General features: G+C 40.0%; 2 long non-coding RNA genes across 2 annotated transcripts; both read right to left on the bottom strand.

Annotated features, from left to right (window-relative positions):
• Positions 1-11,493: 11,493 nt before the first annotated feature.
• Positions 11,494-19,991, bottom strand: LOC115346912. The gene is made up of 2 exons (XR_003925307.1): positions 15,972-19,991; positions 11,494-12,108 (listed from the first exon to the last, which is right to left on the bottom strand). It is a non-coding gene; the product is annotated as an uncharacterized LOC115346912 (long non-coding RNA).
• Positions 19,992-34,635: 14,644 nt separating this feature from the next.
• LOC121233516 lies at positions 34,636-69,893 on the bottom strand. Its single transcript, XR_005933144.1, has 8 exons — positions 69,540-69,893; positions 65,477-65,600; positions 62,702-62,876; positions 59,470-60,491; positions 56,023-56,125; positions 55,647-55,744; positions 45,359-45,507; positions 34,636-35,434 (listed from the first exon to the last, which is right to left on the bottom strand). It is a non-coding gene; the product is annotated as an uncharacterized LOC121233516 (long non-coding RNA).
• Positions 69,894-72,089: the final 2,196 nt, after the last annotated feature.

Genomic DNA, 72,089 nt, shown 5'->3' with positions numbered 1-72,089 from the left:
TGTCTTCCTTGGAAAGTAAGGCAAGTGAAGCTGGGTGGGGGCCATTTCCTTTTTTTAATGACAACACAGTACCCAAACACACGTTAAAAAACCCCCACGTGACGGGACTGGTGCCCCGCCTATAGGTAACCCACCAGCAATCAGCAGAGCCAAAGCCGTACATGAGCTCCTCTTATGGAAACTGCTGACCACCGAGCTGCCTTCAAGCCAGGTCGGCTGGGCGCCGAGGATTTGCCCTGCCGAGGGCGGCCGAGCGAGGGGGGTGAGCGTGGGCAGGATGGGGGCTGTCCCCTCCTCCCCTGTAAATGTCCCCTGGGCTGGGACTGACCCCGCTGTAATGCAGTTTATCCATCCCGAGAGGGCCCGCGGCTCATAAACTAGAATTTCTGGAATCAAGAATCTCCAGTGTTTCTAGCAACATATTCCATCAGTTCTTGTCACTTTTTATTCAGTGCAAGTAAGACAATTTCTGAGATGGACAATGAAAAGCAATACATAAAATCTAAGACAAATGATCATAAATGGCCCTGCTGAGAAACTAGATCATATGTAATTTAATGGAGGCAGAAGGTCATTCTAAACACATTAAATATAACAGCACAAAGCAAACAGCCAAAGCAGATCCTTATGTCACTGTGATATTGAGATTGAAAGACCACACACTTAAAATAACTTAAAAGGAAAAAAAAAAGTGGGAGGAGGGGTTGGTAGGTATGTTGTTAACTCTATTTAGCATTATGCTTTAAAAAAAAGGGAGTAGTAATTTGACATATATTTGAGGAGACTAAGCCACAGATATCTGCAAAATATTTACAAAGTTTAAGTGCTCAACGAACGGAAAGCCAGACCTTTCTAAGTAAGTACCATGCTGGGCACCCAGAACTGAAGCACCAAAGTCATCCATCACTCTCGGGAGCCCTGCATTCATCCTGTTTTGGAGTGTACACCAATAATTCAGATTGAGACTAAGGACAGCATTTAATAAGGGAAGTAGGATAGGAGCTATCACCTATATTAAATATTGGCAGAGTAAACACGAGAGAGTGCTGGCTATTTTATCTCCTTTAAGAGTTGAAAAGATACATGTGCATGTTTTCAGACTACTGTTCCCACAGAATATTTGTGTGCATTTTCAATCACACAGGGATTATTTTTTTTAATGTAGTTTTTTCAGCAATGTTTGAAAATGTTTCCTACAAATGAACTCAGCATACCTCCATATTTTAGACTATTATTGTTATTTTAATTATGAAGAAAAATTGAAGGAGTCACTGATAGTGGTATTTAATGTGGCAACAGCACATTTAAGGCTACCTGTTAAGTCAGCTGTGTAGGATACAACAAAAATTGCAGGCACTGTGTCTTCATCCACTGTCATTGCAGAAGCACTAAAAACTCCCCACACAGTTTTGCATATGTACTGTATACACCATACATGTAATTGAAGATATTAATGCATAATTCTACATTGCAGGTGGGCTGCTCATCTTACTGATCTTAGGTTGTGTTGTGTCACGTTTGGAAACCAAGTAGCTGTAGATAAATTATGCAACTCTGATGAGATGTGACACATTTGAAATTTTCTAAATGTAAATGATCAGTGTTTCCTTAATAAGAAAAAAAAGCCAAACCCAACTTTTAAATCCCTCTTTGTAGCTTTGGAATTTTTATCTAACAGAACTGCTCTCCAAGGGCCTGGTGACTACACTTAGCCACCAATAGCTATATAATATTTGACCAAAACTCGGTGGCGTAAGCATCCCATACGCACATGAGAAGGGTTGTTTAGATTGTCCACGTTTGCCACACCATTCCACGCATTCACGTGCAGACGAGCACAGAAGTATTAAAACATTTTTCAGTATTTGAAATCGAAATTTTCGAAAGCACGCTGCTCAGCCCCCGCTAGCGTCCTCTGCAGCTGGTTTTCAAAAGAGCCAACAAGGCAAGAAAGAGGCACAACGCTGCGCGGTTCCCTACAACGTGTGCAAATGGGGCAACGGCCAGAGACTGGTAAAGACAGATGCGCGGGCTCCACAGGCACCGTACGGAAACCCGTCGTGGGTTTCAGAGACGGCGTCGGATAACGCTTGAAAACCCACAAGAGCACGTGCATCGCTGCCTTTTGCTGCTAGAGAACACGGCTGAGCGTGAAGGACTCTTCCAGCCTCTCTGTATTGCCCCACGCATCTGCGGGATGGAAGACCTCATTTCCCTGCAGATTTCTTCCCCCTGAACTCCACAAACTTATCCCCGTGCACAACAGAGGCCAAGCTTTTAGTGGTGCTCCGGATAGTCCCTAAATGCAAGAGGGACCCGCAGCTTTCCTCCGTTGCTGGTATTGCAGCAAAACTCCTTACTGCAGCTAAAGAAATTCAGTAAGACTTCCCTGGTTTCCTTAATTGTCTCTGATTTTTCAGGCTGTCTCATCTACTAGTTTTCATCCCCTAAAAAATGTGTTGTTCTTAATTTGAACATGAAAAGCGTATTTTCTATTTTTGTACATTTTTGAAGGAAAACTTGGCGTTAATCCAACCTGCGTAACTCATGATTCCCATCCCCACCCCGAGAGAAGAATCACCCGCTCCTATTTTTTTCATCTTTCCCTCTCATTTGGTGGGTTTTTGGATCGCTCTGTTCCTCTGAATTGTCCCGTGGCACTTGCAGTGAGTCTGTCTTGGTGGTATCCACCGAGACAGATGCTTTTAAAACCTTGAAGAATCAGATGTCTTCCTGTTAGGGCAATTTCTGCTTGAGTTAACCAGGCTGCTCTTTCCTTGTTTTTCCCAGCTTAAGGGTCTGCCAAGTGCCAGCAAACTACATTTCGTTTCATTTTAAAATCTTCAAATTATTCAGCATGCATAGAAAGCTAAAGAGAAATTCAGAGCTCATAGTCTTTGTATAAATGGAACTATGCAATAATACTGAGAAATATTATTTTAAAGTGATAAAATAAATTATAATTCCCACACTTTCACTGTTTGTGTCTGTTAGTCCAGAATTGCACCCACCAAAGACTATAGAATAACTACATTTTCTTTCCTCAATGGGATTTTTTTTTCCCCACCACATATGCTGTTTAAGACTGTCATATAAGTTCATCTTCTTAAAATTTTGCAAGTTTCTAGATGAAAGCAAAATCTGAATCTGTTGTTTGTAGCCCAAGCCCATCTCTAATGTAAACATTACCGTGTTAGCATAAATTACTAAGAAAGCATAAGAGAGAATATTTAAAGTTACATTATGTACGTTATGGTATCTAAAGTTTTTCTATGTGTGAATTTCTCCCTTAAGCATGCGGCAGTGTGATGAAAACTGGTTGTTTCATTTCTGAATTTTGAGCTGGCGTGCTATAATCAGTCTATCAATTTTTCTCACAAAGTCACATTGAATTTATTGTTTCCAATACATCAAGAAGCGCGAGACTTATGTGAGCCAGTGTGACATGAGGTGCCAGAGAAAAAGTTCAAAATAACTCAGATGGAACAGTTTTAAGAGGGGCTGTTATTTTCAACACCTAAAAAGATCAGATGTTTAGTGCTTGAAATCAGCATTTGAATTTCTGTATGAGACAGTGGAATGGGTTGCATTTAATTTATCTCAATGTCCACAGATGAGAAAAAAATCAAAAGTAGTTTAAAAAACTTGAAAGAACATCAAAATGAATATAACTTACAGATCCTGCTAGACTCCTCTAGCTAAAAATATACCCGCTATCAATAATGAAAAAGAATTTTGATCTTTAATGTTTTTAGCAAAATCTCTAGAAATTAAAACAAACAATGAGAAAAAATTATTTGATATTTCACAGTTCTGGAGATCTGCAGAGCATTTTTCCATCCTGCTTAGAGCGTTACTGTGAACAAAACAAAACAAAACAAAAACCAAACGTGTGGGGCTGTTTCATGTAAACAAGGTTTACACAGCTACAAAAAAACCCCAAGCTTTTTTTCCCTCAAAATAAAATAGAGTGCAATAACTCCATTTTTGACAGAAAATGTCAGCACCCTTTTTAAAACAGAAACCCACAAGTAGGCTGGCCACTGCTAAAGTACGGCTGAGAAAAAAGCAGCATGGTCTTCCATTTACTGAAAATTGTTCAAAAGGTGGCTGACCACCTCGTATTGTCTCTCACACAGTTCTTACAATGGTATTAATGTAATCACAAGGACCGCTAGTGGTTTCCTTAATATTTCTTTGACAAAGAGCTGGTTTCCAGCCAACGCAGACAGCAAAATACACGTGGGAAATAGGAACTCGGAGGAGCTTGCCCTTACAAGACAGTAAGTTTGTGTTACGTTATGGTATGGTATGTTATTTCAGATATAAGCAATAGGCTAATTCAAGGTTATAAACTTTGTTTGTCTGGATACCGTCGGGGGGGGGGGGGGTGATGGTGGCAACAGCAGCTCCTGACTTACTGATTTATGGGCAAAGGTTTGTGGGCATGACTTCATTTCTCAGTCAGAGACACGGTCACGGAGAACTGGGGGATGTTTTTAGGCTCCTCCAAGGTTTCCAGGTGCCCGGCAGTGGCTGGCGGGGCTGGCTCCTGCCCTGCCGTTCGTACGGCCGTTTCTCAAGCAAATACAGAGGTTGCCGGTACAGCGTGTGCATAATAAAGTCACCTCTTCCCAAAATACCTGACCTAATATACCTGCGTGAGACAACCGAAGTCCTATGCAAGGACAGGTTAGTGCATCTAGAAAGCTTTTGTTTTCTATTACACGGTTTGGTAGTACACTTGTGCCTCTGACTGAGAAATGTTGGATGGAAATACAACATTCCCGTATGGGATCTCAAACCAGATCCCTAGGGCTCAGATCCCAGGTTAGTGCCTCCTCCTTTTAACTTTCCCCGCATCGCTCTCCCAGCTGATACTACCCTACATTTACAGAGCACCCTCCACTACCACCCGTATACCCGTGACGAGTTTTCCCAAAGAGCAGGTGCACAACGATGGGGGTGGATAAGCTCCAGGTGTGTGGATGCCTGAGGGACAGGCTCAAAACCCTTCTTCTCTCAACACTAAAGGGTGTTTCAAAACCTGCAGCCTCAGCTTCTGCAAGTTGTCCAAGAGATCCTTTAGTTCAAAATGGAAAACCAAGCAGTAACAGCGGAAACGTGGGTGGGCTGTTGAGTCGGACGGAGCAGAAGGACCCGCAGGGAGGTTGATGTGACCAGAGGGGCTCGGCCATGGGACTCGACACCTCTGTGCCCAACTACACGCTGCAGAATTCGTTTCCCTTCCCTTGGCCAAAATCAGAGGAAGGATCTGGCAAGGGGCCAAAGCTCAGTGTTGCAGGCCAGCGTTCACACGTGGAATGGTTTTAAACTAAAAGAGGGGAGATTCAGGCTACATATAAGGAAGAAATATTTTACAATGAGGGTGGTAAAACACTGACACTGGTTGCCCGGAGAGGTGGTCGATGCCCCATCTCTGGAACCACTCAAGGCCAGGTTGGAGGGGGCTCTGAGCAACCCGATCTAGTGGAAGATGTCCCTGCTCGCTGCAGGGGGGTTGGACTAGGTGACCCTTGAATGCCCCTTCCAACCCAAACCGTTTTCCGATTCTATGATTCCATGAAATTCATTTGGTGGCACCTTTCTCCTGAAGCACGGCAGGCTTTGCAAAGAGGAGCAGAAAGACGCGAGTGCCCAAGCGGACACTGGCACTGATTTTGTGAAGCGGAGCCACGTGGGCAGCCGGTGGTGCTTTTAGTGAGGTGGAGAACTTGCTCTGTATTCCTTAAGCAGTATTATGACACCGGCCATAAGCATTTAATATTCATTTGAGGTTTAAAAAAAACCCAACGCAGCAACTGATACCAACATGCATTATGCAAAATTACCACGATATCCGCAGGCTTCAAAACAAAGATAAACAATGTTGTTTTCCTTTACTTTCTTTATACAATTATATATAAAGAAGATTAATAATGCCTGCTGACATTTTCTTCCTTAAAACTCTAGGCCAATATTATGCTACTAACTCGATTTCAAAAGCAGAAGGAGATGAAAGTGATAAATTAAAAAAGATGCCCGATCTTTGCATATTTAGCTTTCCATTACAGAAATCCCTGTATTTATCCACGTGGTCTGCTGCTTGTATTATCTTCTATTTTGTCTCACTCTAATCTCATTACCATAACCTAAATCTAACCTGTTCTGCTTTTCGTGCTAAAGCCTGCTGTCATCTTTTCTCATGACATTAGCATGGGACACATTTTTATCAAACAGATAATGGCAAAACAAATTGCATTCTGTTCTTTCTGCAATAAATAGTGTGATCGAAAGTTCATAATTTTGGGAGCTGAAGCTGTGAAACAAGATGATACAATTCACGAGTAGCTTTCAAAATGATGAATACTGAATGAGAGGTTAGTTGCAGCTCCAAAACTCATGAGTTTTCAGAGTTCAGGATCAATAAATAGCTGTGTTCTTTAAGAAAAATGATTTTGTCAGTACTTCTATTTTTGTGAGTCAAAAATATAGCTAATGAGGGACAAAAAAATAGACTGCATGTTTGGCATGAGCCACTATATAGGCACTTACGTAAAAAGCCAAACTTGGATCTTCTTCTTGATAACTCTTTTTCTCTTGTTTTGCATAAACTGATAGTTTTATATAGTTACCTATGTAGCACAAGTTCAATCTGCTTTCTGTGATGTTCATTTCTATGGAGTCTGACTACCCCTGTTAAAGGGAAATCACATTAAAGCAGGAGAATGAGAAAAAAAATCTATTTGCCAATGTAAAGATCAATTGCTTATTAAATATTATTTCTGTTTCTAGAGCTTCCTACAACCCTAAGTAACTGATAACCATTGCATTAGATATTCTGTGTAATCCCGGCAGGCTCACTCTTAGCCATCCTCAGGAGCTGTAAAAGCCCCTGAATTTCCCCAATGTGCAGGCTTATCCTGACCAATTGTTTACTCAAGGAACTGAGTACTGATTGCTTTGGTCTTTATCAGATCTAAAAAAGGAGCTGTTCTTTTTCAAGTCTTCACCTGTAGAAAATAAATATTGTTGTAAAATGTCACCAAAAAAACCCCAAATTACCACTTAAGCTTTCTTTGCCCTTCTTAGCACACGAGGAAATAGCAGCCTGTGGGGGTTAAAGTGTCATATTCCTACTTTTTGCTGGTCTTGGATCAACCTATGTGTCATTTTAGATCTTCCTGATACTTCTGCTTTTTTTTCAGTGGAATCACAGCAAAGTGAAATTAAAGTAAAGCAGAGGTGAACCAAACCCCAGCTGTTTATATGATCTTTCAAACTGTGCAGCTCACTGGGAATTACCTATTCCCTGTACCATCTGACGCTAGATCAGATGTGATTCAGAGGACATTTAAAGGTTGGTGGAACAATTTAGACATGTTCAGACAATCATTCAACATGTGCAAGACAAAACCTATAAGTTTTGCATACTTGTACGGTACGCTATTGGCCTAGAAAGGACTATCCTAGATTTGGATGTACCTCATTGCACCTTCCTTTTTTTGGGGGTTTGTGTTTTTGTTTTTTTTTTTTTGATAGGAAATTAACGGCAGTGGGTTTTGGCATTTTACTAAGAGAAACCACAGGAGCTCTACAAGCTATGCTCCGTCCAGAAATGTGTGACTTCATTGCCTTGCCCATACAAATCAGTTGCAAGAATTTTGTATACTCTTCCGGAAATACTAGCCTTGCCGGACATCATCTGTTCATTTGCAGTAAATCCAATAAATCTTATAAACGCTGGGCTAAATGCCCATGTATGAGATGCATACTTCTGTCCAGGAAATCCCAAAGAGAAAGATGCTAACCTAAGCAGGGATGGAAGGAGAGGAGAAAAAGACCAGTTTTCATCCTGATTTTCAGGCATCGATGATGCAAAACCTGCTAGCCACAGTGCCTATTGTAATCGCTGTAAATAGGCACACCTACTCATGGGAAGTTGTGCTTGCTTTATACAAAGCAATCTCATGACTGTTACATTTTTAGTAAAAGCCATTGGAAAAAGTCCTGCATATTCAGTTTTAGCCTTGCTGTGACTCAGATGTGCCAATTTCTAATTAGCCAGCAGCACTACAATGTACTTGTAGGACTGAAGTGTTCCCTCAATACATAATATAAGCCAGCTGAGCACCTGCTCAAAGCCTTTTGAACAAGTCAATGAAAGACTCTAACACTTACTGATCTCAAATAGAGCAGAGGAAGGCCGTGCTGGAGTCCACTCTTGCATGGCTATGTAGCTCTAGCTGAGTCACGCTGCATTGAGGAATAGGTCCTCCGTGCAGTACATGTAAGTGATCTGCCAGCCTGGGTGCTGGGTTTATTAGACAACATATCTCTACCTTTAAGTAATTACTTACATCTGAACCATTACAGTTATCAGGAAAAGATGAACTAGGCAATTTGAGCATCGAACTATTGTTTGGGCACCGTTTTACCAAGTGTAGGGATTGTAATAATCTGATCTAACAAGAACGACCATGCGAGATGTAAGTGAAGATTCTTAATCTGACAAGAACAGGTTGTATGAATCCCAGGACCCCTGGCCACCTCCACATCAAACCCTGTGGCCCCTCCAGAGAGAGGTGCCTGGACACGTCCCCTAGCTACATTATCTCATCTAACCTGAGGTGCTACTCCTATCAGCTCAAACAGGATTCTGGTTTCGCCCGTGACCTTTCAGATATTTCAGGATGAGAACAGATAAGCTCAGGGATAAACAAAGGTCTCTTGGAAGACAAACTGTTTTATTTCATTACTACAAGTTAAATTAAATAATCTTATCTTCATGGTTTAGGTTTTCTCCTGCTTACTTGGATTTTTGCTTTTCAACTTTTGCCAGTCTTGGCACGTTTAACTTCCAATATTTTCATCCTCTGCCTTTTCCAGGCTGCTTCTGGTTCAGCTGACTTAACAGTTGTTAGTTTTAGCATGATCTTTTTTAATTTAGATAGCATCCCTTTCTATTTACTATCATTCCTAATTGCTACATGAAGGTGAATTCCCATCTGTAAACAAGCAGGGATTTGTTACCCTGGCCAAGAGAAGCAATCACCTGTGCATACATTTCAAAGCATCAGCTGATATTTTATAAACCTTTGTTTTCACAGAGCTCACAGATCACTTGCAGTACAACATTTGGGGAGCTGGAAGCCTGTCTTAATGATCATTGCTCATGCACATGGTTACTGCAAAATCATTCATGAATATTGAATTCAATTATTATGAACAGGTGCAACCAAGTAACTACATTTCATGCTCACTGAGATATCACAAACACTTAAATTTGATAAAGTTAATACACAAATATATACTCTGGTACACAACAATAACTTCATGTACATTCATGAGAATGCAAATATAATGATCATGATTCTCAGTTTTGAGGTTGTGATCAAGATTCATTTTCAGTAATTTTAAACAATTATTTCACCTCATTGCTTAATTCTTTCTACAGCTGGGAATCCAATACGGGGAGAAAGAACAGAGTTTGTTGTAATCCCTCTCTTGCTAAAAACTGAGGCTCATTTAGGTCCCTGAGTGAAAGAAAGGAAGAGACTGGTTCATATTAAAAATCTTCCAAAGCTGTACTGTGCTGAATTTGCCAATAGAAAAAAAAACATTTGAGTGGGGCCACGGCCCAGGCTCCCTTTGGAACTGGACCAAAAGTCAACCAATGGCACGTACCCGAGCACATGCATGTCTAACTACACCACGTTTACCAACAATTGTATTTTAGAGCATACAGAAATGGATAGCAGCTTCTGGGTGGCCAAAGCCAGTCTCTGCAGGACCCCGGTACTGCCAATGTCAAGCTGGACCCACCAGGAACTTCTCAAGATCCAGCTTCAAATATTTTCCATCATTGCAGAAATTAGAAGACTAGTCCAGAGGCATCAGCAAGCTGCTTTTCCGATTTTCTCCCCAAGTTATATTTCATTTCCCAGCTTTATCTTGCATACTTCTTCCTATGATATACATATTTAAAAGGATGCATACCCCTTTTTAAACTGTCTCTACCAAACCTAACTTCCTGAGTGTCTTTCAGAATGACAGACTTTCTTTTCTACCTAAAATCCAAGTAGGCCTTCTCTGCAAATATTTTTGTTTGAAATCCTCTTTCCTGAGCAAGGGTGACCTGAACTGGACGCAGATTCAACCAGGGTGTTGTTCAGCACCATTAACACTTTTTGCTTCAGAAGCACAAATGGCGAGTTGCTGCCACTGCTCTGCTGTGATTGCACATTGCATTCACAAGGGAAAGATGTCTTTATGAAAATTGGTCTCATTATTTTTATGCTTCGTAGTTCCCACTAAAATTATTTTGACCAGAAATAAGGCTGTTGAGCATCACTGAGCAGAAAAGGAAACATTCAGCAATCCTGATAACCTTGTAGAAATTGTTGTTGTTGCTGACCTGAGCCCTGAGGTGAAAGTTATAATGATAACAGCAATAATAATAGCAATACTAGTAATCTCTAATAATATTAGAAAATGCTTCTTCCTATGTTTGGGGAAAATGTCTATAGTGAATCTCCAAGTTACATCCTCAATACTCACTCCGTTTCTATATATAATAATTCCTTATACATTCCTCATAAGGTATCTTCATCAGTTCAACCTTCTGTCTGTTGGGCAATATTCTCCCTCATTATTTCCAAGGTGAGAGCGGAGAACTTTGCAATTGGCCTTCACTTCACAATATCTCTCACTCCTTTCATTTTTTTTACCAGCAAGGAGAAAGATGGGGAGGGGGGTGGGGGGGTGGAAAATGTGTTTTATGATCTATGCAGGGACTGAAAGTGGCCTGAAGAGACATATTTTGGATTAACTCTGGTTATGTAAAACCAAAGTCGGTTAGGATTTCCGCCAAAAAAAATTAAAGAAGGAGATTATTAAACTTCTTTAAATAGTCAGATTAAGGTCTGCTCCTCAAGGTTTTAGCTCTGGCACTTCACTAAGCAATGTGAAAATGCAGACTATGAGTAATTGTGATAGACTGCACAGAAGAGTACTTGGAGGATGAATTCATTCCCGCATCCAAATCAACACCCACATCCAATTTGCAATTGACTTAGACAAGGACAGGAATTCACTTTAGACTGTCAATACTGCCCAATTACCAGGAGGGTGACTTAGACTACCACCATTTGCCTTTCTAATATTTAGTGGGCATCTGCCGGACAGCTGTAAGATCACACCTTTTAAATTAAACTTTGTGGAATTGCTTAGAAGATGCTGTTTCTTATTTTACATTTTACTATCTCTCCTAGAGAACATAATGCTATTACCCATATGTCATCTGCCTATTGTTCTGGAATAATGCAGACCAGAGGGCTGACTCCCCACTGTGGTACTTCATATTCATGTTGCTGTAATATTATGTTACATCAGTTGAAAATTGGAGTAATATAGTGGTGAATGAAACTATCCATACGTTACTGCAGCCTTCAGCACATCTTTTCTATCAATAAAGAGAAGCCAAGTCACAGATGGTTTTTACACTGTTATAATTAATAATCATGGTACCATGTTAGTGTCATCTTAACATCATAAAAGCGAATCTATAAATTGTATTCAGCATTTTTACAGCATCTGCAATGACTGCTTTCTGCAGCAGAAGGGTACAGCTCTGACAGTAACTCTTTTAGAACTGCATTCGTAAAGAATAATTTCAATTTACTGTTTGTTTTCTTTAATATTATTTATGAAGTGGCATAGTTAATTTTTTCTGGATACCATTTTTAAATTGATCCTTTACAGAGGTAGATTACTTTCGTTTTTTTTTAATTCTGCATTTTCTTTCTCAGCTTTCACGGCAAAACTGTTCCAGACAGGATGATGTGTTACAGCACTCCTGAGCTGGCCTAAACGTTCAACAGCCTGAAGTGCACGGCGCTCCCGAGACCCAACACCATCTTATCTTTGTGGGCAGCCCAAACACTGTTTGTACAAAAACATCATCTGTCCTTTTGAGGCTACTTTTAGGATGACTTCTGCAGAACAATGGAGACATACGTACCCAATATAAGCGTTGGTGAAATGTATGATTCTACGTGCAGGCATTTACTTCAGTGTTTTGCGATGCTTCCATTTTTTTTCTCTTGGCTGAAAAAGCACGGGCACATTTCAAATTGAACACATGCTTAGTCATTTTTCTGAATCGGGACAAGATTATAGCAAGGGTAGATGCAGCTAGGAAACCCTATTATTTCTAGTACCTTTAAAACATGTTAAATTTTGAGAGAAATCCCTTTCGATTTGAATTCGACTCTTCCCACTCTTGCTCCCTCTCATAGGAACGAATCCTCCTGAGATACTCTGCTTACCCAGGTCGGATTCTGAAAAAAATTGGAAGTGAAATGGCAAGTTGGGATATGATAACGGATGGAGACGTTCTCTCAACTTCTTTCAAAAACTCAAATAAAATTTGATTCAAGTTTTCTTCTGATCATGGCAAAGAGTAAGCATATTTAATGGTTGGACTCGATGATCTTAAGGGTCTTTTCCAACCTAAATGCTTCTATGATTCTATATTCCCAAAACTGATTTGGCTATTCAAGAGCCCAGGCATACAGATGTAGTGGAGGGAAAGTACCTTTTAAGAATATTTATGTAAATTACAATTATTTTTTTCCCAACAGATGGACTTTTTCCTACTCAGCATAAAAGGAATGTGTTTTCCTACACAAAAGCTGTAATTTACCTGATGTCATCTACCATCCTAAATCAGAGCAGTAAAATGCAGCCACAAGAAGCAAGGAAAAATATGTAGCCACATCATTCGATCTGCCTAGCCCAAAAACGAGTCTCTGGCAGCAGCCCGTAAGAGATGTCTGCAGAGTTTAAGACTACAACCACTTTATTGTGAGGACTGGCCTGGTCTCTCCCAGGCTACAGTCCTCTTTTTATTGGAAATTTACCGTGTCATAGCAGAGATTTCTGTTTAGTCAGTATTGATTTTTTTTTTTTTTCTTTCTTCCCATGAATGTCTGATTGATTGCTCTTTGAATTCATGTGAGCTTCCTGCATCAGCAGCAGCCTGTGGTGGTACGTTCAGCAGGTTAAGCACCTCTCATTTTTCAACCTGTCACGTGATAATTTCAGCTGTTGACCCTTAGTTCTTGAACTGCGGGAAACAGTGAACCATTGCTGCTAGAGATGTTCCTCATCAAGAGCTGTGGGCCATTTAGTTCTCCTGTTCCTTATCCCAATCATCCTTGTTCTCAATCTTTCTATCCGTATTAATTTTACTACATTGAACACACCAGCTAAACCTGTAATGCCACTGTGGACACACGTGAAGTCTACTGACTTTGTTCAGGGTTTTTTTCCAGACATTTTTAAATTCCTTTGTCTATTATTCAGATTCAGAAACACATATTAGAAAAATACAAGGTGCTTTTTTTTGTGAGCTCTTTTGACAGTAAGGTCCTTTAAAAACTGTTCTGTTCTGGAGGGCACCTTTGCAGATTCAGTTATGAAGTCAAGTTCATTGATAGAGTAATCCTAAGTGACTGTGAAAACTTGGCATCTGCCTTGATCCACCAATATTTTTCAGATATCACATTGATTGGTTTTACAGTCTATTATAACGGAAGCTTAAGTTGAGCTTTTCACAGGCTCAGAAATGCTTATGGTGAATATCCCCAATCACTTTTCAAGAGCGTCCTATCAAGTTCAGTTGATAAAGATGAGATTAACCTATTATGGATGTCATCTTTCTAGAACACTGATATTTTCATTTGTCAGTTATCGCTGGCAAGAAGCAGGTTTGACCTTTAAGACAGGAATATGTAAGATGTCAAAACGGATCAGAAACTCAAATAAAATAGATGTGATACAGCATTACCAAGACTGTAGAGTGAGAGTTCACTGATCCTTATGGCCCCTCAGAAGACCCCTTTGTCCTAGAAACCTCAGTGGCAAACAACAGCAAATACCTGCTTTGCTTAGACGTATTTTGGTGAATTTTAACATTCCTGAAAGGAAAGGGCTAACAATAAAACAATGACTGGTGTAGACAAAGCACTCTCTCCACTGGCAGAGTGGCCTGACTTTCTGCAGTTTTGTCACTTTAACCTCACAAGACTTCAGCTTTCGGACTGCGGACTGTTGTGTGCCATAACTAGTGAGTTTGTAAAGTAAATGACCTGGAATTCCCAGATTTTCTCTCTATCCTTTTCCCCCATGCTATCAGGGCTAAAATAAACTGGTTTACTTCATTTCTTTCATGTTCAATCTATGAAGATATGGAGCCAGTCTGAACTTATGGTAGATTACAGATAATCTTACTTTAACAACCAGAGCAAGTGACTGCATAATATTATTGAAGTATTTATTTTCAATTTCAGTATCTTGGTATTTAGCATTTTAACTCTGAAAAAAGGAATTCTGGAGCTGGAAATAATGATAACATCACCATTAAAATGGCCAGTCCTCTCTGTAGTGAGGAAGAGTGGAAATTAATATTCAAGAGCAGAGTTTAAGTTAGAATTATACGCAGGAAAGTATAGAGATCTGCAGTAGAAGGTGACTTAGAGCCATGTTTTCATCCCTGTCATCCCCCTCAGGCAAAGTTCCGCACAGCTGAAAATCTGACTCCATGTTGTTAATTATTTTTTAAGCAGGCTTGGTAGCAAACACGTCCTGCAATACAGTAAAATAAGGCTCTGCTTTTCTATTTCCAACATTGTGTTGTGTTTCTTATTTGCTTCCTCAAAGAAAACATTGTTTTGAGATACCGTATCCCTTTTCCTTTAGGTATTACACAATGAAACACTGAAGATTAGTAACTTAAAAAACATAAAAAGAAACTTAGTTCTTCTTGGATGGGATCCTCGTGTTGCTGGGCATGTAAATCCTACTGAAAATCAGTAGGAGTCAAACATTACTTTTGCTCATCTTCTTAAAAGACATGGAAAAACTCTGCTTGCTACGGATATTGCAGAGTTAAATATACCCTCAGGTTTCTGTGGATATAATCCACTTCTCCTTGAATTTCTTTGGCCAGATTGAGTTACTCTTTTTCATGCAGCATACAGCACTCAGCATTACCTCATTATGTGGTACTTGATAAGTGCATGTATTTTAAAATTGTCTTACAGAATATTTCTAGAAAGAAATCTATAAGAGATTGAAATACCAGTGATGAGCTTTTATTTCATAACATCACCCATCATGATCGAATGGAACAATACAAGGCCTGGCATTGTCTATCTGAGTAATTGCATCCATCTTCTGAATTTGCTGAATGATCATTTACTGTTTCCTGTTTCCTACTTCAGATGATCAAGCATTTTATCAATGAATCTCACATAGAACCGGTTCAAAATCATACTGAAATTCAATGACAAACCTGAAAATTGAACGGCTGTCTTGCAAGCACCAATCATACGCCTTATCAGCAAGATCCTCATCTAACCAAACAGTGCTCCAAAGACAATCCTCTACCCAGGAATAAAATACGAGCCCCAGTCCTGGAGAGGGTAAACCCTCAGCTCAGGTCTAGTTATTCATTCCTGTAATTGAATACAAAAGACATAGGGATTGATTTTTCACCTACACCCAAATTCATAGCTCCTGTGAAGGTCTGAGCTACTGACAAATAATTTCAACTTCTGCCATTGATTATGCTTCCTTAGTGAACATTATATCACAGGAGTATACAACCACTCCCCATTTCTCTGCCTGCCTGCCGCTGCGCTTACACTGTGCCGAGCACGGAAGATGTAGGACGTAGTATTCTGAGCAGGAAACGCCCATCGAGCAGAGGATTTATCTGCAACCTCGATGTATCGCAATGGCGAGGTGAAGATAATCCCTGCAGCACTGTTGCACTTATTCAGAGACAGGCAACCTTTGCCTGTTCAAACTGCTTCAGTCACATCGCCACTCACATTTGTGGTCAAAAGCTGGCATCAGAGTTCACAAAAATAGCTGGTAGAATAACCTGCCCATTTCATATTTACCTGGATTCCTCCCACGAGCCACTGCAACAGCAGCGTCCAAGGTCCGTGCTTTTTGATTCTGTGATAACTGCAGCTTTTTAAAAAATAATTTAGAATATAGCATTATTTTCCTTCCAGGTCTGTATCTGGAAAACATTTCTTTTGTAGGAAGGAGTAGCATCAAATAAAAATCTTGACCCAGCCGTCACTGAAATGAAAGGGAAAATTATTATTAACACGAAGGAAAAATTCGCATCAAGGTTTTTTAAAGGCCAACGCCTCCCAGCTTCATCCTTTAAAACTTTGCCTTCATTTATACCATTTCTTGTGAACGCTACAGCCATCCTCTACAAGCGCATCCCTTCCCCGTGCCTGCTAGAGAAGCTAAATGAAATATGTACTGTCATTCGAATACGAGGCCCCAGATGCCAGCCTGCCCGTCGGCGGCGCGGGATGGCTGCCAGGCCATCTGGCTGACGCCTGTCCCGGGGAGGGCTGCGCGGCTCGTCCTCTGGCTCGCGCCGCAAACCGTCTCCTGCTACCAGGCGGGCCCGCAGCCAGCGCCTGATGTCACTCTTCCCCACAAATGTCAGCACGGGATAGACTAGAAATGATGCTTTGAAACGGAAGGCCACACCAAGTCGGGTTAAGGCTCCAGGATTTCAGGATGCAACGCAAGGACTCTCGTTTACACTCATTTGCACTTTTTGAATCTCTCTACACTGATGTACGTATATGAAAGGATTAGTGCGCCTGCTGCCGAGATCTTCAGCTCCCAACTTATGTTCCCGGCTGTCAGCACGGGCCGCAATTTCTGGTGCTTTCAGCTGGCAGAGTGCAAAAAGCAGCACTACTGTGCTCCCTTCCAGTGCCTAGAACTTCATCCACGCTGTATTTACCCACCACTCTATTGGTATTTTGCTACCCGTGCCTGCCCAGCCAAGCCCATAACAAAACCAGCCAGAGTTTGACCATAGCTATTTACGGGTTAAAACTCAAGAGTGCTGTGATTTGTTTTTCTTTTTTATATGCTAAAGCATATTCTGCTCTCTCTTAAAATACAAGCCCTAAGGCCATCGCACTGCTTTCTGTTTACCTCTTCATTACTCGATCAAAAAAAAAAAAAAAAATTTATGATTGCAGCTTTCAAAATAAGTGTCCTTCTTCAAGTTATTTCTTCAGATTTCCCACAAAAAACCCTCAACATAATAAATAATTCTAATTAACTTACTAACAGAGAATTTAGCTTTACTTTTCTTAATAAAAACTTTCAGTAGAACATGTTCGGAGACATTTTTCTTTTCTGTCCCTTGCTTCATGACTTGCCTCTTCACTTTTTTATACTCAGTTTTTTATCTCAAATTTTAAGTTTAAGAAAAATCATTCTCTCTGAAGATTTTCTCATCGAGTGAGCCATATATATTTTTTAATAAGGGTATCAAACCCAGTCTGACGGAACAAACACGTTAAGACATCTTCTGTACATAAGTGTCTCTTTAAAAATATTAAAGCTCTAGAGGTTGAATTGTTTGCAGGTTTAACTGAACTGAAAGAATAAGAGACATTGCAATAAGAAAAAATGATGACTCAGGTCTCCATGTAGTATACAATCAATTTTATAGGATTTCTTCAGCAGCCCATGTCCTTAGTGGTCTTTGCCTCTGAATTTTTGCTATGTCAGAACATCTTTACTACAGGTTAATTGTTCAGAAAAGCTTGTCATAATTTACAGAAGATTTCATTTATTCCTCCATTATGAAATGCAAGTTTTGGGTTATTTGGAGTTTTTTTAATAACATTTTTGAAAGGCTTCCAGTGCCCCTGCTGGACAGATTCTCAACTGGTACCTGCTTGCTTCATCCCTGTACTTGCAATTCCCATGTCTAAACAATTGATAGTTCACTTGGTAAAACAATTTGTTTTCCCTAACGAAAAAAAAGATAAGTACGCGTTGCCTATTTTGTGTGGAACTGAGGTTCCTCAACCTTCAGCAATTTTTCCTGTTACAGCATAATTCTTCCTTCTAGACAGAAATGAGAATGAGAGATTGCAGCCTGTGTACCTTACAGCTACTATTCTTAGCCTGCCCAAACACATTCCCTATCAGCTTCTGTTTCACCTTTTTTTCTGACTCTGGTGGGTTTCTTGATGTATCAGGACCTTACTGTCATATCTACAGGAATACTCTCTCTTATCTGAAAGGGTGTGTTTCAATTTCAACATTTCTTTTGTGCATAGTAATCCTAATTTAAATTCTTAATTTGCCAGTAAGACAATCAGGCTCTAGCAGTCCACAGTCATGGACAAAATAATTAGTTACCCGAGGATGAAGATTTGTGATCTTGAATTAGATCTACTTGATACGTGTGTTACGTATGAGTTGTTTCGCATGGGTAACTTTGAATTTCACACAAATGATGACACCTTATATCAAAAAATTAAAATCCACTGTTTCTATCGTTTCACCTTCTGTGGAATTTATTAGTTTTTTACAAAGGGTGTGCTCCTTCATGAATCGATGCTGGTATATAATCCAGATTATGTCTTTTCTTCACTGCATTTTACAATGTGAACTCATAAATGAAATTAAACATTCCAAAGCCAAGCAAAGTTTGGGTTGCTTATATAAAAGTTTAGGTGGATTATATGAACCCATGAAAAAGAAATAACTTCTTCTGTATTTCTGGATGACATGCATGAAAAATGCACATCACAAAGACTTCCTTCTCAATGATTTAAACTTTCCAAAGATTTAGGGTGATATCATAGTTGGGGATTTATTAAAAAAGAAAAAAAAAGTCAAAACAATCAGAGTGCTGTAGTAGATATAGTAGGCTAGCCTTTTTGTGCATGGTCAAAATCACCCAAGCGCTGGACTTGTTGGAATAGGGTATCTGTTGCAAAAATAGCACAATGGGACACTAGCTACCCTGGAGGCTGTGGGTTGTACCGGTTACATTTGTTTTTGCCAAAATGGTAAAAGAGAAAGGGGTGGGGAGCTCTGATGATAAACGTGTGTCTAAACGTTGGAAGCTTTAGTGCAGCGAAGTAGAAGCCAGCTTGCCAAGAGCTGCCATGAAGTAACCTCATTCCTACTTTTTGGGATGGTAAGAGAAAGGACGGCAAAAGAAAAACAGTTGGCCTTAGGAGTGCAAACTTCAGTAATCTCAAGATATTGACAGATGATCTCTCGTGGGAGATGAATGTAAGAGCAGGGAGAATGATGGAGGTTGGCCGACTTCCTGATGAAACTGTATCAAGGGCACAAGCACAACCTAATCCACTGAGAAAATCAGAAAGGGGAGATAATGAGATACACAGTTGGCCAAAATGTGAGAAGCTTATTGACCTTCAGAATGATGAAGAAGTATATAAGTAACAGAAAGCAGCCCACTTCATTAAGATGTAGCCAAAGAGCCAAAGGGACAAATTATAAGCAATTACAAGAAAAAAAAAAAATTAAATAATCTATAATGAAAATAAATCCAAAATTCACTACTCAACATGAAAGGAAAGCTGGCAACAAATTATCATCAGATCGTCAACTCGTTGAATGTTTTTTGTATCAGAATGTCAGTTGAGATCAGGTTGTTAACACAATGAGAAAGAGGAAAGATCTCCAAGACAAGATCTCAAATAAAGAAGAAACAGATCAAAGAGTACTTAGATAGTTCTGATTATTTGAAATCAACTGACTAGCAGGTTGTTGGAAAGTATTGGTTGATAAACCTGACGAACCTTGAAAAACCAGCTGGTGAAATTTTTGAGCTGTGGCTAGTTGTCTTTCTGAAAATTGAACGAAGTGTGAAACGGCTGAAAAGAGCAAAGGGAGAAAAGATGCGTTCAGGTACTATACATCAATCACATAAACCTCAAGACTGTGCGTCAAATGATCCTGTTGACCTATCCAAAAGCAGTTTCACATATTGAAGAAATGATATGGAAAATATTGTCTATGAATCTACGCATATAACACTCAGTTGTAAATCTAGGCAGCAGAGGTCAAGTGCATAAATGTAGGGTAGCTATCAAGTAGGTAGATAGCAGGTCTTCAGAAAAACACTTAATCAAGATGCGTATGTTTTACTCTTGCAAAGGCAAATGCTAGTCAAGTTAGTCTGCAACGTGGCTTGTAATATGTTGTGAATAATCCTTCTACCATACTCAGCACTTCCAGCATCAACTGGAAGGAAGTCCTCTCTGTTTTGAGGCATCCTTCTTCAAGGAAAGGTGTGGCTGAATGGAGAAAGCCCAAGGAAGAATGAGCAAACACCTTGCAAATATAGTCTACAAGGATGCCTCTGTACTCAGGGTTTGGCAGCCTACAGAAAAACAGTAAAAATCTTAAGATACATAAAGGATTGCTGCAAAGGCGGCAGCAATAGTAAATTTTTAATTATCTGTAGAGAGAAGACAAACTGCAGCACTAGGGATTGAGGTTACACATTAGAGAAAACATCCTTATTGTAAGGATAGGGAGATCTAAATAAAGAAGCTTCACAGTCTTCTCACCAAAAGACTTTAAACACAAGTTTGAAAAACAACTGTTATAGTTGACACAGTACCTGTTAATCCAGCCTTGGAAAACAAGCTAGGTCTCCTGTCGAGGTCCAGCCACTTCGCATTCCATGCGATTCTGCAGTTTCTTCAATGTGGAGGAGTGAAAATGAGGGAAAACAGGAGAAGAGCATGTACATGGTGCCATCTCATAATCCTGCCATAGGTCTGGATAGGTGCAAACTATGCAACTTTTAACTCTACTTACCTTTTTTTCCAGAAAAATACACAAGTATTTCCTTACTAAGTCTTGCTGGGCTAATTTTTGTTTTGCTCTGTAGAATCCCTACTTATTTAGTATACATTTGTGTTCACCAATTTAACGTATAAAATATGTTCACGTTAAAAATGTTTACCAAAATGTTGCACTTGCTTTAATCTCTTAACCAAAGTTGAATGAGTAGGCACTTGGGAAAATCCTAATGGAAACAAACATTGTGGTTTTACCATTGAATAAGCCCTTATTTTTTTAGCCAGATTTTGAAATTTTTAGTTAGTGTGGTGGAATCTGGTCTTTAATAGATACTTTTTACTTTAGTATAGTATAATGGTATGAGGTGGACCTTTGGTTCAAACTGTTTATGCTTGTTTCTGTTGACCCTGTATTTACACCAAATAAATATGGTGCTAAGTTTACATATAAATTACTGTAATACAAAGCCAAGCATTATTTCTTCAGAAAGAGTCGCCTACACCAATATAAAATTTCTTCTCAAGCCACGGAAAGTTTATTTCACTTCTGGTAATTATTACTGTGTGTGTGCTTGGTGGAAATACAGAACTGTGAAAAGGCTCATTTTAGCAGGAATAACAACTCACAAAAGTTATTCTGAGGAATGGGGTGGAATGAATCATATTCATACGTGTGTGTGCTGGATGGCAAAAATCAATGCTTTCTCTTAGCAAAGACACTCTCGGGGATAGAGAAATCAGAGCTGCGAAAAACCTAACAAATTTTGCCTGACAGATTTTCCAGGCAAACTACACTGCTGGTGCACTGGGAGTACGCTGAGGATGTCAGTCCCCGCGCTGGTAGGAGCAGCCCATTTCACAGTGGCTCATTTTGGGTCCCCGGGGTTGCCAAATAACCCCACTGCTCTCCCCTCTCCCCCCATGCACCAACCGGGCTGGGAAGTGGTAGAGATGTTGGGATGGCAAAGAGCAAGAATCCAGAGAAGGATGCAGTACGCCTGCTGCAGAAACAGGCATACGCTACCAAACGCAAACCTGAAAACAGAGAGAAAAATAGGAAAGCAGATGCGAAGAGAAGGGAAGAAGCAGCATGGTGTTCCAGGGTGGAAAAAAAAAGGCTCACTTATGTCCCCATCCTATTAAGATTTTGTCTCTGCAGCCCAGTTCAGCACTGTTACCTGTTTGATGCCAATGCTGTTGCAGCTATTCGCTGGAGTCTCACCACCATTAAGCCGGTGTAACGGTGCGCGGGTTCGGGAAGCCCAATTATTAGTGGCTTTTAATGGCCCCCTCTTAGCTCACTGAATCTTTAACAATACCCTGTTAAACGATAATCATGCCAAGAGCGGTGTATATTCCTGCAGGCCTAAGTCACAAAACGTGGCCATCGTGTCTGCGTGTCCAGCCTTCATTAGCTCCCGGGGAACAGGCGAGAATTCGTATTTCTGTCTGGAAAATGCTCTCTCCCGAGAGCAAGAAAAGCAGCCTTTTCTTGCCCACCATCACCGACAATTATACCCCTGCCTCTTTATTTGTCCGCACTAATAATGGCACTGTGGTGGCTCAGGAAAGAGCGGAAAAGATGATGAAATATGCACCACTAGTGTGGTGCAGACAGCCACTGAACTATCTCTAGTCCTTGTTAGTAAAAATTATGTGATCTAAATGTCAGTGCCTAATGCAGCCCCATCCGACTGCAAGGGATTGTAGCACATACAGCAAAGCTAAGGGAAAATTGTTGCAGCATGATGGTTGCTAGGCTAATAATGGCAGTAAGAAAAGAACTAAATGAAATTCAAAAATTACAGATTTAACAAGTGGTTAGATGGCAATAATTATTTTGGGCCAATATCTGAATTCGCCTGTTCCTGTCTTGCGTCATTAATTACATGAGTCAATCTGTTGATCTGAGTGGGATGACTTTCATGAAGTCTGGCTTGTCAGCGGGAGTGAAGGGTTTACAAACCATAGATGAGACAAAAGGATTCCTCCCATCAGCAGTTTGTGAAGGTGCCGTGGTAGAGCATTTGCACAGACAATACACTGCAGAACAAGGTCGAAGGCAGCAGGTAACCACGCAGCTTTTATCCAGAGAGCCTCTTCTGTTTTCTGTGCTGTGGACCAGCAAGCAATACTGCTTTATGTTAAAAAGAAAAAGGAAAAAAAGCTATAAACACAAGAAAACTCACGCTTTTAAAGGCAAAAATTGCCTTGTTTTCCTTCTTCAAAATAAAAGGGCAAGCCTCTGCTTCATCCTCATCAGAAGTGCTAACCCTTGTTCTGCTAAACAGGATCAAGCCAGTATTGATTCTACCCTGAGAATAATGTAGCTGAAAATTAGACGGTTTACACACGCACCAAAATATATAGCAATAATGAAGTTGGAATAGCAAGGGTGAGCCTCAAGCTGGATTTGATTCATACTATGAAATCATCAGGTTTTATAAGCTCAGGAGGGTTGGACCTCTTCATTATCTGGGCGGAAGACTTTACGAAAAGCCCCAGGAGCTGAAGGAGCGGTGGAGGCATTTCAGCTCCAGATCGATACACTGCCATGCTCTTCAGCGCCTGGGTGTGCTTTGTTGCCAGAGGTGCGTTTTGGAAGGGCTTGAACACTTACTGCCATGGCCGACCCCGCAGCAAGAGCATCCCTGCATCCTACCAACGCTCAGCCTACGTTTTTAAGAAGATTCCTGGAATTAAACAACCCGGTGAGTGACCAAGCCGTGCCTGTCCCTGCCCACATTTTGTCACATCGAGCTCTGGCTCTCATCAAGACCAGACGGTCACTGCTCCAAGGGATGGCAACAGCGACGGCCCGGTCTGTGGCTGTGTCCTTCTGCTACTCAGCTACTGAAAGAGTTCGACCCCTACGGCAAGCCAATTTGGTGGCCGCCAACCCTCAGCTCTAGGGCTACGTGTAATAACGTAGGACCACATGAATGATAGCGCAGGGCCAGACGAAGGCCAGGAGATCCCCGCGCCCTGCCCCGGCTGTGGCGGGTAATACCTGTTCACGGAGGAAGTCACGAAGGCTGCTGCGCGACACTTTCCCAATATTGCCCCATCCTGCGGCAATCTGCAAATCAGGGACATCCTAAGCTTGAGGTGGACTCGGTGCCTTCTGGATTGGTTGGGGTTGGTTGGTTTGTTTCGTTTTTTTTTAATAAAGATGCTGTATCCCTTTCTTCTCTAAGTTTCTTCAATCAGTTTTTAACCATATAGAGTTTTGGCATCCACAAGGTCCTGTAGCAAGGAATTTACCCACAGGTTACACGTGAATATAGGTATTGCACATTTTGGCTTGTTTTGAAAGATCCGTTTGATCATTTCATTTGATACCCCCTAGGTTCATGTAATGAAAGCCAGAGAAAAAGTAGGCCTTGTTAAATTTCCACGGCACTTGCAGAACTGTAGAAGTCCACGACAGCCCCTCTGCCCCCCCCCGACTCCTACACATACCTCCCATTCGTCCCTTTTAGCAGCGTTCAAAAGTCCTAGCCTATTTAATCTTTGCTTACATAGAAGTTTAGCGCACTTTTGGCTATCCTTGTCACACCTGTCTATACCTTCTTTCCTCAAAATGGTAAAGCTGGAAGACCAGAACTGTACGCAGCGCTCGTTATATGGGAGCATCATTTATCAGCACCAGATTTGTCTGCTATTTTCTCACTATTCCTGCTTCCTTCAAGCAGGTGAGGAGAGTTCAAGTGGTTTAAATGATCATGTTCATGTCTCTAAAATACTCATTGCTGCTGAAGTCTAAAAGCATGTATTTTAGATGAGATCCCACATTACGCTTCTTTCTCCTCACTAGAGGAATCATTAGGAAACCAATCGATGAGTGAACTTACATCATTTATATCTTTTTTACGTAAAGTCTAGATGCTGGATTGCAGTAAAGTACCTGTAAGTGTGCCACACTCACTGCAGGCACTAATGCTGTTTATCTGCTCTTTGCAGGCTGTGCCGTGCTCAAGGTGACTCTCACAGATACCTATATGCATAAATATTACACTAACCACCATACCTCAAGATATACATAATGCATTACTTAGTCAAAGCAGCAGCATGAGGCAATGCATTACACAAGTTACTGACATCGGAAGAGACTCGGGGCTCTTACCAGCACTGAGAGTGCTTAGCTGGGGTGTGCTCCTGACAGGGAGCATCACTCAGCTTCTTGCAGAAGAAGGCTTAGGTGCTTAGTCCAGAAATTGGAACGTCTTTCTTCACAAAATATATCAGCTATAGAGTTTCTCTACGTTTTCGTGGCGTGATTCAATATTTGAAGAAAAAGGCTTGATGCTGCTCACAATGAGGCCAATGAATATTTTGCACTGGATTCAGAGAAGATAGAGCGCTGTTTCTTGTACTTTTCTCTAAAGAGTAAATCAAACCAATGTTTTTAATGAAATACACATAATGCATTTTCCACAGCTCTTACGGTGCGCTATTAGACGCTCAGCCATAGATCACTCATTGCGTAAGGTACTCGGGAAGGGTTTGCGGCTACAGCCGGTCCGCATTGCTGTGTCCCAGTTTGCTCTCCGAAACTCTCAGCCCAAGGCTGTACACATCTCAGTACCCCTCCACGGCCAGCCCGGTGCCATGTCAGGCTTTGGAGGGTATCGCTGACTGGCGATTTTAACTGCTCCTGTTCTTCCAGCTTCTCTGGTTCTTCCTTTTTTGCCAGTACTGTGTGGTGACCAGCGATCACCCAGTATTTGCAAAAAAAATTACTCTTGCTAAATGCAGCTTGACACCACTCAGTGACCCTGTTGGAAAAGCTCAATCTTTGAAAATATACCCCTCAGTAACCTTGTAGACAAATCGTAGCGAACATAAGTGGCTTTGAACTCTGAAGTCATCATAATCCACAATCATAATTATGTGAAATGAATAAATGAAGCTGGATTAAGTGATGATCTTTGACCAGATGCCAAAGAAAAACTTGCTGCACCAACGGTTAGCAAAAGGAATGAGAAATTAGTCCATCTTCTCAAGAAAATGCTGGTCACCTTAACTTACGTTTCATGTGGTTTTGTGCTTTAGAGATTATTATTAATTTTTCATTTACCATCATGTTGATGAGTGCCTCAGAACCGTACATGAAATTTCCACTTCGATTTCCATGGTGCAACTCGCTATATATCCCCTGTCCAGGACTCCTCTGGATCTGCTGAGAGGCTGGGAAGGGAGGAGGAGGCCCCAGAGCTTCCTTCTGCCTGACGAGAGGTCAACAGCTCAGCCCCTCGACCGGCGTTGCACCAGCACAACGGCGTTGAGCAGAAGCAGACGAACGCGGTCAATGACTTGTTTCTGCATGGCTGCTGCAACCTTCTGGAGCTGCCCAGGGCCAGGATGGCTGAGGGAGTCTGGAGGCTCAGGAGAGGCTTTTAAATGGTGAATAAAGAGAGTGAAAAGGGACTTTGTTAGAGCACTTTATCGGATGCACATGGCATTAAGGTATTGCTGCACTTAGGGTCAGACATGAAAAATCCCAGAGAGTTCTTCAGTAACTGTAACATCGTAATAAATAAATAAATCTCTTGGAAGTGCAGAAGAAGATAGATCCTAAACATATCAAAAGCATCACATCTTCACCCAGAATAGCAGATTTGATGTGTCCAGACCAAGTATTTTGATTTTATGTTGATTTACAGAAAAATATTGCCCAAGAAATCTTTGGCTTCACAAATATACTTTCCCCCACAGCCCTTGCTTCAGTATTTCAAAATTGATTCACTTTAGAATTAAAAGTTTAATATGAAGACAAGGGAAGAGAGGGTGTTCATGGAGGCAAAGAGTTTTTAGAACTATAGCCCTAATCATGCCTGCAAAAATGAACTTGAATGCATCGAAAAGATCTGAAGATTAGAACAAATTTTACACTTAATTATTGATTCTTAAATGAAGAATGAACAATGAGAGTTAGGAGGAGAAAAGTTGATAAGGAGTATTGCATCCTTCTCGGATAAACCACACAGATGATAACCACCTTCTCTGCCTTCTCTGCAGATATGGAAGTTGAAAGATGTTGATCTAAATTCATATTGTATGTGTAGTTTATGAAAGAAATGTATTAGATGTGAATTTAGCTACAGATATTTTACTTGTTAAGATTTTAGCTCCTATTACAGCTCTTACTGTACTGCTAACTTTAGCATAATACATAAGCTTCAAGAGATTCTTAAAATCTGGGAAGTCTTCTTAATGCAAAGTTTACTACGAGGAGTGGCTCTTGGAGTATCCGTTCACTTTGCAATTTATCTCATCAAATCACTGTGGTAATAGCAAGCCAATACGGCTAACTAGCATTCCACTATAATAAGAAATTCACAATAATAAAATAACCAGGGAGTGTATCATACAGTCGTCGTTGTAAGTTCATCTCAATTTCTTTTGAACTTTTTTGTGTCACTGGTACACTATTATCTTTATAATACTGCTTGAGCATTACAATGAAAATGATAAAAAGTGACCACTAGAAAAGAGAGCAAATCAAATATTATAGAAAACTCAGTGGACAATAGTTAAATTGTCTGGTGAAATGCATGTTCCTGCCCCTGAATTATCCACATGCAGTTGCAGGGGGAATTCAATTACTATGCCACACTTAGTGCAAGACATGCTAAATACACTGGAATAATTACATGCAAAGAACAAGAAAAAGTGTCTGTGGACAACTCCTACAAGTTATTGCAAGCATCAGAAGTATTGCCTGATCTTCATTATTTCCATATGAAGGTTCTGCGTACATCACAGCAGTATTTTTCATCTATAGGTCACTGACTGCAGGGCATCAGGCTGCATGTGAACTAGAATCAGCGGTCTTAGTACTCTACCTCTTTTAGTTTCTTTTGTGTCTTTAAATCAGGAGCACAGTATCAAAATCATCATGTGTTTGACAAATACAAGCCTTTTTTTAAAAATTATTTTTGTTGTGTACTTCAGCTAGCCCGCCATAAAGCATCCTCTGGGTTAGTGGTTCACGTTTTCTCTCCAAAAGCCAATCAGTTCTTCCTCTTTAACAAAACAAACAAAAAATAAAAATATTTGACAGTGTTTGTCCTTCTCATAAATCCCTTCATTTCTCACTTTTATCCACAATTTCCGCTCCCCCTACTTTTCCAGCTTATATAGCCTGGATTCAAATCCTCTTCCAGAAAATGTGAGCAAACTAGTAACAGCTATTTCTTCTAGCATTGACTGTCAGGTCTCTTCAAAGCCTTTTTTTTTTTTTTTTTTAATTTCTGCCTCAGCCTGCAGGCAGTGCCACCAAAACCTGCAGGATTCCTTGCAGACCTTCAAAGCAGGGATCTTTATCTATCCTCACCAACCAGTACCACATTCAACTGCTGTGGTCCCACCACCCAAGTGGGAAAGACAGTATCTCTGGTGACACTCAAGAGACCTCGGCTTTCCTTTTTTTTTTTTTGTAATTTTAGAGTGCTTCTGCCTTTCCCATAAGCAAAACTCAATCCCTACAGCAAATACGTAGGAATTCATCACATAGGAAATTCTGTCAGTAAACTATCTGGATGCCTCTTAATACTTTTTACCTGCTAGAAACAAAGAGGAGAAAACAAATACTGTTGGAATGTGAAAGACCATCAGGCCACGAGGAAAGAATTACTGGTTTTGTCTATTTTAAGTGAAAACCAAATAAATTGTAAGGGGGCCAGCCAGCCACTTCTTCTAACAGAAGCCACCTCTGGGGCCCTGCGTACACGATGAACCCATATGCCTGCTGACTCGTTAGGAGAAGAAAATAGTGCAAGAAGTGGATGCTCATACAGCAGGACACACCTTACCATTTTTGTATGCACGGCCAAGCTGCAGAGGAATAATTCACCAAGGATGATGTACAGGATTTGTCCCACTCGGTGTCTTTTCTATTGTAAATGCCAAAGATGCATCAATCTGGACTGCTTTTCACTTTTAATTTCCCAAGAAAGCACTTTCAAAAAAGAAGATGAGGCAACTGTGAAAAAAATTGCCACTTGTTTCTGTTAGTGAGAGAACACCCACCATTCACAGGTACAGTAAATGTCTGCTTTCATTCATTGCTATAATGAGCCTGTATTTCTCCCAGTTTATAACACTGCATGCAATGCTAGACTAAAGAAACATCTTTCCCACTCTCCTCCCAGAAACAGATACCAGCTGGCACACACAGAAAAGTACACAGCGATGCCTCATACTTTCCATTATTTAAATGGCACTTCTTTATTTAAAAACAAAAAAAACCTCCAACCTCCCCCCGCCAAAACCTTACAGCTAGACACACTCTTATGCTTCCAAACACAGCAAAACTATGTGCATTTTCTTCTGAGGGAAGATCAAGGCCATTACTGTTAAAAAATATTTTCTAATCTTCCAGATTTTGTGTCTACAAAGACTTATTGGGGAAGTTGGGGGCTACTTTCCCTCTTTTTTAGCCCATCTTTGTGCATTGTGCACAAGGCCGCCTCGCCTCTTCAGCAAAGTTGCTGAACTTAAAGAAAATGAGGCTGCTACTGCTCTCTTGGTAGACCTGGCATTTTGGAACAAAAGCAGCTTAGTATTGCCTTTAATCAAAAAGCAATAAAGCATCTTAAAGTTTGTAATAAGAAAATTCTGTCACTCAGTTTTGTATCTAAATTTTTAAATCAATGTCATATTTTAGAAAAGTGACATGAAAAAAGTGACTCTCTCCAGTTGCTCCAAGCATGTAGTTAGAAGCAATCACCATTTGCGTTTCAGAAACTCTCCGGTTCTCTACTGCTTTCCATCACTGTTTTGTTAAATGTCATTCCTCACTAGCTGTCAAGCACTTTGCCTTTTTTGAAAACCAGGCAAATTATTAAGCAGCCTTAACGAGGTCTTCAGGACATAACTGTCAGTCTCTTTTTTTTTTTTTTAAATATCAGGAGCTGTTTTAATTCACTGCATTTTCAAGGTAGGTGTTTGCTGTTTTCTCAGCTACACCTGGAAAAAATCCAAACTTACCTGAATTCCAGGGTAAAATGTGTTAAAAGTGTCTCAGCACCATATATTGCAAAAGTTTAGAACATGGGAAGGTAAGTGAGAGTGTGAGATTTGTTGAAGAAGATTCATGTACTTGAAATTTGCTTGAATCACAGCAGTGTAACTGGAAACTTCCAAATTTAAGAAAACTTACATTGGAATTTTCCAGTTACCTTCCAAGTGGTTAAAAATCACTTAAAAAAAAAAATCAGTGTCTCAGGTGCTAATCATCCCAAACATAGGGAGAGTTTGCCAGCGGGACCAACCTTCGAGTAAACTGTGAGAACATCAGCAGTATCTTTCCTCATAATTTTGTTGGATTTTAATTAATGACCTTTCTTAGATCACATCTTAAAGAAAGGAAACATCAAGAAGGCAGATAACTTTATGCCATAGAAAGGACCAGTTTGACCCTTGCTGTGTGGACACACAAGACGACTGCTGTGCTGACAGCATTTCTGAAGAAACTGCCTTTTGTCTCCCTTGGAAGAAAGCTCCCCTAAACGACATACTTAAACCATTAAAGGAAAGAAAGTACAAGATCTAAAAGCACTTAGAGAATAATTTTCAGAAACTTCTTCTGTCTTTGCAATTCATATGAGTATTAATGAGCATAAATGTATTTATGTATATTTTGCTGCAAATCAGGAACTCCTGGGTATAACCCATATAAGTTTGTAACTACCTTCCCATGGAGAACATCCAGCATATTAGGGTACTTCTACACCTACTAAACACCAGCAATATAATTATGCTCATGATTTAGTAAGCATGCAAAAGCGGAGGTAGGAAAATTGGTGAACACATACTAACAAGGCCAGGAAAACCTGGGAAAAAAACAGTAGTTGCATTGTACTGCAGAATGAATCACCATAAATATAATTTGCCTTCAAAGAAAGTAGAATAAATTCTAAGTGATAATGTAGCAGTATATTTTGCTCTGACGTGCACCTCCTTGCCCCATTAATGTGCACGTTATCGCTAGAAGAAGGGAACTCACAATCCTTAGATACTTATAAAAGGGAAACATTGATTGCACTAACAAAATTTATTATAGTAATGACAAACTGCACCTATATTATTTTATTAATTGATGTTTAACGTCCAACAGAATGCAGTTCTGAAACTGATAGATTGCTGGATTGTTATCTCCCTTAATTTCTTTTTAATAAATTAAGAAACACCACTCTGCTATAGACAACATTATAGGTACAGGGAAGGCATTTGATTTATAATGTTTCTAAATAGATGGCACTGTGATGAATTACCACTTCAGAAGACTAGTAGATTATTGGGTTGTGGGCTCTCTTTCTTATTTATTCACTTTTAAAGCTATGATTCCAAGAAAAAAAAAAAAAAAAGTCCTTGTAGATGTTGCTGCTTTTACAAGAAAAGTGATGTGTGGTGATACTGAAAATCACGGTTATCTCTTCGTCGACATGGGCAAAGAAGTAGTATATTGGTCAGCCCCCGCTAAGCGATGCCTGCCTCTCAGTACTAGGTTTCGATTCCGTTTAGTAGGTGTACCAGGGCAGTCCTTAATCCAGGCCAGCAAGGGAGGAACTGGATTTTATAACAAGGATGATGCAAGGAGATGAGGAAGAAGAGGTGATCAGGAGATGCATGTTGTTAACATTCATTTTCAAAAATCAAGTTTCAAAAACTTAAAGAAGTTTGCACGTAAGTGCAGAAATGTGTAGGCATGTTTTTGGTTGTGTAGGTCTGAGTAGGTGGATATTGAGAAGAAACAGGTGGAAAGGACCTCAGCCATCAGCTTGGGAAGTTCATCTTTAGTAACCTCATCTGTTCCTAAAGTTTGTGTAAGTATGCTCAATAACAGAGATTTCAAAGCTTTCTTAAGCAGTCATTCCAGTACTTGTGTGCACAAATACGTGCTAACGCACATACAAAGATGTTGTCTTCAAGTTTGCTGGAAATAAATATTTTAAACAAATCTAGAACATGTTATTTAAAATGGTTCTATTAAAAGATTAATAAATTAAAAGACTGAATTCCATTTTTCAAGCTGGCAGTATTCTTTGGAAATGAATTTTTAATATCTATAATGGCATGTTTTCCTATGGATTAATAAAACCATAACCAAGGGGAACCATTACTATCAAAATGAGTCCTGGGCATCAGACAGCTAATTAATAGCAGATTGCTCTTCTTTCGATTACAGGTTTTTTAAAATGTGAAGATCTCCATAATTGAATGTCATGCAGAATATTATGCAAAGCATCACGCTTTTTTACAAGATCAGCAGGAGCTGAGTGCCATCGGAAAGGATGTGACAGTACGGAGTTTGAGAAGCTATAATGTTTACCCATCGAAAGTCTACAAATGCAAATCACAGTAGGACTCAAAATGGAGCCCTGGGGGAATCACAGAATAACTGAAGCCCAGCTGGAATGAAAAATCCTCTGGAACAACAAATTCAATATGCCAGGATAAAAAAACTAGATCTGAATCGAATAAAGCCTTGCAAGCAGATTGGCAAACACAGTAGCAAAAGTTATGCTAAGCGATGAAAACCTAAATAAAAAGGAGTGTTACCATGATAAGAATGGAGACCTGAAACAACATTAATCTAATCTCATTCTCGCAAATTAAAACTAGGACACTGTCATCTTCAAAAACACGCGTGTTAACAAATACTTCAGCCTCCTGTTGTCCATGTAGAACTAAGCTTTCTATGTGTCTTCTTAATGAACTATGTGTAATATCCACTTACCAATCAGTTTCCAATTAAAATACTATTTCCAAATAATATGATCCTGCTAACTGAATTTCCAGGCGAGCCCTTGGCATAATACTTTATGAGCAGGTCTGCCATACATCAGTTCTTTTGCTGTCAGGTCTAGGGATGTGCTGAGCAGATGGCCGTGGATGCCGCTTGAATTCAGACTGCTGGTTTCCACGCAAGCAGAGACAGATGAGACTGGAACGAATATTTCCATATAAAGCACACTTAAAATTAACCCACAAGATGTCACTGTTGCTCCAGGGATATTTAGCAGTCGGGGGATTTTTTTTCTGGGCATAAATTGAGACTGGGAGTAAGGAGTTGACCCCAAGGGGGTTGCTCAGAGAAGGTTTGAGCGGTGCCACCATCTTGTAGCTTCACCATTGCGCCCAGCCCGCTGTCCGGCTTCACGGCACTGCGAGGTCAGGGAGCTGTAACCAGCAGGGACCACCAGAAAACCTCACCGGAGGGACAGTGGGAAACAGCCCCACACTTAGAAGGACATCAGGCCTTTGGAGACATTGTGCGAGGCCCTTGTTTTTAGGGGCCAAGAAGGGCCCGTGGGGCAGTCATGGGAACACTGGGGTGGCCGGTATCACCTCAACCATGCCCTCCACTCGAGGGCACGCAGGTAAAGTCTTGACCCCGTTCACATCAGCAGGAGGTTCGATTACTGTTCCTCGCCTTCCTGAATAGTACGTGTGCCCGCATCTTTAAAGAACATGGAGAAACAGCAGCACTACCTACCCAGAAATCATCGGTTCCTCCTTCCGCCATTTCCCCTCTGCTTGCTGTCCTGCTGCCTCACCTCGTGTAAAATCTCCATGTTGGATAAAATTAAGCCCATGCTGTTGCTCCAACTGGCAAAGCTGGTAAAGTGAAGGCAGCTGGTCCCTGTAGCTTTCAGACCCCGGTTTCGGCCACCCCAGTGAACGGGGAAGCCAAGCTAACACAAAATACAAATCCACTGCTGATCACAGCACTCAACAATAACCAAGGTCTTCCTTGGGCCTGCCTTTTTTTTTTTTTTTTTTTTTTTTTCCCCCAATGAAATATTGACAGCAAAAATAAATATTGAATTAATAAAGCCTTCCAGAACATATCATTCCAGAGCATGAATGGCTTTATTCAAACTTACATATCCCCAGTTTTAGCCAAAAAAGGGGTTTATAGCATTTACTCTGTATGGAAACACATCTACTGCAAATATACCAACATTTGTAGGGGGGAAAGATTCAGACTAAGCAAAAGCGCATCTTCACAGTATCATAGTATCAGGCTTCCCTAAACAGTTGTCTATGGATTAACTGTGCCAGTTTCTTTTTCCCAAGCTGTAAATGAGGTTTCTCTAAGAGCGAGAAGTGGTTCATCTGTGTGTTTGGTGGCATGATTCCACTGAAACTTTTTGGCATCGCTGCTGCAGGTAGATGTCCCAGCAATCTCCATCAGTGCTGCACATGTGGGATGAAAGCAGCAATGAACTAACTCTGTTCCCCAGGATTACCGAGTTTCCCTTTGGCTGATGGAGACATCAAAATTCTCAAAAGCAAAAATATTTAATTTTCTTGTTAATCCAGTCTCAGCAAAAGAAACCACATCTGCACTGTTTTCCATCATTCACCCTTCACTCCCCTTCAAAGTAATGGGTTTGCTGGAAATAAAAATGACAAGTTTTTGTGATTTCAAACACCCTTATAGATCAGTCACACTATCTTTTGCTATGGAAGCAATCCCTTGCTACAGCACTGACAGGGATTTCTAAGAACTGGGAATACAATGAGCAGAAACCTGTTTTCTGTCATCAGGTACCTTGCAATGCTGGCTGTATCTCTGTTGTATCAGGATGAATAAGATGGCCTAAGTATCTATACATTAGAGGGCCTCCATATAAAGGGGTGTTGCCGCTGTGTGGCTGAAAGAATCAGACCTAGGTTTGATAGGACTGGAAAGAAACCCAATTTCTGGCCCGTTGCTATCCTAGCTGGTATTTCTCTAAGACCTTCATAGAACTAAAGCAAAGAGAATCACAACCTGCTTAAAAATCATTAGGGTTTAGGCCACGTGCTACAATAGCACTCCTGGGTTTGCTGTAAGTCCCAAGATCAAGCCAAAACCACAGAATAAATGGATGATGCTATGTATGGTAGAGCAGTTCTCAGTACGCCCACTTAACTTTAACTCTGTTTTCATCTGAATGTATTAAAAAACTCTCCAGAACCGTGTCAGTGCCCGTGTCCAGATATATGTACATTTATGGGGCACAGGAGACTTCCACTAAATAAATTATGTGATCTCTTCTGGGCTAAGGAGTCCCTGCAGCTTATTCATACAAGGCCAATGAATCACTGCTGTGTCGTGCAGGGAGCTGTATAGCACAGACTATCAGGACCTCATTTACTTAGTGCGGACGTGATAATAAAGTGGCCTCGCTGATCGCTGCCAAACGCCCCAGTCACATATCACGCCGGCTCTGGGTACGATGGCAATTCTGTTTTCTTACAGCAGGTTACAGCCGGCATCAATCGTCCTCTGTGCCTGCGGAGGTGGCCTGAGGCTGCCAACGTTGTGTCCCAGCCGGCGCCTTGAGCATCTCTGCCACGCTGCGGGCAGGCAAGAGAAAGGAGGAGAAAACGACTGGCAGCTGCCGGTCAGGAATTGCAGGTGTGGGCAACACGCGAGTGCGCGAACAGAGGTGAAACGGAGCTAATGGAGGAGTTTTGTTTGGAGAACGGTTTGCCCGAACAGAGGGATTAGTGCTTGCCCGATATTCGGCTCCAGTTCCCTGAGCTGTTAATAGCCTTAGCCTCTCCCAGTGTTAGAGACAGAAGTACTGTTCAGAAACAGGGACCGTTTCCTTTGCTGAGCTGGAAAATATAGCCTATATAGACTGGGAATATCTTTCTTCCTTCTGGTTTTCTCTGTGTGTCTGACTGCTCACTTGGGAGTAAACAGTGAGCTTTCCTGGAAGATCAACCTGCTGTATTAAGAAACACAAAAGCCACTCAACAGTTACCTCAAAGACACAGTAACCTTATCTTCCATTTTTTTTTAAAAGAAAGACTGACCCATGGATACTGCAGCCTGAATTGCTTTGCTCCTGTTCATTATCCAGGGGAGGTCTTTACCCATCACATTACCGAATCATTTCATAGTATTTCAGAGTTCATTTTCCCCCAGGTGCTCTCCACCATGCTTGATATTAATTATTTCTGATAGTTAACATTTACTGAAAGGTATCATAATAAACCCCTAGTCATAGGGAAGGGAACTAATACCTCCGGTAAACAAAAATGGCTTTTCCCTATTGGAAAACAGCTATGCAATACGTGAAACACTGATTTCAGAGTGAGCTGGCTGTTCCGCATTAGCGTGGACCCAGACAGGACTGCGTGTGGGTATCTGAAAGAAGCACAATCCATCACCTCCCTCACGACTGGGCTGAGATCTGACGCAGGAAGACAGAGCAAAGCAATCAAATGTCCATTCTGTGCAACCAACTCCTTGTATAATCCTCCGGGTGTTAAAGAGATCATAAATCTGAATACTTTTATTATGTCCAACTTGTAGCAATATAGCTGAGAAACATCTCAGTGTCAGGCTTTCCCTAACCACAGTGACAGGGTCCCCTTGTAGAAATAAATAAAAATCAAGATATTGCATGGCTCTCTATTTTCTCAAAATCTCTTACATTTACTCATTCTTTCATCCAGACTTTTCCCAGCCCCCTTATATTCCTCGTCTTCATGTCTGTTGGGATTGCATGCTCTAGGAGATCTGAGAGGGACTTGGACAGGAAAAAGGCTCTACTCTTGCTTCTGTGAGTTTAAGAAGGGCTGTTCTAAATCACAGCAAAATCTGTCCAGGATACTCTCTCTGATAATAGATAATAGCAAAGTGTAGGGACTTCTATCAAGCATACAGTCATATTTCTCTTCTGTGCTCTCCCACTTTCTAGCACTGTGCAGCTGAGAGATTTCATAAAGCAAAGACATGATCTTTGAATTGGGAACTGAGGAAATGGATAGTCCCTTCATGTATTTGTCTGATCTCTTTTTCACACTTACCAAAAACGTGTGGTACCTGCAACTCTTTTGTGGCATTAATTTCCAGCGTAACTGCGTGTCGAGCGAAGAAGTTGTCCTTAGTTTTATTTGCTTGTCCTTCCTCCAAAAGGACAGGAACTCGGGCTCCTCCACGCTGGGCACCCTCCGGTTCTTGCTTTTGCTCAGGACCACATAGGCCACAGAGAGAAACAAACTGGACACAGAGTTCCCACTTCAGCTGTAGGAAGAGGGAAAAGCAAAAGCAAGAGCACAGGTTCCTGATGCCAGGCATTCAGCAGGGACAGGAGCAAGTGTAAGAGTCAGAGCTGGGGGAGAGGAGATGGACGAAATGGGTAAACTCTCCAGATGATCACCTCGTTTGTCACTTTTTTTAATTCTATTAGTGGTAGATAGGATAGGCCAAAGTTTATCATTCCAACGGTACAGGAAAAAAAGAGCAATAGACTCCTGTTTATAAGCAATGCATTCAGCTGAGCCAGTAAAGGGTTTGCTGAAACCAATTTTAAAGAAGTTTATTACGATGTGATTTTTAAATTGTTACTAGTGACCTACAATGTCTTTGCATAAATGCACATATTATTTATAGCACCCACAGAGTTTAATCCCAGGTATGAAATGGAAAATTGATGAGTAGGTAAGTACTAAGGTGTAAAGTCACAATTTATCCTGGATTAAGCATCATGAACTGAGGTCAGTACACTGAGATGTTTCTTCAAGAGATAATTCTCTCTGAATTTGGTTTACTGCCCTTTCCTGAATTGAAAAACACACTTCATTATCATCCTGCCAATATTTACTAATATTTAAGTACCTGAAAAATAAGTTACCTAAACTTAAGTAACTTTAACCTACTTAAATAGTTAACTAACTTACTTTCACAATGATATTGTGAAAATGGGTTTATTCTGTTGGTAATAGATAGCATAAGCCAAAGTTGTTAATTCTTATGATATGGGGCAGAAAAAAAGCAATAGACTACTGTTTATAAGCAATAAATTATTGTGAAATGGGTAGCCTATTAGTGGCATCATATAACCTGTCCTGAAATTCCTGTAGTCAATGTGGTTTTGTGAAGCTTTATCCCTCGCTGTCTGAAAGGTGCAGAGGAAGCACTTGATTTATGGCCCATGAAAATGTGAGCGGAGATTAACATAATAGGAGAATATTAAGCTCTTGCAGTCTCCTATTAATCGACTTGCTAGCATTACTTTGATCAGAGGTATGAACTAAAATTAGTATACAAGTTTTCCCACCATTGATAATGTTTTACATTCTATTCTAATATTCATAATGAAACCAAATAAACTGAAGAGCAAAACAACAACAACAACTAGTCACATCAGCTGGCCGTTTCTGATTAACTGCTACCAGATTATGAAAAATTACTATCTTTCCTTTGTCTCCAACAGTCCTGTTTATGGTGCTAGGCTCCATTCAGAGGAACCAAGTACCACGGTTTTACCTTTAGACATTGATCTGTGATTGAGGCCATTTTACGCTCCTTGAGGGATTGCTACCCCTAAAACGAATGCAGCAAACCACAATTCAGAAAGCCACAGTCTCCAAAAGGCACTTTATACCCTATTGACTCTGCGGGCCAGCAACTCACACACGTGTGCACCGCCACAAACACCCCCGTGCACAAATAAATCTAAAATATGGGAGACGGTGTGGTGTGGAGAGGAGAGGCAGGCTGGGACAGATAGTGACTTCAGAGTATGCAGGCTCTCCTTACACAGCTGAGTGCCATGGGGCTCAAAAATCAAAGTCAGAGCATATTTATTTATTTTTTAAAATACTCGAACACTGGTACCATTTTTATGTGGAATTTTTTTGTCACTCACTTCAGGCAGCAAGGGGTCTCTTATTTGAGTCTAATAAAGCAAGCCCCTGCTGTTCTGTGGTATGCCTTATGCTTTTCTGTGAATCAAAACCATGTGCTATCGTCTTCTGTTTCAATTTGCTTTCTGGACCCAAGGAATATTTGGTGGTATGGCATTTATTTGCTTAAACAGCAAGCAACACAGTTCAGAAATGAAAGTATCTCAAATTATTCACAAATTATTCTAGGAGTGTCACTACAAAAGGAGGTCAATAATGAGTTAAAACAATATTTTATTCCCAGTTCCTTATACGTGATATCCACAAGTGCATCACAAATTGGCAATACAAAATCCTGACCATCAGTAGGAACTAATGACTCCCAGTTATTTTCTCTGCCCAGCAATCGTAAAAAAGGATATTCTGAAGAATGAAAAATTGTGATTTCAATTCACTGATAACTGAAAGATGCTAAGATTATCCAGCTGAAAGTGAACTTTTATTCTCCTTAAAGTAATAGTGCCACATGAGGTCAAAGCTGCCCAGCTGCGCTCCTGTTCACTTGGACCAAGGAAACCACGTTGCTTTTGAACCCTGCCGACAGACCTGTGAAGTCTTTTTAATGCTACGGGAAAAGTTACTATAGACGACTAACTGATTACCACCACCACCCTTTTTTTTTTTTTTCCCTGGCAGTTTTGCAAAATTTAGGTTTAGATTTAAATTTAAGGCAGCTTGCGTTCCCAGCTTGGTATCAGTTCTGGCTTGTATTCCACTTACTCCCAAACCACGCTGATATTAGGTCACTAGGTTGCAGCTGTGACACCGCGGTCCCACCAACAGCTCTTATTTGTGTTCTGCGTTACTTAATATAGACGTTGCTCATGACTTGGTTTGTAACACAAAAAATAGGGGAAAAGTCTGTCATTAAGACAGTGCTGAGTTGTCCCAGCTGATTAGAAAAGTCAGGCTCAGTTGCCACATCAATATCCAGGTTTTCTACTTGATACCATAACTGTAATAAAAGGTTGTCAAGGGAATTAGTGTTTTTCTTGTGTTTGCCATAAAGATGTATGTGAACAGGTATTTAATCACCTCCTTTATTTGAGCTGGCCCAGCAGAGCTCTTGTCTAACCTGGAATTGTGTTTAAATTTGGGCTACTTGCATAAACCTAAAACCAGATTAAGCGTCAGCAAAGTCAAAATTCGGCAGAATTTCAGCTTTAGTGTGGAACAGAAAAAGCAAGGACCCTGGCTTTCATCTAACTACTATTTTGAAGTTTTAGCACTTGCTAAGTATTTTACTTGGGATGCTCCTAAACAATCTGAAGCCTCAAATAACGCTATTACCAGGGCAATAAAATGGAGTTTTTGTAGATTGTTTAGGCTCCCCAGAGAATACATGGCAGGGGAAGGGGGGGTGGGTGAAGCCTGGTGAATTGAAATATAAAGTGAAATTGGAATTGAGGCAGTTAAGGAACATTGCTGAGCTGAATGGCAGTTCAAAGAACCCTCACTAAGTGATGTATAAAAACTTCAATACAGTTTTAGTTTAGGCTTGGCTGCACAAAGAAATATGTGCTAATAAACAGAATCATCAAAAATAAATTGTTTCAATGTTCATTTCTTTTGAATTAATATCTGTAAGCTCAGTTTCATCACATTCATTTAAGCTTGTGTTCTGATGTTACAGATGACAAGATATTTTGAGGGACTGTATTCTGTTTGTAGCATTGGGCTACTTGGTTTTCTACAATGAATATGGGTTTTTTTCCCAAACGGTAGTTATCTACAATGACAGTTTTTAATTAGGGACAACACTTTATGTCCAAAAGAGTGCACAATGTTCAGTATTGAAGCTGCAGGGGGAAATGTTGAAAGGACGCTAAGGAATCTAGACATATAATGCCATTAGCTGAAATATTGAAGAACATTGCTGAATTCCCTTATAAGGAACTAAAATTTACTGGGTCATGTTTCTTACACTTTGGTAACTGGTAGAGGATGCGGCTAAGGCAAGCGCTGTTTAACTAGCCCTCTTACAGCAGAAGAAAGGGGAAAAGATGACCACCACAAACTGGAAGATATTTCAGCATCATCTGCGTGTACAACCTAGAGGCGAGAGTTACTGCTCTCATTAGCTGAGACTGGGAGGAAGGCACCTTCCTCCTCCTCCTTTTCTTTCATCGCACTGTGCGGTCAGCAAATTGGGCAAGAGCTGTCGCAAAAGATGTACGGGCTCCCTTTTGAGCCCCCTGGACCCAGACCTCTGGGCCAGCTGCCCCCATATATCACACCTTGCAAAGAAAACTGGAGGAGTCAGAAATGGCAAAGCCACGTTGGCTTTATGGCTCCACCTGCTTCAGCTCACGAAATCCAAGTTACAGTTGCAGATCATGAACTTGATTAAAGCAATACATTTTTGTTGGTCAAGGACAGTTATAAGCACCTTTTTGTTTGAATTTCATAGCAGGTTAAACAAGAGATAGTTATTACAAATCTTTTTTAAAACTAAAATAAACCAACCAACCAAACAAACAAAAAAATCAAGATTTTACAATAGTTTTACCAGAGAGGAAAAACCAGAGCTCATTTCACCCCTCATGTAAAGGAATTAAAATATTTAAGTGCTATTTTCAGAGTAAAGCTTGCTATTTCTGTTTCAGACTGGAATCATGTTAGTGATCCAAACAACATGACTGGGCTTTTCCCGGCTGCTACATATTTTAATCTAATAGAAGATATCCTCCCTCTTCACAAACCCTACCTCTTTACAGCCTCACACCATCAGGCATACAACAGTATTCTCACTAATTATTCTACACAAAGCATCCCTTGGAGAGAGAAGCAGGTTTCTGAAATTACCACAGTTTCTGAAGTCAGTGGCAATAGAGCCTTTGGACAGCAATATTGTTTTCTAAATACAGTTGATGATTTTTTCAGTGATAATAGATAACAGAGTTCCAGCATATTTCATGGAGACTGCTCAGATGATAATTCTGCCTGTCTTAGCATACCAAACTTCCACCAGCAAGGACACAATTTAGATTTCAGGAAGCCTCCACAGTGCTACAGTTCATTCTCTGCCCAGGTCTGAATTGCACCCAAGAGCCCATCCCTTTCTCACTTCCACGCTATGTGGTAAGGTACATTTAATGAGCACATCCAAGGTCTAATTCCGATTGCTTCTCTTTGGAAGGATAGAAGCCTCTACACAAAGTTTATTGAAATTTCAGGTAGTTCGCAATGTCAAGAGACAATATGGTAAACCCTGAAGACGGTAGTTTTAAGGCTAGTACGATGCCCATCTAACCCCATCAGTGAGATCCAAGCATGCCTGCATCTGAGACTGTTGATTAGAAAAATAAACTACACACATAAGCATAAATGGTCCACTGTGGCAGTACAATATTAGACTCGGCTGCACTGGAACAAAGTGCCTTCATTACATTTCTATGATAAATATCTCCCTTGCACTGCTGCAATTATCAACGGGCTTGATTAAGGGATTGATTTGAATGCAAACAGCATAATTGACCCAGGAGAAAAGATAAATGGATACGGCCCATGCAGCCTTTAAGTAAGTGTGTTACAAATAGATGGTAGCATAGGGAAATGTCACAAGTCACAATTTATTATTTTGCCATTTTCCTTCAAATGAAAAAAAAAGAAGATTTGCTTTTGTTGCATACAGTGTATGTAGAATTTTCCAGCATACGATGCCTCTCCACGTAGTCTTCAAAAGTTTTAAATGGGTCATTTTATTTAGCTCATCCATAAAGTCATGATATATATTAGTTGGGACATAAAAAAAATTGTAATGAACATTTAGCTAGAAGCCCTTTTATAAACAACAATAAACAAGAAGATTATTGGAATAATACTTCAGCTTGTTGTCACTTTCTACTGACGGGGAAAAAATGAAACAAAGGGATGTGACTTTTTGAACTACCGAGATCTGATTTCTGAAGCATTCAAAGGGTATTAAACTTTCCACGCAGTGTATCTGTCAAATGTCTGGGACATCTATCCTTTATTTACTACACTTTCACCCCTGTATGGACTTAAATTAATAGCAATTAGCATTTCTTTTGTGCTTTTCTTCTTCAGATTGCCCTACCCATAACATCTAACACATCTTCTCAAACCTTTGTGAGCCAGGTAAGTGAGGGGGGTTTATTATCCCCCGTCTTAGAGATGGAGAAACTCGAAAGCGAGGCAAAGACTTATGAAAGTTAAGCTCAAGGTGTCAAAGCAGTTTCAGATTTGGGTCTAGCTGGATCCCGCTGATGGACTAAGTGGAGAAGAACTTGTCCTCCAGACCTCTGCCCTGAAGCACCTCTCTCAGTTCTCACATTGAAGGCTCTTGAGACTGGCCTGTCCTGAGGTCCACTTTTCAATTTAAGTTCACATTATTTCCCTGCCTCGATGTACCTGACAGGGCTGTGTTTCGGAAGAAGGCCTCTGAGAGTCTGCTTTGAAGTCATACCAGAAACCAAGTTGTTCATCTGGACACCTGCTCCTCTCGTGGGCAAGGGCAGGGAAACCATGCTCAGTGTGATGAGGATGGGACTGGCTGCAAAATGTGGAATTTTCAAAAACAGATCTCAGATGAGCATAAATGGAAGTGTTTTTCAGCGAAGTTGCATAAACATCATGTGGTCCGCCTAAAAGTATGTAATGTTCTTAACTATTTACTTCCACGCATTGGAGAGCCTGGGACTTGGAAATTAATTCCTTGCTGTCACTTGGCAACTTTAACTAGCTTTTGCTATCTTATGTATCTCACTGAAGGCAAAGTCTCAAGAATAAACATTGCGTCAAGAAGTGCACAGGAAAGAGAATTAATAAACAAAAGAAAACAGAACATCTCTTGATTTTGTTTATGAGTATACCTTGCAAAGGCTAGTCCCTAACCTATTCTTCTAAGTAAACTAAATGATGACTTCGGTTAATGTACAGAAGAATAACTAAGCTAATACAATTACTGAAATGACAACATCTATCTTGCATCCTGAAATTGCTGATGATGGATGACTGACACTCTCTGAAAGGTAAGGACATTAATAGCATTGCTTTCCTTTGTCCTGGAACACTAGGGGAGTCTGCTCATTTCCCAGTATGCACTAATCTACTCTTCAAGATAGTATTGTGTAGATTTGCCTTGTTCTCATCTCAAACTCAAATAACTCCTAAAACCACAAAGAAAGCAGGTTATTTCTTTTCAAAAAAGAAATAGGGGTATATTTACATCAGGTTGAAGTCGATCCAGTGGCATGAAAAACATCCACTCCTCTCTTTGCATCATGGCTGCGTGGTTTGGAATGGTACCAGTTCATTTTCTACTGCTAGAAGTCACTCCATTCTTAGTATCATTTAATCAATTTCCTTTATGTACTGAAAAATATAACTCTAAAATACCATCATTTTAGTCTGTATCAAACCAAAATAGAATGAGATTAAAAAAAAAAAGTCACTTTGCATTGAAAGCAAAAAGCCCCCAAAACTGAGACCTCACACTTGGTAAGTCTTTTTCCTCCCTGTCGCCTCAACTCTGCACACTTACTAGAAAGGAGACAGTTATAAATTAAAGGCTTCTTTAATCTAGCAAAAAATAATTCAGACAGACAGCAGGCTGTGCTGCTTGGCACCTTACAAACACTTGTGAAGTTGAAGACTTGCTTATCCCTCCCAGTAACCCTGAGCGAATACCTGCCACCGGCGCAGCGAGCGAGCACAGGGTGCCTGCCACGCAGCAACTCCACCAGCAAAAAGAAAATGTGAGAGATGAAATTTGACTACGACTGCTAGTTTGGAGGGGAGCATATTCTCTGTCCAGACTGGATGAACGCATTGCTGGGAAAGCTAGGATTGCACATTGGGGAAGACTGTCCTCCATTTTTGACCCTTGAGCACCACTAGTGAGACAGAGCTACATGAAAGCCACGCTAGGCTTCACAAACGAAACATTTTAGAAAGAAAACCAGCTGGTTTTCACCAAACGCCACCACCACAAAATCTGAGTACCAGCTTGAGCTGTATTTTGTTTCAAAGGCCACTTAATTAGCGTCTGGGTTTTTTTTCATATTCGTCCACCTACAATACAGATGAAGCAAGAGTAGTTCAAATAGTACCACAGAACGGTACTACTTAACAGGTCATAGTTATTGGATACATTTATCCAGATTATAGGACAAAAACTTGCACTAAATAAAGTTATATTTCTTTAATTATGCCTGTATAACACAGGTAGTTAAAAAAAAAAAATCTGTGACTTTAAGTATTAGGTATTGCTAAATTTAGTTATTATTAACCAATAATTTAGGCAGTCTGAAAGGTTCAAGCTGTTTGTAGCAATTCCAACCCTAAAGAAAATCACATGACTAATACCAAACGCAAGTTAAACCAACATCAGTCACATAGTAACCTGAAAGGACAGGAAAAGCCTTTTCACACGACAAAATCACTACTTTAAGAGCATGCTAAAAAATCTTCACACCATTTAGAAACTAATCATAGGCATCGAAGTAATGTAATTCTTCAGTTGAACAAGAAGCACAGCTCTCCAGATATGATTATTATATAAAAAAGATACAAACAGAAGTTATTTTGAAAGAACGTCTCATCTCAAATTTCATAAACACATGTGAGTTATGGAAATGTGGTAAACGATACCAAGAATCCTCATGCATCCCGAGACAGCAGTAATCATACTACATGCTTTGAATACCTGAATTTCTGTCCATATTTCAAAAAGGAGGTAAAGACACGCAAGTAGGCAATACAGCAAAACAAATTAAGCTTATGACAAAACATATTTTTCTTTTATAGAACTGTCTGCAGAATTTTGCCATCTTTAAAATTGAAAGGCAGAAACAATTCCATACTGAAAAAGAGCTGGAAAATATTTATTTTATGAAAGTTGATTAAGTTCAGTAAATTCCTGGACTCCGAGGAGGATACAGTCAGTACAAGGTTTGTATCTCTGAATGAAACGAATGTCAGCACATAATTACCTTGCTCAGATTTTCCAAACCTGCCTTGTCCAGTGAATCCCAGTTTCAAGAAACTCCATTTGCCAGCTAGACGTAGTTACTGAAGTGCCTCTTTGGGTGCGTAAATCAAGTGTACAAAGACAGCCAAGCCTGCTCCTTGTGAGCAACGCCTGAAAATAAAAGCAGTGTGGCTCTGTCAACATACCCAGTGATGAGGGAGAGACAACATAGTAATAATATAGTCTCTAATAACTACGCTGAAAGAAATGTGTCAATCTTTCCTACTGTATAATATGGTTAAATATTAACTGAAGTAGCAGCTGGAATCCAGACCTTTCCCTGGTCTCAGCAGATCCCTCTGACTAGAGAGTCATTCATTCTCACTGTTCTAATAAATATTCACATATCACCTGGGGTGGACTTATCAAAAACAGAGAGAAAGAACCCTTTTAAAACTAATCTATTTATTGTTGACAGGGTTCCCCAGCTCCAAAGGTGTTAAGTGTAAAATGCCAAGGAAAAAAGATACACTGGTGCCCCCACATCCTGACAGAGAGCTCTAACCGTAGACTTTGGGGTTCAAAAAATGCCATTATTACCTGTAGTCATCTCAGCAAAGGCTTCCTTGATCTTTTGAAAGGGAAACCCCAAGCACTGAAATAAAAACAGCTGGTTTATGTTTTGAGTTTTGTAGAGTACTCAATATGGTCATTGATTTCACCGGATCTATAATTAAATCAGCCATCTAGAGTCTGTAGAGTTACTGACTGGCTTCTAGCTTGCAGATATATTTCTAAGACAACTCTGTGAAGAGCAGCTGGGTCCTCACATGGTAGGTAGGGACAGAAAAGATGAGAACAAATCAAACTCACTTTACTTGTATGCTGTATAGTGCCTGAAAGCCTGCTGCCCACATAAATAAACCAGCAAACTAATAAGTACAGGAGCCCTTAATTGGATTAGTTAACCAGCCATTTAAAAAGAAACCCAGCTTGGAGCACTTAATGTTGTTTTTTCTAAGCCAGAGCCCTTGATTGTTATGATTAATACAACTCCACCCAGGTTTCCCAGGCCATTTACTACTATGTAACAGGGTTAAATTTGAGCAAGGGGAATGCAAATCATAGTGGTAAGAACACTTTGCAGCACAAAGCTATGTGGATAGAGGTCAATCCACCATCCTTCATGCAACATCTAGCAGCAATGGCAATATACTAGCTCAACATCCAACAGCGGCCAAAAAATATGGATAACCCAAACAATTCCATTGCCTTGAGCTAAGCTACATGAAATCAAATACAATTCAAACACAAGGAGATGGGAAAATTTGAAACTCTACTAGTTTTACTTTGTGATCTAGCTCAGCATAAAAAGATATGCAAGAATGCTTAATCACCCTCTGGCCCCAGTTATGCTTGTACCAGGACACACCTGCCTAGCCTAAGGATCCCCCCCTGTGCTGCATTTTCCCACTCTCTTAATGTGGGTGTGGTGTTTCACTACAGGGTGAATCCTGCAATAAATGTATCTTGGATGCACCCATCTTTCTTTTTAGATTGCTGCTTCTTTGCTTGCTTTCTTCTCTTTTTTTGTCTTTTCTCCTTTTGCCTCCTTCCATCATTTGAAGACTCAGAGTTTAAAATATAAAATATTTCTTACGTGGATATTCAGAAGAATAAACTAAAGATGCTTTGGGGCTAGTGATGCTAGCTACTCTTGAATAATTTGCGTCATGTTTTTAAGCGAAACACTTCATGTATGGAAGCTGCCACCAACACCCAGGTGCTCTGCTTCTGCTGTATTTTATCCTGCTCTGATCTTGTTCTAGTTGCCCTAAACAGGCTTAATTTGCCTTACATTACCTTTCATCTGCTTCATTTTCAAATGTGTTTCAGATGAATAAATAATACAGAGTACGAGATAAATGCACACAGGCAAAGTTGACAGCTGTCAAGCTTACCACCACCACCATATATTAATGTTCTACATCTCTTCATCCATCTCTTTTATACATTACTCTTGATAACTGACTTTTGTACTAAATGTGTTAAGAACAGATCTGAAAAGGCCACTGCAGGGGAAAAAAAAGAAATATTCAAATGCTAAGCAGCTTTTTTAAACCTGCATATTCTATATTCAAATTAAGCTTCCAATTAAAAAAAAAGGCAAAAATTTTAAAACAGAGAATCCAAAATACACTAACAGCCTTTGCTAAGCTTGTAGTTGAAATACTAGCCTAATGCTTTCATTAACGAGTGACATTTGTTATAATAGTGATAAAGTCATTTAATTACTAAGGAGAGCTTTAGAAATATGTGAGCTGCCTTGAAAAGATGTGGCATTTGATGGCAGGGTGTTCTCATGACAGGGTTGTAGATGCAGCTGGATAGTTTAGAAACCCAGATTTGGATCTGGAGATCATCAATCACACTTTAATCCTTTTAACAATATAAAAAGTATTCAGAGAGATAGACTAGGCTATTTATAGAATTAAATAGATTACACACCTCCAGGATTTGTGTGTGCGTGTGCAGATGGATTATTACTAATAAATTGAATTTTCTCTGCCACTCTGTCCATCACAAACACTCATTTGTGTGTCACACCTATCCGAAGGAAACAGTTGAGAAGAGCAAGGTACAATGCACCGAGGATCAGGCAAGCAAGGAGGACACAGGTATCTTGCCAACACATGGGGAAGCAGGGACTCAAAATCCCACTCTCTGTGGTTCCTCAGCTCCATTTTTGTGTCCCCCCGCCCTGAGCGAGGGTGGCTCTGCCACGTCCCCTGCCCTGAGCGGCAGGAGCGGAGCGAGAAGGCAGGTGAGGCTTCCAGGAGGAGACGGAGGTCACCTCTGCCAGGGACTGGGGGTGGTGGTCCTTCGTGATGGCAGAAGGCAGCTGGGAGGGTGGTAGGTGTCCGTACCCCGTCGATTTGAGAAAAACAGAAAAAGCCCCTGGGGAAGGAGTGACTCCTGAAGCCTCTCATAGGACCTTGCCCTCAGCATCCCGCTCACCTTTTCCTTTATGCAGGCTCCCAAATCCATTGACCCCACTGCAAACTTCTTAATCTCCTCAAAATACTTTAAAACTTCCTTGACTTGGCTCCTATCAATCCCCTGGATGCTACCAACCTCGGACTGCCACACCTCAATTGCTGCTGATAGCTCGCTGCTCTGCTGCTGTCACCAGCACCATAAAACTGAATCCCAAAGAATTACTGGGGTGATACTATCGCTATTTCTCGCACTGCTGTGAAATCTTGAACTAGCCATGCACACACATGCTTCCTTTTCTTCCATGCTCACTTTCCTTTTCTCTTTGCAATGCTTCTCGTATATTTAAATATACCCCTGTGCACATGCATACGTATGTATACGCACACACGTGTGTGTGCTCAGTTACCCATGCACACGCTTGGCCTCTCTGAATTAGTTGATTGGTTTGTAATGTATGTTCAAATTGCTGCCTGTATTTATACCGTATTTGCAAAACATGAATATTTGCATAGTACCTAGCAATATGCCTGCTTCTATCTGGCCAGCCCCTAACTCCTCCTAGCTGTGCTCAAGGCGTTCAATAGCGATTGCCAGAACCATCAGAGAGCATCAGGCACCGGTTGCTTTGTCCATGCCCCAGCATAGGCTGAAATCCTGAATTCATTTCCAGGCTTCAAAATGTTCCCAGTGAGATCTGGAAGGGTGCTGTAGGATGACTACACAAATTTTCAGTTTCTCTTCCATTACGCACCCACTCCCAGCTGCCTTTGGGGACAGCTTGCTGAACTTAACGGACTTTGGTCTGACTTCAGTGGGAGCTCATACGTTATTATACGGCGTGGTTTTCAAACCAGTGCCCCTCCCACACATTTTATATGCTAATATTTCTCACAGGGTCAGCATAGTTAATTGAGGCAGAATTTACATGGACTTTCACGTGCATTATGGTTTCATATACGTTTACTGGGCCAAAGCGGGCACTGACATTATTGGGACAGATCCTGTTAGGGGCTCAGGTCTTGCTGCAGAAGTATATCCACTAATGAGTTCCACCTCTTTCTCAATTGCTCTTTGAGGAACAAAACCAGGAAAAATGTGGAGGTAAATAGGTGACTTGCAAAGAGGAACAAATTTAAAAAATAGCTTGACAGTTCTATAGAAATATTTCCTGAGCCTTTATCCATGCATACTAACCACGCATTCGACCTCATCCTTCATAATGGCCCCGTGGAAGCATTTGTCAATGAACCTGTTCCTATTCGTATGTTTTTTGAATGTTTATGGCACTTTCGTTTGTACTGGACATGACATGATGTCAGTGTAGCATTTTCCCTCCTTACATCTTTGTGATATCATTAGTGACAAGAAGAAAGGCACGCTGTGTGCATAGCAACAGCTTTTCAAAGGCAAATAACCCAGCTGCTGTGCCTGATTTTTATTTTATAAAGGGCATCAGTTAATGAGTAATTATAAAATAAATATAATGCAAGACAGCCCAAGGTATCTGCCTTTTTGAAAAGCTGTTACGGTGCAGGCGAAATGCCTGTCTTCCCGCTGTGAACTGCGCTAGGCAGGCACAAACTGGAGACTGCGTCTTCAAAGTAACAAGTACTTAAGGTCATGGCTGACTTCTGTAGTGTCCCCCCTCAACCCTCCCCATATTCTCCACTTAAACCTCTGGAAGCTGCAACTACATAAAAAAAAACCCCAACCCATTTTCTAAAGCTATAGTTTCTTTTTTAATTAAATGGTTTAAAGATTTTTGGAACCATTACGAGCTTTAGATACATATAATGTCTCTTCACAGGACTCTGGCTACAGAATTGAGGCTTTTTGTCAATTAAACACCCACATACCTACAACCTACGTCTACGCACTTGTCCTATCTCGCAGCCCCCCTTGCCGGTCCCCAGACAGTTGCCTTTAAGTGAGATGAGACCTTTCACTGTTAAGATCACAAAATTCTGCACTGAGTTTTGACAGACTTTTTTCAATGGCTTCAGACAATTCCCCTCTCCGCTCCTTTGGCTTCCTCACCTAAGAGCCTGGAATAAGGATGCCTGGAGAGCCAGGACTGAAAGCAGCCATCACTGCAAGCAGCCATAGCCAAAAGCATTTTGAAATCCTACAGCTGGAAATGGGATGAAAGAACAAAGTTTTATCTTACCAAATCTTTTCTGATTTCTTCTATTATGCCAGCAGATTAATCCCCTGAAAATTGCCAGCCCTATTTTAACACTGTGTGCTGTTGCACAATGCCTTAAGCTTCTACATAAAGTAAGCTTACCGACTGAAAAAGGGGGTTCATGTATATCGCAGAGGTCATTTCTGATAAGTCCAGTGATCATATTAATTAAAATAGAAAAAACTGAGGGAAAAAAAAAAAAAGAGAGACAGAGAGAAAAAGTAATACATATAGCTCAGTGGTGAATGGCATAAGGAAGCAGTTACACCCAGAAGAAAATCTGTCAGAAAGAAGATAAGCTTATGCCACACTTCAGATCTGAAGCAAAGCGGTATTTCATTATAATGACGGAAATGAAGCAATGCAATGAGCTTTACCTTGAGTAATGAGTATTAGCTATCATCACCAAATGGCTTCAGGTAAATAGTTCAATACAGAAACAACTTCTTGTATTTGATTTTGCATCTAACTGTGTAAACAGCTTGAAATAATCCAGTGCAGAAATTTCTGCCAAATATTCATTCTGCGTTTTACCTATGGGAATCACAGCCGCTTACCGCAGTGAAACTGCTTCTTTAATATCACCTAATACCTATCATTAGTCTGATATGCAGATAATGAGAGGAAATTATCTGGGTTCATCTCTTGTTCTGAGCTGCTTCCAGCTCCCCCAGGGACAGGAGGTGGCCACCGGCTCCAGGTGGACGTAGCCCCTGCGGGTGCCTGGGGCTGGTACCCATGGCGGGGGTCCATCATCCCCCGGCAGCAGCCCGCTGACGTACTGCAGAGCATCTCCCCTGATGCTGGATACCTGGGTTTGGGCAAATTAATCTAGCTCTCTGTCTTTTCCACACCACTGAAGCTACTGTGGAGCATCTTTGTTATCATCTCACCAGTTAGCTGGGAGCTATTTCAGAGTTCAGAAAGCCAGTATCTTCTTCTAGCCATCTTCTTCTGTTGTTTCCTCTTTTTATTCCTGATCTAAAGTCCATAGAAATCACTGCAGAGGTGGTCTGTTTCCTGGGGGGTGTCAAGGCCCAGTTATACCTTCTCTAATGAAATGTTATTTGCCACTGTCATTGTGAGTTAAGTACATAGCAAACTCAATCCCAAGTTCTTTAATTCCTAAAGGTTCTCCTTTTTGCTTCTATTCTTAAGGCAGTTTTCTTGTAACTGCTGCAACATATTACTGAAGCTAATGGTTTAGCAGGCTTCGAGGATGAACTGGATCTATCTAGAGATAGTAAGAGCCTTCAGAGTTAACTCTTAACTATCACTAAACAGCTTTAGAAAGAATATAAAATCTCATACTAAGAATCTGGAGTCTCTGGGTAACAAGGGTTTAAAAGAAATTCATCCTCTTGAAAGGTGCATCTGTAATTGCCTACTGCAGAATTTCTGTAGCTCTTTCCAAACCATCTAGTTCTAGTCATCACCAGTGACATTGTAGCCTAGTCCAGTTGCTGAGCCCATCTTCTTGCTCAGACATATGTCCTTTTGCTGTATTTACAGCCTGCCCATTTTGTCTGCTGACTCGCATGTTTACTTTTTTCATTTTCTTTGATAGTTTTCTGAAGAGCAGACTTCCATATTTCATTATTTCTAACATTAGATACAACTATAAGGTTTAGACCAGAGAAATACAAGTTAAAGGAGTAATTTCCCTTGTAATTTATTCATACCCTTCTCAAAGTGGGGCTATACTAATTAACTAATGGTTAAGAATAATGGTAAATTAACGTTTAATGTAGATATCATATTTTAAAGCTATGAAAAACTAATTATATGGTAATTACCAGGTTCACAGTCTGTGAGTGCTGGTCCTTTGATACATCTGCTAAGCTCTGCAACATACCACTGTTCACCTTTAATGTGTCACTAAAGTTACAAACTTAATGGACAATAAACTGGCAATGAAGTGTTTTTAATTTTGATAGGTCCACCAGAAGGAATTAACTGGACAGTGTACTAGTCCTCATTTTCAGTAGTTCATTGAGTTAGTCCTGCCAGCTTTTCTTCTGACTTCATTTTTCTTCCTGATCCCAGCATTTTGTAGATGTTTCATTATTTGCGCCTTAAGACTTTGGTTTGGCTTGCTTTCCTTTATCCATCTCCTTCGGAGCAGCCCACGCACGCTGTGGGTACCTGATGTGCCTGAAGAGAGAGCAACATCTCTTCAGCTCCTGCGGGAGGAGCGCCGGCCACGGCACTGGGCCTTTCTGGGCCACTTTCTGGGCCCGAGCCAATTTTTTGGCACAGCATTGCACTGGTCCATGCAGAGGTGCCGCCCTATGAAACTCCATCTATCTGTTCACGGAGTTTTTTGGATCGGGTTTCTTTTTGCTTTTGTTTGATATCCCTGAGTTTGATTTGTTTGATGCTGACTTTGAATCCAAGAGTGGAGTTTGACCACACTGAAGCATTTACGTGTTAGACTAAAGCAGAGAATAGTATCTAATCTGATACCTTTTATGCCCTAAAATCTTCAGTCTGCAGCCTGAGTACTCCTATTCCCAGAATACAGTAAGTTTTTAATCTTTTACATTGAACACAATAACAAGTGTTCTTAATACTACTTACTGCCAGATGGGGTTGGGAGGATGCACTTGACCTCGCAGTGCGACAAACATACCAATTTCCTGCCATTTGTCCTGAAAATCATTCAGCAGTTGTGAATATTTCTTAATTATTATGAGGTTCCCTCCTCGGTCTTTGTTTTTCACTCAGACTCTCCAGTGACTATAACACAGATTGAAAGTGGCTTACCATTTTAAAGACAAACCCCAAATCTGTAAACCATGGGAGTTTTCCCCAAGGCTCAGTTAATTCTAGAAACACTGATCAACATTTGAAGTGGTCTTCAAAACAAAATTGCAGTTCTTTTCAAGTTACATTAATATTGGACAGACTTGCAAAAATCGTTAGCGGGGGTTTTCTCTTTTATGTGCCTTTGATTTTACTCTGGAGCTGGAGTAACAGAGCAGCAGCTTGTCCAGTCTCTCTTCTCTGCCACAGTGGAGTTAAAAGTGCTGGCCGCAGGATGACGTATCCTAGACAAAGGGAAGGAAAGGTGGGATTTGCGGTGGCTTCACAGATCCCCGACAAAAGAGGAACTGCGAGGAAATGTGGGAAGAACGGGCAGTGAGCAATATCCACAGTCTGGCACGGGGAGGAAGGGGGAAAGGGCACGTCCACAGAGATCCTGGAGTTGAGCAAAAATGAAAGCGCAAACAGCGCTTTAAACGTGGATGAGAGAAGAGGAAAAACAGCGGCTCAGCCAGAGCCCCGAGCAGCCATGGCTGCAGAAAGACAAGGCTGTGCGTCTGGGGATCAGGCAACATGCAACTGCCCTGTCCCATGGTCTCAGTCTTACTGGCCCTGGGAACACCATCATCTACACCACACAAAGTGGAGAAAGGCACATTTGCAAAGCTGGTCTTTGGGCCTCTCGTAATATCGGAGTTCTCTCACAGGTGAATATTAAAATTTTACCCGTTACCAGAAGTTTGTCAAGTGTCTCACAAAACTAGTAAGTCTAAGCTCCCTCTCCAAATTCAGCTTTCAGAAGCTGAACATACTGTTACAAGTCAATGGGGCCCATTTCTTAATTAAAAAAAAAAACCAAAACAGAATAAAAAGTGCGGCTAGCTAGGATGTCCCATCTCTCTCACCAGCCTTGGAGGTACTCCTGAGGCATTCCAGCCCTGCCTACCACTGGCCACAATGCTTAACTTAATTGCAATTGGTATTTATTATTTCCTTATTTAGCCTGAGAAATAATTAGGAATCATATGTCCTTTTACAGACATACCCAGAATGGAGTCATAATGTACTCCATTAATTAAACTGGTAATAGTTCAGTAGCGTGATGGTTTGACATTCCACAAATGAAGAAAAAAGGACAAACAACTGAAAATGGTTGTTTGATTTTTTTTAAAGTATAATTAATTACATGTGTAAATACATTAGCTACAACTCTGGACAAGCAATTAGACAACTAATTATGGAGAAAATGCAATTGAAGGCTCAAACAGATGACCACCCGTCTGCTAGCCATCCCAGGTGTTTATGTGCTCTCTGGGTTGTTTATTTAGGTTTATAAAAACACATCTGTTCCCAGAATTTGGACACAACTACAAAATGCAACACACAGAAGTACAAAGAAACTCGGCCCTCCCACAAGCAGGTTTTTTTCCATTCTCCTGCCACTGCTGTCAGCCCACGAAACAGTTCTTGTACCCACCAAAGCATACACGCTTCAACACCCATGCTGAAATGCTGCTCTTGCCGCTGGGGCTTAAACATGTGGTCAGGTGCTCCGCTCAGTGAGTCCTGGACTAGGTTTGTGTTTAATTGGTTTTTTTTTAAAATAGGGAGAGGGTATAACTTTTAGAGCTTTTTTTTTTTTTTTTTTTTTTTTTTTTTCCCATTCTTCAAGGCAGAATTATCAGCCAGAAACACATACAATGTTTTTAAAAAGATCCCCAGAATCAGATCTCCCACTATTCTTACCCTTCTGGAATGTACCATACTTAATGCCCAGAATTACATTTTAATCAATCCGGACATATGCAAGACAGTGCATATTGTCAGTGGGACATATATGGGATTATGTTGCTTAGAAGAAACTGTAATGCAAAATCAGTATCTTTGCCTGGTTTTCATATGTCCTTTAGCCACCTCCAGAGGCAAGCCAACGTCCTACCACCTCCATACTTAAATACTGATTTAAAATGGCAGAAGCAGCCTCTTTTTATTGGAGTTGTACTCCTTTTCTTCCTGTTATGGAACCATTTTCCCAGTGGAAAAAAAATGGGATAATCCTTTATATGAGAATGTGCCCTTTCCTCTGGATTGCTGAGGTTCTTTTAAGATCTGCTGTTTCACCTCACTAAATACAGTATTTGGGAAGGGATTTTTTTCAGTAATTTATTCCCTTGAGAGAAGTTTACAGCAACTAAACTAATTAGGCATGAGTCTAAGTAAACATGAAAATGCTAATATGCTTCCAAGTGTCTGCACCTAATGTATTAGGTTTTGTTTTATATTTATCTTTTAGACTGTATGAAAGTCTCCCACGTGACAGGAGCACTTCGTTTCCTTTCCATGTTCAATGCCATCTCACCTTCTATAGCTCCTGCCTCAGTCAGGATGGGAGAGCTTGCCCCAGTCTGTGCAGCAACGCAGGTTGGACAGCCCAGTGATAAGCTTGACAAAAAAGATCTGGATGGAGAAAATTAAAAGAATAAAATAGTGTGATCAGAAAAAATACTCACCTTCACGTAACTGCTCATAAAGACTTCATCAAGTTAAAAGTGCAAATACAATTTTGCACTGAGAATCAGGTTTATTTTTAAAATAAATTTAGACTTTTTCTAGACTTTACTATACTATACTATACTAGATAGTATTTGCATCCATAATACTATCCTCTGGCTGCATTAACACTGCAGTGCCCTAAATACCGAAGTTTAAAATTTCTGTAGTTTTTTAAAGGTTACCTCGTGGTTCATGGACACCTATATTTGGTCTTCAAACTCTTCTGTGCATTTAGCTTTTTCTTCTTCTAGAAGCTGGCACCAAAACCCCTTCTCATGGTCAAATCTGAAAATAATGTCATACATAAAAATAAGGACACTTTTCAGTTCACATACTAATAAGTTATTAGGAATGGGAAAGAATACATGGCTTATGACAGCTTCTGCAGTCTCATTCTCTCTCACATACTCAATGAGTTTCACACAAATAAGACGCTGTAACCTGCTGTAACTCACCTCATCTTAGTTCTGTTTGACTCTCCTGCTTTTAATGTTTAGTAGAACACTTATGACAACTGTTTTCTGTGCCTAATAAGCAAGAAGGTAACCTGCTTAGCTTTTCACCATTGACTGCTCCAGAGTTACACAACACCCCTTGTTGACAGAAGGCTATTTTCCCAATGTAACAGAAAATGATGAGCGTAACTGCAAGTCTGATTCTGCCACTTTTAAGAAGTAGCAGGTAGAACAGCAACACTGTCAGTCTTTAAGGTATAATAATTATATTGCTTTCTCAGTATTAACGAATGCAACTTGCCCACGTAGGGTCCTTGATGCTAAGTAAGGCTATCTGGGCAGCAATTGTGCCAGATTAAGAGGTTATCACTCCACTTTCTGCTGATCCCATCGCCCATTTCATCACTACTGGAGGTTACAGGCTTCTCCAAACTGTCAACTAATGGCATGTGTAATTGCTTCTAACCCAGTTCTGTCTAAATGAATCCAACAGCTGAAACACTTCTAATAATAGGGGTTATCTAACACAGCTCAGTTCGGCAAAACTGGCTTGTGGAGAGACTAGACATCCAGTTACACTGACAGATCAGGGAGGCTGGTAATTTCAGGGAAGGGGTGATGAACAGCTGAAGATGAGGTGCGGAACAGCAGGAAAACTTTAACACAAGTTAACTAAATCCAAAATGGCAATCTGATAGCAGCGTTACTGTGCTCTCTCACTTTTACCTTTCAGATAGATGCACAGTAAATACTGATGTCTGGTTTAACAAAGCACTGTTTAGTGAACATCAGACTTCGTCAGCTGGTTCTTTCTCATGCCTCATCTTTCTTTTTAGATCTCGGAATATCAGCAGAGAGAATGCAATTACAGTACTGTTAGTGAAATCACACGGCCTAGCTGTAAGCTTCCATCTTGTCAAACTTAGGGGGAAGGAGACACCTGTGGGCGTGCGCTGCCCTTCACTTATTTATTTTTAATAAAAATAAGCAAGTCAATACTGACGCAGTGAAGACAGGCTGAAGTGTTAACACTAAAGCAGGCAACAGCACTTTCTAAAAGTATGAAATATGCTTCCGTTGCGCTGAGTTACAGACCGCGTGAAGCCCCCCTTTGAGGGCTGGCATGTTACTAATGGAAGGGCTGTTTCACCCTTGAACGTGACAAACTCATTTGGGAGAGACAGGGGGAAAGGCTTGCGGAGCCGTTTCCTCCTGCCGCCTTCAGACACACGCTGGCTCAGTATGAGGGTGTCAAAACTGTTGAAGAGAGTTTGTAATCGGCTTTGTTCCAGAGAGCAACTCAAGGGAGCTTTTTAAGGCACTCTTAACTGGCTTAAGGCCTAAAGTTAATCAGAATGGAAAAGCATGGCTGGGATGGTTGGACAAAGTAGACCTTACACGTGTATAGCAAGGGAGAGCTTATATTTCCATAGTAACTCTCTCCACCATGAGAATTCTTTTCTTCCTCTGCTGTGCCAGCTGAGTGCATCTACCCAGCGCTCTCTGTCCTCCCCTCACGCTTTTAGAAATCACCTTCCCACCTCCTGCAGGTACCTGTGAGCCACCTTGCAAGCAACTTCGTAATTCCTCCTTCCATCTCTCTTTGATTTCCTGGGCCGCCCTCCTTTTTTTTTTTTAAAACTCTTTTCTAGAACTTAACTCGTTCACAGCATCAAAACGTCAAGCCCGATTTTTGAGAAATGGCAGGGGACTGGTATACTACAGAAGTTGGTTCCTGTATCTACAGACAGCTGTAAATCTGGTTATATCTGATGGCTTTGTTAACAAGATCCAGAACTGAGTTCCTAACTTCCCTTTTTCTTTCATTTTCAGAAAATGCAACAAAGTTCTGTTTATCAGCAAGTGAAACTTTGACATTCTGTAACTCAAAAAATCTCAGCTCTGCTGCTTGAGACTTTTTCAAGAGTTTTACAAACATAAGAGCATCACTGAGATGAATATATGGTTCAGCTAAAAATCTCATTTTATAAAGATGTCTAACACAAAGTCACAAAATGCAACAGCAAAAGAAAATAATCACAAATGCTTTTGTTGTTTTTTTTTCCTTTCAACCGCATTAAAAAGTCCACAAAGATGTTCCTTAGGACATGAAACATGGTGGCTTTCTAACCTGAAAGATGTGCAGAGTCACAAAATTAGGTGCCTTATTACTTTTAAAAGTCCTCCTTGGTACTTGAATTCTTTGACAGATTTCTAGTTAATTTTAAAGTAAGACTACTTACCTGTGTTGGTCTCTTTTTGCCAACTATTTGGCTGGCCCCAGTGTATCTAGCATTAATTTTGGTATCATTTCCAAAAGGGTAAGATTTCACTCTGTGAGTCTAATTTCTTTGGGGTAAAAATGATCTCTGCTTTTTTCTACCTTCTTATAATGTTCTCAGAGCTACACCCATCTACCAATTATTTTGATAAGTGAATGACATTTCCCATAGTCTTCCAGCCTCTGATTCTCAGCCATGCCACAAAAGTTGGTGGCTCATAACTACTGGCTCTCAGCAGGTACCATTATTTTCAAAATAGTGAGATACTAAGAGCTGAGTAAGAATTTTGAAAATAAAGCTTAATTTAAAATCTTCCTTTCTTGAAATGTAAATATTAACTGGAAATAGTTGGTTTAATGAATAACATGGATTCTGAAAAAAAAGGGTCTCAATATTTTCAAAAGGAGAATGCTGTTTCTTACTCTAGCTCTTTTTAAATTTTAGGTTACACTGGTTGTTTGCTGGAGATTTAGTGCTGTGATACCGTGTGACGATTAACAGTCTCAGACATTTTCTAGCTACCTAGGAAGGACCTCAAGTTCAGAATTCATGAATCAGAAAAAACCCTGCCCTTAGAGGAATGATTGGTGAGAGTTTCTGAACAGTCATCATAAGGATCTGATGGCTGCAAGTTACCATCGGCTTCAGCCCCCCTCAACTTCTCCCATGCCGAATGGTGTCTGAAAACACTCTCATGTAAACCTCTTTTCTGCAAAATAATCATCACATAAATCACACAAAGACATCAGAATAATTACAACGCAGAGAAATTCCAACAAACTTTTGAACTTCATCCATTTCTATAATTGCATCATTTCTCAGTTTCTGCCCATCTATAATTAATAGCTGTAAAAAGAAAGGAGTATCTTTAACAAATTTAGCACGTACATACCTGGTTAAGCTGCCACAGCTGCAGCTTTAACAGAAGAGCAAGAGAGAGGCAGTGGATGAGGAAAGCTGGTGTGGTACATATCCAAAGAACGGGGGTGGGTGGGTGGGTGGGTGTTATTTGGCCCTCTTTGCACATTCACCCCTGGTGCCTATCCTAAGAGTTTTTATCAGTTTTCCAGTCATATGTTTCAGTGATGAATATAAAGTCAACGTGATTTCAGGAACTGGCCCTCCATTCAGCCAGCCACAGGGGCTTCTGCATCCCCGTTCACACCTACGGAGCGCGTTGTTTAAGGCTTGCTGAAGATTCAGGCAGAAATCGTTCAATCAATTTACATTTAATGACTGCTTCAGGGTTAGTTTTAGCACTTTACAAGCTAGAAACTTAATTATAAATTTTCTCTCCACACTTCCCAAGAAAACTTTCCGTTCTGGAGCCCGGAAGACAACATTTACCGCAACTGATAGAGGCAGCGGTGGCAATCCTGACGCAGGGTCAGATGTGATCGCTTGTGACTTAAAAACCGGCCAGGGTTTTCCTGGGAGGCAGCCGCGGGAAGAGAGCTGCCAGGGATTGCAGCTATGACAAGCTGATCAAATTATCGTATCAACACCACTTAGCAGTTTGCACTTGAGGCACAGAAAGCTTTTACCGCGCCTGAGGTTTTTACCTCTTTCCAGCCGCTTCATAATCAAAGCTTTCAGCCACCAACATTGAAATTGGAGGGGTTTTTTTTTTTGAAACTTCCTCCGTCGAGCGTACAAAGTGTTCAGTGAAAGAGATGGGATTATTTGAGTAGCGTCACAGATCCACTCCACTACCTCGTCCCTCAGCTCGGCAGGAAAGCCCACCGGGCCTCAGGTGCCGCCCGGCATCCAACGCACGCATCCCCTCAAACGGCAAAAGCAGGTATTTTTATGTCACTGTAATGAGGTTTTTTAAAGCGCTTTTTATCCAACGCTTGGCATTGCGGGTTCCTGATCGTCATGGAGTCTGAACAAAAAACAGTATGTGCAGGTCTCCTGTAAAATAGCATTTGCTCATCGCATTTGGACTGACACTTTCATTCTTTTTCTTTTTTTTTTTTTTTTAAAGATCCTAATTGAAAGCCCTGCAGAGAAGCTGTCAACTTGAATTTATGACAAAGGTAGCTGCTTCTGCAGGTTGGTTTTCAAACTGCCGGCTAGAAATGTGACTGACACATGTGTCACGTGTAACAGAAAAAGAGCTCGTTCTGAAGAACTTCTAAAAATTGGCATCTTTATAATTGAACTGAGGTTCATGAAGTGGGAAGACAAAGATGCTTTGCTGTTTTTCAGAGCGTTTATAGGCCATGTTTCAGAAAATTACTTCCTCAGGAAAACTTCTCTTAAGGACAGCATGTAAACACAAGCTTAGATCCCACTAAGATTTCAGCAATATTGAAGGCTGAGTACAGATTTAAATGCTGTGTTAAGAGGGTTGATTTTCTGACAGACTTTCAAAATCCACTATTCAGGGAATATGCATTTAAATAGGGGTTCACAATTCTAAGCTGTGCAAACATTACCATAATAACCAAGTGCTGGTACGCAGAGGTTCCTGAACCACAAAGTTCCAAAATTTCCTCTTAGCTGAAATTTGTTCACCTCCTTTTGTCTGAAATCTTTTTTCCCAATACTCATTTTAATGGAAATTAGTAGATTAACATATTTTGTCAACTACTGGAGTTCTACCTTTGATTTTAATTAGGCTTGGGTCAGGTCCTAAAAAAAAGACAGGCTATTTCAACAAATGAATTGAGAAAGACTTTGTGTCTTACAAGTGGTACATAACAGTGATTTCAATGTATATTCATCTGCCCTATGATATAATTACTCTGAATAGAAAAATCTCTTCTTCCTTGTTTTCAGGAGGAATCACTAAGTCTGAAGAATTTTCTTAAAGAGATCAAAATTGCCCTTATAACAACGTCTTTGTCTTTTCGGATTTTTTTATTGTCTTTTTTTTTCTGCATTTCTTCAAACATTCTGACTAAAACCCACTTCTACTTCAAAACCTTTATTTTCACAAGTTTCCTCATTTCATCAACACGTATGTTTTCTCCAAAGCCTTTCAGAAAACTCCATTATAATCAGAACTTGAATTTAAAATGAAAAAAGAAAGTATGTAGTGAAAAGGGTAGAACAGATGGGGGAATAAAATAAACCCCAACAAAATGCAAGTTCTTTCAGCTGTTGCTTAACTATAATAAAGCCTCTAACATCACAAACAAGGTTTTTCTTTTCCCAATGCTCTCCTTCCTTCCCTTTGAATTTTTTTGCAGGAATTCCTAATACTGCTGCCATAACTTCAGCCACTTGGATATGAAAAATATTGAGAGCCCTAGCATAGGTGGTGCAGGATACAAATTGTGGTGTGCATTGATTAGACTTGCTAAGAGCAGGTTTTACCACCAGACTACTTCTGATACCAGCTTCTTTAGTCATTGTTATTTCTATCACATATTGAAATTCCATTATTAGGAGTATTTGCTCTATCTAGCCTTAGATGTCTAACATGGCTGCCCAAATTAGGAGGCTTTTCAACAGTGGGTGGAGAGAGACAGACTCCTTCACAGTCTGGGAGTTAATTTCCACATCCATCATCAGTTACAGTCATACATGCTGTTTAATGTCAGGAAGACAGCACACCCATTTATGTGGGACCTTTATGTCCTCTTCTAGTCACCCAAAGGAGAGGAAGGTCACCCGGTGTCAGAAAGCACAGAAGGAGAAGCCTCATTTGTTGAACTGAGCATTCATACAAAGCTACTAGTCTGCACTAGAAGAAGTAGGTATAATAGATGGACACAGATTTTTAATGCGTATTATTTTATGTGTGGGTAATTCTATCTATATGTGACAAAGAGCAGCCCAGCCTAGATGATGAATTTGGAAAGCTGGACCTTCGATAAACTTACAGGATCTAGCTCTTTATTTCTCACGTGGAAGCGGTGAACGCAAGATAACAATCTTCTTCTGGATCCTCAAAGCACACCCTGGTGCTGCTGGAAAATTGTTTTTAAATCCTAATGCATTGCTGGAGTGTCATAACGGTAGCACAGCCATGCTAAATGTATTCAGTGGGTGACATTAACAAATGTGACTGTTCCAGATATAGCATGGTAGGTGTCACACTGCACTCTTTTGATAGCTTAATATAGGGCAAAAACTACAATGAATGGTAGTAACAAGAGGCTACATCATTATACCTGATACCAAGAGTACGCCTGATCTGATGGATCAGTGAGAATGGTGATAATCTTGGTCTTGGGGGCCAGAGAAGGTGCTCATTTGGGAGCTTTCTCAGAATAGAAATAATTGGCACTTTTCTCAAAGAGGAAATGGCTTGTTGCATTGACTGGAACGGGGAAAAATTCCAGGTACCTGGACAAGTGAGAGAGAGAAATATGGATTAAAAAGCAGAGTTATTCTATCCCAAAACTATTACCTATAAATACTTCCATTTACTTATTATAGGTAGGATGTACCTCCAGGATATATTTATCTGTGCATGTAAATGATGAACGTTAACTGAAATTAGCCTGTAAGGATCTAAAACCACTAGGACTGTGTTTATAGAGAAAGCTTCAAGCAAATATATGTTACTGGTATTGTCGCTATTTTATAGCGGAGTAAGGCGAAAAGCAGATATCCAGATTTCCACTCCAGTGGTAGCAGAACTACTGTGCTACGCTTCCTCCCAGAAGAGCCCAAAGTAATCAATTTATTTATCAGAGCAAAAAATATTTGAAATTTTACAATTTCTTTAATATTGATTCCTGCTCACCGATGAGCTCTAAAGAGCCCCGATTTACATCACATTCAGTTAATATTACCAGTTCATTTATAGTGTACACCCAAAGTAGCTTATGACTTCATCCTTGTATAGTCACAGAACCATTGATAAAATTAGGTATTTATGAAGCTCAGATACTAATTATTGGAGACTGGGCTGGCTGAATGATGCCTTTTATCTGCAGGGTACTGCAACTAGACAAGTCTGATCTGTTAAGCTTCAAAACTCGAGCTAGGCGTTCTGACCACAAACTAGCCTACTTCTCCCAGATAATAAAAAAGAAAAAAAGAAAAAAAAGAAAAAAAACAAACCGCAAGTCTTCAGGTAATAGCTGACTGACTGAGAGCGACCTGTTTCCTACTGCTGATGCTCAATGCTTTCACAATGTTGTGGAATCACTCATCCTCCTCGCTTGCCACCTCCTACCCTCAAATATGTACACAAAGGCTTGTTGTTCCTAAGAAGGAAGAAGCATCTTTGGATGCTGCAATGATTTGGTTGGTTTGTTGAAGGGATGCTTCCTTCCCGCTTACACAATTCTGACAACAGCGTCTAACTATTGCTGCTCCCCGACCCGACGGGCAGCCCGAGCGAAGGGTGCCGGTTCTTTGCTATTTAGGGCCTCTGGGTGACTTCTGACAAGAAATGCTGGTGAGGCAGTTCCTGTGGTCAGAATCCTCAAGCTAATCCCAACAGCTCCATTCTGTCTTGTATGTTTGTCATGAAATAAACATTAGTGGTATCTGAAATGGAGCCACAAACAGCTGTGCTAATTATACTAAACCAGCACCTTTATTTAATCAACCTTTTTATCATTATTAACTAACTAATAAATTGAGTATTTACACAACAGATTAAAAAAATGCAGAGTACACATATCTCAAAAAAATCTGCGCCTGCCTAGAAACCATTACCACCCATAGACTGTATAGTTGATAAGAAAAATGCAGTTAAAGTAGCCTGATTTTGTGAAGTGCCTAACAAGCATTCACCCTTAAGCATTTTTTTCTTTAATTTATGGAATAATTACAGTTGCTACTGGAGCAGGTTTACTTACAGCTTCATTACTGCATAGGACTAATTGTAATTTTATAACACAATTTAGTACATTCTTCCTTCATATATTGACTGACAATATATTGATCAAATACAAAAATTCTCCCCTCACGCCAGTTTACTTCAGTAACTGTCAGACCTAGTACTTTTCATAAATACACGATTTTCAATATGTTAGTTCATTTTACACATTTTGGTGACCATCTGTGAGAACCAAAGGCACTGGATCTTGCAGAATACATCCTTTAAAGTAATTTTCATAACAGCTTTGTGATTAAGCCCTGCTTTTTCCTGTAAAAATCACCATAGACTTTCAATGCCTTTGACACAAATAGCTCCTGCTATTTAAGGTCTTGACAAAGCACATAATAACCATACCTGGTTGCTATGGCAGGAAAAGCTAAACTCTTGGGTATAAAGGATTTGGCATGGCAAAATAGTGGGAGTTAAATGGCAAAGGAAAGCACTCTCAGCCAGTATGAACTTGCAGGATTTAAAGGAGGAGTGGCTACTTATGTAGTAAATGGCAGGACTATTCAATTACTGTAGGGTACGTATGAAAGAAACAGCAGCTGTTCTGAAGCAGATACAAACTCATGTTCAATCACTAAGGTTTAGGGGGAAACATCTCTTTCGATACATTAAACCATTAGCTACAGTCCTCCTGGACTTTTTGCAGTACATCCTCTGAAATAAGTCAATGAAGATCATTATAGCCGATGCTATACTGAAATATGTACGTCTGCAGTCAAACTCACTGTGGCAGTTTCTATTCATGCAATTCCTCAAAACAGAGACATTGGAGAAATTCAGTAGTAATACAGGAAAAACAGTGCTTTTCCCCAAATGGACAAGAGTTATATGAAACCAAAGGGATTTGAACAGTGTTGCTGACAGAGGCTGCTATCAACTTGTAATCCCCCAAACCAGAAATACAAATGGTGGTGATGGTAGAGAAGCATATGGCCACAAGCATCTTCCATAGCATCTTGTACCTATTTATGCTAGAGAACAATCCTCATTTTCATGTGGAAAGCATATTAGTCTCATTAACATGAAGACAAAAGAAAAAAAAGCAGATGCAAAAAGGTGCAGTATTTATCGATTTGCTACATTTATGTAATTTTCTTACCAGCCAATGCCCTTACATCTGTTATCCCCATCAAAAATCCTGCAATTTTCCAAAGGGTCTCGATCCATGGATGTTACCAGCAACTGAAGAATGATCACTAAGAACCAGCCCAGAGTAGCAGCACCTTTTGAAAATGAAAAACAAAGCAAGTCAGTCTCAAGAAACAACGCATTTATTCTATTTTTGCTTAGACGTAATTATTCTGATATTCATGATGGAAAATCTATGGTCTGAACATATAAACCATCTATGTCAAAATTTTACTCCAGTTTAAACTATTAACATGAACAAAATGTTAAACCTCTAATTTTCACTGCTTACCTCGCTTCTTTTCCTTCTCCTTTGTTTTGACACTCAAGATAATGAACGAAAACAATTTCACTTTTGCTAGTGCTCCTTTTTAATCATATTCATATCATAAACAATAGAGCCTACCAATACGATACTTGGATACATTCAAAATATATATCAATTAAAAGAGTGGCATATTTTAATCTTGGAAGCGTTGAATTGGTGTTGAATATCATACCTTATTCTATGAGAGGCTTTATCAGAACCTAAGTTTTAGAGTAAATTTGGCTTATTATTATCAAAACATGCATACTACTAAAGAACTCCCTCCTCCAGTAATCCAACAATGATACCTCATAGCTCTCTAGGAGGAAAACACAACTGAGTTTTCTATGTATCAGTGAGACTATACTAACTCCTTTGCCAACTTCAGTGGTTTAAAAAATCTTTTAAAACATATTTACATTCTACACAGTTAAAAGACCCTTCCTGCATGTTTCTTACCAGTTTTCTGAGGTCCTACTACAAGAATTTTGAGTAATAGCTCACAACTCTTTTCCTTGACCAGATGTCTTTTATCAACGCATGGATCCTAACAGAAAAATACTATATTGCAGGTGCACAGATTTCCAATCTCAAAAATGCTTAATTTTTTCCTGTAGAAACTCTTCACTTACACCTGCTCAGTGCTGTAATACTGCTCAGCCTCGAAGCTGACATCCTTCTGGTAGATTCCTTTTGTCTGAGTCTTAACGAATAAGATGCTGAATAAATTTTGCCTTTTACTCCCCAAAATTTAAGTTGTTCAATTACAACTATTCAAACTATTTCAAATAGCTTTTGTCAGTATAAATTTTGTTTCTCTAACGAGAAAGATCAACCTTTCCTTTCATTAGTGCATATATGAATTTTGATGAAAAATACTCACAAATTGAAAAATGCATTCAGTATGATTCCCGCCAAATAGAAGTATCTTCAAAAATACATACTTTCACAACAAATTTAACACTGCTATCAGCTCTAGTTAGAGATTTAGGTAAGAGTAATTCTGAAATTTTTTGATGGGTATAGATGTCCAAGAAACAACACGATCTTAAGTACACTTTTCCAGACAGAGCTGCCTGGTATTCTCACCTCTAGCTGAGAGAATCAGAGTAGCTGCAGGACTAGGACTTTTGAGACACTGACTACTCCTAAAACAATAATACTTGCAGTTTCAGGTTGGTCCACTTCTGAAAAAAGTTCGATAGGTTCACAGAGGTGGACAAACTCCGGCTGGCCATTGCCACAGCTGGACAAACGGGTCACGAAGATGCTCATTTCTGATACAGTGACAGGTCTGAGCTCACTGTAACGCTTTCAGATCGTGATAACACGCAGAAGGAAATGAAGAATTAACTCAGGGAACTCTCCTAGTACTCTAAACTTGGGTAGTCAAGAACTAATGAGAAAATGTTTTTGCAAGACTTAAAAATTGCTCTCACAGTAAGATTATGCATAGATTTTTTCCTGTTACATTTTGCATAACAGTGTTCACTAATTATCTTCTCATCTCTGAAAACTATATAAACATCACTGCAAAAAAGCAATTAAAACTAGTAATCCAAACTGGCATAACACTTAGAATGTTTATCTAATCATATTTGATAAATACTTAGAATTTGAAACTAGTATTCATTCTTAACATCCCAACCTGCATTTATTTTTAGCATAAATGTAGTTCAGCTGACCTAACGAGAACAATTCATTATGCTAGACTTGCACTTAACTATCTTTAGAGCCAACAAACCCCTATTAGATGTAATTACTCCACCATTATATTCATTGAAATCCTAGCATACAGCATACTTCAGATGCCATTTTAAGACCACCACCTTTCTTAAAAGATTTTCCAAATTATGGCACAGTACAATGAAAATGAAAAAATATGATAAATGATGCCCTTACAGTCAAGCAGGTCTTCATTTTCCCTCAGATTTATACTTAAAGTCTCCCTTGACAGTTCTGTGCTTCAGATGCTCACCTGGAACACGGCACTCTCGATTCATATTTCTGCTCCGGTGGGACTTTAGGCTAATAACTTTGTATCTCCATGTCTGAAGTACCCCTTCTGTAAGAAGGGGGTAAAAATGCCTCCCAGGAACTGTGATGTTGTCAACTGGTGGGATAATTCAGGCGCATTTACATAAGTGGTTTCCATGATGTGATAATAATAAGGGAAAACGTTTAGTATAACGCATTTCATTTCACTATTGTTAATTTTCTTGAGTCCAGTTTAACAGATTTATTTCTCTTCACACTGTTATCTTAGCACTTCACAATACAGTATGAACTGTGAATTTAATTAATAATTTAATTAATATTCCCTTTACTTTTTCACAGGATTGTTAAGAAAAATATAAAGACTAAATCTAGCAGCTGATCTTGAGATACTAGAATGAGTCCACTTCCTGAGTAAAGCATTCATCATTGTCTTTTGGTTTTATTCTTTTGCTCATTTAATTAGTTTCATTCCCCTTTGTACATTTCAACTTACTGTAAAATTATTGTACACTTATGATATTTTCTACAGAAAAAATAATATGGCCATGTAATTAATATTACCAAAATACAAGCAGGGATAAATTAAGTATGCCCTCCAACTGCTAATATCAGCTATTTCCTAATTTTTGAGACACTGACTGTTGATATGGGTTTAACTGAATCCATTTGAATGGCATGTATACTCTTGTACATAAAGACACATTTGTCTCAATTATCTTAATATGTGTTATACCGACTATAACTATGTCTACAGGGAAAATATATTACTAAAGTTGTTATTTAATAATTAATCAGATTCTGATCACGTTTTGTGTTTCCAGCCAGCTCAAGCATTTATGGTTTTCAGTATTTACCAAATAGTTACATTTTTATATAGAAAGTCCCAGTAGGAAAAAAATGTTGAAAATATATACAGACACAAGCCCTGTATTTCTCACCATTCTACTTAATAAGTCTCTCTTCTTGCTTTATTTTTGCATTGCATAAAATCTGTCAGTTTGGGTGAGTGTTTTCAAGAGCGTATATATAGCTTAAAGCATACAACTCTCATTTTCAAAATCTGCCTAGATGTCTTTTAATTTCAGAGTACAATTTGCAGTTGCCATTTTAAATGACAACTCCTATTTTTAGGTCTCCAATGTGCTTTAAATCATTTTAACCTCACTACCTCAGAATATTATTTTTTTTTTCCCCTGTTCTTCCGCTCTTCACTGTAAGTTTTAGAAGTCTGCTATTTCTTTGAATTCATTAGACCTAGCTTCTCCAGATAGCTACGTGCACTCTTAACATTAAATGCATACTTGATTATCCTGGTGCTATGCCTCACTGAAAATAGGCATAGTTAGTGAAGTGGAACAGAAGGAGATCAATAAAACATCTATCTGTGTTGTTAGTAGAGTACCTCATGTACTGTGCATATACACTGTATATAAAGCAGCACTGTAAAAGATGAAAATAACTTTCCAATTGTCTCAAATAGACAATAGACATTAATCACTTTGCTTTATATAATCATTCTCACTTGATATGAGACCAGCCAATACTGATGCTAAGCACACAGCCAAGAAACAGAGAAAGATGGATGCACATTATAACTATTAACTAACACATTTTTTAGGCTATAAACTCACTTTGTAACCTTCTCCTACTGAAGGATTAATTCTCCAACTTAATAACTGTATACATCCTATCCCATAATGGCTCTCATTCCAGCCAGCTGTTTTCTCACCTCGTGATATCTCTTCCCAAGCTTCTTCCTGGAAGACACCAAGCTGAATCTCATCCGGAATGATTTTGCTATGTGCCCATAATTGTAACAGTATTTCAGAATATTTTTGAAAGTCCCCTGAAACAGCTAATTAATCTTGCCTTTTTCCTGCAAACTTCAGCAGCGTGCAAAATTATTTGGTGAAATCAGGATCACGGTGGAAAACAGATGTTGTGTCTGGAGTTGACCTTTTTGGTGAATAAATTACGAACAAAACAACCGCTCTTCCAAGGCTTGTGGCATTACTCTGCTGTTAGGATATGCCCCCGTGTATTCAGCTTTTTGCACAGCAGAAACAAGAAGGCAACATTATGCTCCTCCTCAAGGCAAAGTGATCGTCTCCTCTGGGAGGGTTTTTTCAGGCTGGCAGAGGGGAGACATCATGTGCTTAAACCAGGAAAGAAGCAAGGAGGAAGGTACGTTATTTTTAGTCTAAAAAGATTCCTAATCTTTGGTAGAAGGCGGCATATGTAAGGTGACTAATCTGAAGCTAAATGCCAGATGATTTCTACACACAGACCTTTTTATTCTTGATTGATTCTAACTGTAGTTTTGGAGACATATTTTAATAGAAACAAACTGTGCTTTGGGAAGGTTCTCCAAAACAATAGATACAATAGGCTTGACCGCAAACAGCAAGAATATGTGTATTTTCTTTTTTTTTCTTCATTTTCAACTTCGGTTTTCATTCTGCTTTGTACCTTTTTGCTTACTTGTTTGTTTCTGCATTTTAAATTCTCATATTTTAGCTTGTATCTGAATTCTCCAAAGGCCTTCCAGAGGATCCCAAGAAAGTGATTCCTAAATTCTCTTTCTCTAAATGACAAAAAACTCTTAATGATTTCTGTTCCCAAACCATAGCACCGTTTGAGAACAATTTCGTTCTCAAAGTATAGAACCTTTTCTTCCCGAAGACATGAGATCATGGTAAGGATCAACCAAAATTGTATGTTACCTCTGCATGTTTAGAATCATGCTGGTTGAACATTCTACCTTCATTGCTTCTCAGGACCTTGGGAAAACGCAAAATAATTTTCCTATATCTTGTAATTAGAGAATTTAATATATCTGTGTAGATAAGTTACAAAGAAGCATGTCAAGTCACATGTTTCATATGAATTTTTTCTCTCTCCCACGAGCCGCTGATACACAGAAAGTATACAAGTATGAACTCCAGAAATTCATAATGAGAAAGGAAGGCTGGCTTTGCCATAAATGCGCATCAGAGGCAGACTTATCACCTGCCTCAGCAAAGTAGGCCTGTGTGTGCTCTTTTTGTCCTCCTCTGGAAGCGTTCTCCTACTTTAGCACCTTCCGTATTTCATTTGCCAGGTTTGCTATCTGTAGCCTCGTTTGTAAGTACGCACAGCATTTGATGTTTCAGCTGATGTTGCAAAATGCTGCAAGCAGCTGATGCCCCCTATAGTCACATACAATTGAAGAATGTAAAGAGATAACACTTTTAGAAACAAATCCTTTTGTACCTCATCACGTACAGCTGAAATCTCACAGGGCTCTGCCTAACACATCAGATAGCATTTGTTAAGTTTAGAGGGACAGTTGTTTCTTGGTAAGAAACTTGTTTTGGAGTTTCTCAGTAAGATCGAATACACGTCGCTCTCATGTCCAGACTTCAAGTAGACAGGAGATTTTCAGAAGCTCATTACATTTGGAAGCATGTATTCTGCTGAAAACGAATGAGGTTTAAGATCCAAAATCAGTTCTAGTTTGAAGGTCATTGCCCGCATTTATCACCTCTCAAAGGCCTTCCCAGAATCCATAAAAATAGCAGCTTTTCTAGGTGTTTTCTGAGAAGAATACAGTAAATTAACGCTTGGTACAAGTCAGCACTTTCCCAGATGGCTTATCGTAATATTTAAATCATTGCAGCCAGTTTCCCTTCTCCCAGGTAAAGCAAAACAGTAGAATGGAATCGGGCTGAACAATGTAAGTGGATGTTGAAAAGAAATGGGTTTTGGTGAGATTTTACTAAGAAGCAAATATTTAACTCATCGCTGAGGAAATCACTGAAGTGTGCTATTAATCATCTCCTCCTAGTAAGATTGCTTTCCTGAAGTACCGCCTCAGGACCCCAAAGCCCATAGACAAAACACTGGGAGTACAAAAGAACTGCTGTAAATGGAGTGTTCAAATAAATACCCAGATTGCACTTGATAGCTGAATTTGAAAGCTCACTTATATCCTGTAAATACATGCATTTTCAAGTGTAATGAAGATGTCTTTTCAAATACGGGCTGTGTGTATAAAACAATAATTGCAAAGCATAGCATTCTAATATCCTTCGTGAAGTCAAAGCTAACAAGTTATAGAGACTGAAACTTCCTACTTTCCATCCCACGAGGCCACAGGAGTAAGATGCATTCAGTTTACTTTATTAAGAAATGTTATTAAACCAATCAATCCAGGACCTAAGACTTATATGAATCAAAAATAAGCTTTGTTCCTGCATGCTGTAACACCCTATATGTCCTTTAAATTAACTTTTAAATC

The sequence above is a fragment of the Aquila chrysaetos genome, chromosome 1 (assembly GCF_900496995.4).
Source record: "Aquila chrysaetos chrysaetos chromosome 1, bAquChr1.4, whole genome shotgun sequence".
In the NCBI taxonomy this organism is placed as follows: Eukaryota; Metazoa; Chordata; class Aves; order Accipitriformes; family Accipitridae; genus Aquila; species Aquila chrysaetos.
Note: the sequence above shows the minus strand (reverse complement) of the source record. Positions and strands in the feature narration are given on the sequence as shown.